The sequence below is a fragment of the Rutidosis leptorrhynchoides genome, chromosome 1, assembly GCF_046630445.1.
Source record: "Rutidosis leptorrhynchoides isolate AG116_Rl617_1_P2 chromosome 1, CSIRO_AGI_Rlap_v1, whole genome shotgun sequence".
NCBI lineage: Eukaryota > Viridiplantae > Streptophyta > Magnoliopsida > Asterales > Asteraceae > Rutidosis > Rutidosis leptorrhynchoides.
In genome coordinates this window covers 607,559,334-607,620,281 of record NC_092333.1, presented here as the reverse complement: position 1 = coordinate 607,620,281, position 60,948 = coordinate 607,559,334, and the positions used below count along the sequence as shown (strand labels likewise).

Here is a 60,948-nt window from a genome sequence, read left to right as displayed (position 1 = left end):
TTATTAACATTGTCTCAAAGTGAAGTTTGAACATTCAACCTCATTATTGACGACTTCATTGAATAACGCTATATTCATGGCGCTTTCATAGAGAGTATATCAACAGTGGCGGAATATAGAGTACTCAGGAGGGGGTACCCGCTCCATCTGGATTTAACGGGACAAAAAATTTTACACTGAAAAATTAAAAATTTTACTAAAAAATAAGGTTTTTTTTTTTTTTAGTGTTACTCCTGCTGCGAATGAAATATTTATTAAATTTTTACATCCGCCCTATCTGTACTCGAGTTCAAGTTCCGCCACTATATATCAATCCACGAATTTACACACCAAGAAATATTGGATGATAAAAATAAGATCACAAATAAGTTTTTAATCAACTATTCCCTTACAAAAACAAATGGAATGAAGAATAATACTAAGGGCTCGTTTATTTTATATTTTTATCAAATTATGTTGTCAGAATTATGAACGTTTGAATAATTGAAATTATAAAATTAACATATGAAATAATTCATACTAGATTCGTAATCCTCTATAACCTTTTAATATACGCAAGTTAATAAATTTAGTTACTATTTTGATATAATAAAACAATAATAAAAAATTATTATTATTAATACTTTATGTAAAAAATACGAGTATCACGTTTACAAAAATTACATTATACGGATATGTACATAATCAAAGGAACCATTATAAAATCTAACAACCTTTTAACATATGTACTTTCAGTAAAATTATTTATACTAGATTCATAAATTATTTACGGAGTATAACTTTTGAATACACCCATAATAGTAATAGCAATAATAGTAATAGTAATAATAATAATAATAATAATAATAATAATAATAATAATAATAATAATAATAATAATAATAATAATAATAATAATAAATTATTTACGGAGTATAACTTTTGAATACACCCATAATAGTAATAATAATAATAATAATAATAATAATAATAATAATAACAACTAGTAGATTGGGCTCACGCTTTGATGCGGGTTGCATTACTGAATAGCTATTTCTTGCGTAGATTGAAATGGATTAAATAATGTCGCGCTATGTTTAGTATGTACATTTTGAGAGAAATTTTTTAATAAAATTCTATACACGTTTACAAATTTTGTTTAATAAAACTCTACATGTGGATCACTTAATATATGAATCACATCCAGAGATATAGGGAAACTAACACTTTGTATTCGTATTTGCAAAAACAATAGTATCTTCACTATTCTTTAATTTATGAAAAATGTTAAAGGTATCTTCTAAGGTAGGGTTGTAATTGAAATCGTTATAATTGGGTTCTCTTTTGAACCCCTAAATTTATATCTGAAAAACTTCCTCCTCTGTCCTATATCTTGTCGCCGTCATTACAAGCTTATCTCGCCTTCATCAGCACTATATGTATATACAGAAGCAAAAACGGCTCACGCATTTTTACGGAAAATGATTTCGTTGGATAACTAAAATGTTGTTTCGGTAGTATATATGACTCGCACGTTGCAACAAATAATGAATTATGAAAATGTTCTTATTAATGTATAAGTCGTTTTCTTACAAATAAATAAGCTAATATAGTAATATATATTGATGAACTAAAATTTCGTAAACAAATTTGAAGATCCTTTTGTTTCTATTTCTCAAATTAGTTTTCATGGTATATTACTTGAAGTTATTATAATTTAAACTTACATTTATTTGAGAAAACTTTTCATTTGTAACTCAATCATCTTTTGTTTGGAATTATGTAAAAATTCTAAAAAAAAAAAAAAATTCAATGCACATTATATAAGGAGTATCTCATATTTGTGATTTTTATATAATTTAATAAAATAGAATGCCAAAATATGATTATGTTGATTACTTTTTCAAGTACTGCAGGTTATTAAATATTTTAATATAAAGTACTACCTAAACTTCATTTCTCCATTATCTACATTTCAAGCCTAAGAGAGGGATAACGCCCACGGGTAATGGGCACGGGTTCTATATACCCGTGACCCGTTCGTCAGGTTGTTTTTTGTTCGTTGAAACCTGTTACCCACCCGCGGGTAAAAAAGTGTCGCCCATGCCCGTTACTCGCGGATACCCGTGACCCGCGAGTAATAATAATATACTACTTCGTTATTTTTTTTAGAAATTTTAAGAAATTTTATTAATTATAAAATTTATGTACAATTAACATGTGTAAAATGACGTGAAAGTCAAGTTTTACTTATATGCAATATTATATTATTAATCATTATTTCATTACAACTAAAATTCCTTTTAAATTGATAATTGTATGTAAAAACTCGCGGATATTTTATTTATTTATTTTTTTTTAAAAAGTCTCATGAATTTAGCGGATCGGATTTTACCCGTGACGGGTGGTGTAGCGACCCGACAAAATCGTCATTGACGGCGCCGTCTACTTAGGTCCCGTTACGTGGTCGTAAGTCCTTAAGGTGACGTTTGACCAAAAATATGTCGCATTCATTTCAAATGTAAAGGACGTTTCAAGTTTACAAAAGTAGTTCAACGACTAGTTACATTACAATGTTTAACGTACAATTCAAACCTATGCGACACAATTTAAAAGCAAGTCAAGGGCTCCAAATATGCATGTATACTCGACATCCAAGCAAGTATCAAAAAGAGTGCGGAAGCATGTATCATATAGCATTCAGGGACCTGAGAAAACATAGAGAATCTGTCAACGAAAACGTTGGTGAAATCATAGGTTTAGTAAATGAGTATGTAAGTAAAATAAGTTGAACCACAAGTTATAGTATAAGTCGATTTTCCGAATCGTTTGAATTCCATAAGTATTGTTGTTTACCGAGCACCCAATTATCAAAGCTTAACCGTATCATTTACCTCAGCATAAAAGTGTTAGAACATACACCATACCAGAATATATTTCATTCGCTTAACGGTAGCGAACCGTCCGAATGAGTGTTAGTCAAACCCGTATGGATCCACACAACATAGTCTCGCTTACACCATCTGATGTAATTAATGATAATTGAATTGAGGGTTTTCGTTCAAACTCGTCCGTATCTTTGTATTCGTATTCGTCTTCGATGTATAAAAGTATGAAAGGTATATATACATATGAAATGTATATAAGTATGTAACGTATATGTTTCTCAGCCCACGATTTAAAAATATAAAAGTTGTTGAAAAAGTGGGACTATGATCTCACCTCGAGTGCACGAGTATAAAAGTACTTCACAAAGTAAACGTGTGCATGAAAGTTGCTTAGCCTTGACCTAAACAAGTAAGTTGTATCAATTTACCGGTTACGACACAAGGTCGGGTGAAATGTGTTCAATTAGTCCTATGACTCGTTACGACTCGATTATATAGCATGTGAATCAATTTGTCAAGTTTCATGCAAGAATCAATTATAAAATAAGATTAGAGCGATTGCATAAGTGTTTTGTTAAGTTTGACTAAAAGTCAAACTTGGTCAAAGTCAACGAAAAAAGTCAATGGGGTCGGGTCGGGTCCCGAACTATTTTCATGAGCTTAGAAATCATATATGAGCATGTTGTCCAAGTTTCATGTTGATCGGGGGTGTGTAGCATAGCAAACATTATTCAAAAATCGACAAAATTGGACAGACCACTTTGGCGCGCCGCGCGGGTATATGGCGCGCCGCGCCATTACCTGTGCAGAGAATTCTGGCAGTTTTCACACTCAAGCACGAATCCAACTTCAAATACTCATAAATCCTAAACCGTAAACATCCAAAACAAGTATCTTGTATCGTTGGAAAGGTATTTTGACAAGGAATACAACTAACTACTTTTCACCAAGCAAAAACATCAATTACAATAACCGAAAACTCGTCAATTGATCAATAAAGGTTTATTTTCAAAGTTCAAGTTCATCAAATGCATTTTAAGTTTCGGGAATCCAATTCACACATATGATATGCCGTTTGAAGGTAATGAAACGTGCATTACAACTAAACACTTACTAACAACATTTCATGGCATCCAAAGTATCAAAAGTTCATTTCAAGTTCATCAAACCCTAATCAAGAATCACAAAATCAATAATCATGTTAACGCAAGGTTTTCATATCATCCAACATACCAAAACGAAACTAACGATGCTAGTAACACTTTTAACACAATGGGTTTAACATCTAACAACATTTAATCAATCAAAATCAAAGATTAAACTAACCCATTTCAAGTGTTCATGCTAGTTACACCAAATAACAAGATCGAGCATACAAATTACATACACGACATCACAATGAGCCATAGACACTAACTAACATCATTTCAAGTCAAAAACACGAATTTAGAGAAATCTAGAGTTTTAGAAATGTTACCCAAACGAGATGAAATTGGTACCAAAATGTAGAGGATGAAGAGAGGATCACGAATATGTAATTTGTTTTGATGTTGGCCTCCTAGATCGAATTTAGATGATGATTGAATGAATTGGGTGTTATGGTTGTTCTTGCAACTAGAGAGAAAAGGAGGAGAAAGGAGGTGGAAGGTGGATGGAAATGAATGGATGAGAATGGTGGGTTGACTAGTTGACCTAGTCAACTAGTTTGCCCACTTGACAGCTTCGGTCCCTCAAGTTTCAAAGCGGGTGCGTGAATTAACCGAACGAATATTTTAAAAACGCTAAAGTAACCGAGAGATGTTATAATTAAATAACAGAAATATTAAGAACGTTAGTTAACGAAAACTACGAATTTAAATAACGAAAGATATTATTAAAAAAAAATAGTGTTAAAAATAAATTTTAACGGAAAAACGCGGGATGTTACAGGTGGTATGTACCGGGTAGTATGTACCCCGCGACCCACCCATGACCCGTTAACGGGTATAAGTTTTTTACCCGTACCCGTGCCCGCGGGTAAGATTTTATGATTTTACCCGCTCATCACCTCCATTGACTTTCGAAGCAGAATAAAAAATTATGATTGACAAAATTCCACGTGTTTTTAACATTGTACTCCGTATCTTAAGTTTTATATGATTGCAGAATAAAATTAGCTAGATATCACTTAATATTGTAGCAACCATGGCTCAACCAATTTGTTAGACCACCTTGAAACTCTAGTGATTACTTAAGTACATGTACGTAGACCATTTTGATCCACCACACCCCACTCTGTTCATCTTCTCGATCATCCCTGTTACCTTTTTAAAAAATCTAATCTTCTCCATCTCATCTTCCCTATTACCATCTTCCCTGTTACCTTTGTTTAGAATTTTAATCTTCAAATTTATAGAGCTTAGAAGACATTTTTCTCTTCATCAAATTATAAAAAAGTTACCAATCGACGCCCTCAAACCTTCACCTTGAGACACCACCTTCCACAACCACTCGACCACCGTCTCCGTCAACCATATTCCGGCGACTACTTCCGGAAACTACCTTCATTTCAAGTCGCCGCCTTCAAGTGCTTCTTCTCCGGCCACGTCGTCCCCTACACTGCAATTTACGACCACCATCAACAATATGTAGTTGCGGTTCAGATTTATGACGACGCGTCAGGTGGCGTACGGATGCGGGATTAGGTTTGTTGGGTTCGTAAAAATATTTTGCGTTTAATGGTGATGGTGGTGTAGTCTAGTTTGTCCAGAAACGAAGTCAATCGAGGTGAAATGTTTTTGGTGGTGGTGTATTTTAAAGGGAGAGAGAGAGAGGAGAGTATGTGGTTGTTTTGATGATTGTAAGACTGTTTCGAGTGTGATGTCAGAAGCGAATGTGTTCTTTTTGGTGAAAAAGTAGATTTTTAGCTGTGATTGTACTTGATCCTCGTTAACCCAAAATGTCAAGTTTTTGTGTCAAATATTTGGAGAGTGAGGTGGTAAAATCTGATTTGAAATTAAGTGGAAAAAATAAATTAAATATAAATATAAAATGGCAAAAACTTGTGATTGGCTCAACCAAATCTCACTCCACCGTCAAAAAATCAACTAACCTTTGTTGGCGTCAAAAATTGACGCAGGGTTAACAGGCTTCAAAAGCGTCAGACTCATCCACCTCATCTGACGAATTATTTCTGACGCCGAGTTAGTACCGGTCTAATTGGAAAACAGGAGTTTTAGCTATCAGTTTTTTTAACTGATTTTCTATCATAAAAAAGGGGAAAAAATAAAAATAAAATAGAAAGTGGGTCAGGTTTAATGTCGTTTTTATGAATAAAAAAAAAGGCAAAATGCTACACTGTAACAGTAAAATTGAGATATGTGGCGGGTCCGAATTGAGTTTCAATTTACGCGATTTAATATATAATAATAATAATAATAATAATAATAATAATAATAATAATAATAATAATAATAATAATAATAATAATAATAATAATAATAATATAGAAATTAGTAATATAAAAAAATACGGATAATATTAATAAAACATGTATTTACAAAAAGTTTATATTTCATTTGTATTATATTTGTTATGCAAATATGAGAAGCTATTTTCTGATTTGTGAATATATAGACAAAAGAAGACGTTATTTTATCCTATATCCTCATAAAATCAAACAATCTGCATAATATACATCTGCGAGTGTGGAAAAAAGACATGATAAAATCTACATACTGAAAAACAAACAACCCCTAAAATACCCTTAACTTGTGTCTTACACAAATTTTCTATATAATTATTAAAGGGTATTTTAAAAAAACAGTATTAATTTGTGATTCACTTGTAAAATGAGAAGTGAATGTATCCTTATGAGGCTTTCAATGATACAATTTAGCTCGTAAAAATGTTCATACGAGGTATTCAAAGATCTCTCATTCTCGTTCGATAATACTAACCTTAAAAGTCATGCCAAACTGGATCCCTCTGAAATCGTGGTAACGATCGAGGTTGAAAACATGCCAGTATGGTCATAGTCTGTTTTTGATGCTAATATTATGATACAATCATCTTTCACAGGTGATTTAGATTGTGGTTCTACTAATTTGGTTGAATATGAGAAAGTGCAATTTGTCGATTCAGGTGATGAGCCAAATGTTGGTGAGTTCTGTGAATCTGGATGAAGTTGATCAAGTGCCTATTAATGTCGAATCTTATGATGAGCCAAATATTATTGTGTTGCCATGTAATCCCACTTTGGTGCAATTATCCCAGACACCATTGTACAAAGGATGTTTAAGTCGTGTGTTTAGCTTCTACCATGTCGGTTTTTGACTCGATTAACATCCTCGATAAAATTGAGGAAGATATTGTTCCGACCCCTAAGGCTATATGAGGCTTTGAATAGTTCTTTGCCGGCTGTGAATAATCCTTATAGGCTTTTAATGAAATGCTATATATAATAGCCAGGGAAAATGTTCCGAGTATTCTTATTAATTTGAATAACCCTCTCAAGATCTCGGTTAATACCAAAAAAAAAAACAAAAATGAAGAAGGCTAAATAAAATGGTTGGAATGTAAAAGTTCTCGAAATTCATCAAAGATATGTGATCGCGTGTTGGATTTCTTCGTTTATTTGTAGTTCTTGTAGTGATCTCTCGTATAGTTTAATGTTTTAGTTGAGCTTGTAGTTCGGGTTTGTTTATATTTGTTGGGGGCTTCATCTTCTGGATAAAGATTTCTTTCGGTTATTGTAAGTTTTCTGTTTTTTCCTCTTGTATTTTTCGGCCGAAGTTGTTTTTTAAGTGTCTTTATTTCTATATGAGTGTTCATAGTAGTGATTCCAGGATTGTAACTCAGTGGGTCTCGAATTTTTTTTAAGTACCAATTATATTAGATTGTTATTTTATTGATAGTTTACTTTAAAAAAAATTAGAAATTCGAAAAATTTATGAAATTCGAGTAGTATAATTTAGCGGTGTTCTATACAATTTAAAAGAAAAACTATAGATTTAAAAAATATACGGGGTCATAAATTTAAATTTAATAGTGTCCTATAAAATTTACAAAATATTTTCTAATAAAAAATTTCAAACTAGCGGTGTCCCGTAAATCTTGGGTGTATACTTGGAATCTCGTTTAGTGTTCATTATTTTATTTTATGTAAAGAAAAGAAAAATGCCAGAAAGAAAAAAAGAAATAAAAGAAAAAGTGCGGCTGTGCGGACTATTTAAGGAGCGAATTAGGGGCAAAATTAGGGTTACGTTTACACAAACAACTTGGATCGGAGAATGAGGCCCGGCGAGAAGAATAAAAAGGTTTCTGAGGGTGGTTGCCCTTCTTCCGGCCGATGATTTCATATACTTGCTCTAAATCAACAACCCTCGTTCATTCATACAATGTATCTGTATGTATGTATATGTATATATATATATATAGAGAGAGATAGAGAGAGATTAAATTACTTGTGGATATATATATATATATATATTTTGAACGGCAATTACTTTATGAAGTGAATTACTCGTGGATATGAACAGAATGGATTAGAAAAAGATGTGTTTTGTTATATTTAATGGAGGTGATCTATGTACACCACTTATGATCTATGTACACATATTCGTATTCTTCTTCTACTTCCCTTTATTAGTTTATTACCCCTTTCGCTCCCAATTTAATCATATATATAAGAGGCAGTGATGATATTTATCTATTTAATGATCCAAGTTGTTAAACGGGCAAGCTCTAGTATCTGGTCTGTAGCTTGGCTGGGCAATTTCAGAGGATGGTGAAGTACTTCGCAACCTTTTGTTATTGCAGCCATGGCGGATTAATCCTCTTGCCCTGTTCGTAAACAGATCTGAGCCTCCTTTATAAACTTATATTTTAATTTTAATAAAACTTTTTAGTATTTCTTTATGTTCAAATTGTGTGATTGTTACTTGGCTAAAAAGTTTTGGATTTTTAGTTGAAACATGCTATAGACTGATTACAGGCTAGTTGTATTTTAAATTATAAAAGTCTAGATCTTGTTGTTACTGATTATTACTCAACTTTAACTATGCATTGTTCTTACTGCATTGTTGTTTCTTACAGTAATAAGTTAGGCTCTTATATGTAGAAATCCTTTAAATCTGGTGCTTAAAGGAATTTGTTTAGATGCTTTGTCATATGAGGACACTGGTGGCTGCAATTAAACCAGTATTGCATCTGAGGTGTACCCTATGTCATTGAGGATGCACCTCAATGATATGGGTTGTATTATCTCTTTTTCTGATCCACCCATTGTAAAATATTTCTGTAAAATTATTATAGCCAACAATTTTTAAATATAATAATATTTTGACATTTTTATATCAGATTAAACAAAGTTTGCTGCTTCACTACTTCAGTCAACACCACTGCTGCTTTGCATTTTGAAGTTTGTACATTTGAAAACTTACTTGTGTTTCATGGGCTTAATCTGTTATTTATGTACCGGGAATTGAACAAGATATGTTATAGCTTTAAGGGCTAAATGTTACACATGTGAACTTAATTCAGGTTATGGAGGATTTTGATATACTTGTTGATGTGTAATGGTTATTAGAAGCGTTATGGCTCGTTTTTTTGTTAAGTTTATTTAAAATAATGATGTTTTTGAATGATGAGATGCAGTTGATCCTTCCGCAATTAGGAGGAAAATGTTCATACCAATAAAATTCTTTTATCGTTCAACTTAAGACTCATCGTGGTGTGGATTTTATTGTGTCTAATGTTCATGTGTCATTATGTCAACCCAATTGAAAGTGTGAATCACATCTATCCTATTGGGTGTTGCGAAGAAGCGTTTGAAGTCTTGTATGTGGTCTTCCAACCTATCTATCTTATGTGTTTATGGCAACTTGTAGATTAACTTATGTGCGGGTGTGCGGACTATTTAAGGAGCGAATTAGGGTTAGGTTTACACAAACAACTTGGATCGGAGAATGAGGCCGGCGAGAAGAATAAAAAGGTTTCTGAGGGTGGTTGCCCTTCTCTCGGCCGATATACTTACTCTAAATCAACAACCCTCGATCATTCATACAATGTATATGTATATGTATATGTATATGTATATGTATATGTATATGTATATGTATATGTATATGTATATGTATATGTATATGTATAGAGAGAGATTGAATTACTTGTGGATATATATATATATATATTTTTTTTTGAACGGCAATTACTTTATGAAGTGAATTACTCGTGGATATGAATAGAATGGATTAGAAAAAGATGCGTTTTGTTATATTTAAGGGAGGTGATCCTATGTATCGCATTCTTCTTCTACCTCCTTTTATTACCCCCTTTCGTTCCCAATTTAATCATATATAAGAGGCAGTGATGATATTTATCTATTTTCCGATCCAAGTTGTTAATAGGGCGAGTTCAAGCGATGGTCTGTAGCTTGGCTGGGCAATTTCAGAGGATGGTGAAGTACTTCGCAACCTTTTGTTATTGCAGCCATGGCGGATTAATCCTCTTGCCCTGTTCGTAAACAGATCTGAGCCTCCTTTATAAACTTATATTTTAATTTTTATAAAAATTTTTAGTATTTCTTTATGTTCAAATTGTGTTATTGTTACTTGGCTAAAAAGTTTTGGATTTTTAGTTGAAACATGCTATAGACTGATTACAGGCTAGTTGTATTTTAAATTATAAAAGTCTAGATCTTGTTGTTACTGATTATTACTCTTAACTTAAACTTCATAAGGCATTGTTGTTTTTTTGATTTTTAACTATGCATTGTTTTTACAACATTGTTGTTTCTTACAGTAATAAGTTAGGCTCTTATACATAGAAATCCTTTTAATCTGGTGCTTAAAGGAATTTGTTTAGATGCTTTGTCATATGAGGACACTGGTGGCTGCAATTAAACCAGTATTGCATCTGAGGTGTACCCTATGTCAGTGAGGATGCACCTCAATGATATGGGTTGTATTATCTCTTTTTCTGATCCACCCATTGTATAATATTTCTGTAAAATTATTATAGCTAACAATTTTTAAATATAATAATATTTTGACGTTTTTTTATCAGATTAAACAAAGTTTGCTGCTTCACTACTTCAGTCAACACCACTGCTGCTTTGCATTTTGAAGTTTGTACATTTGAAAACTTGCTTGTGTTTCATGGGCTTAATCTGTTATTTATGTACAGGGAATTGAACAAGATATGTTATCGCTTTTAAGGGCTAAATGTTACACATGTGAACTTAATTCAGGCTATGGAGGATTTTGATATGCTTGTTGATGTGTAATGGTTATTAGAAGCGTTATGGCTCGTTTTTTGTTAAGTTTATTTAAAATAATGATGTTTTTGAATGATGAGATGCAGTTGATCCTTCCGCAATTAGGAGGAAAATGTTCATACCAATAAAATTCTGTTATCGTTCAACTTAAGACTCATCGTGGTGTGGATTTTATTGTGTCTAATGTTCATTTGTCATTATGTCAACCCAATTGAAAGTGTGAATCACATCTATTGCGAAGAAGCGTTTGAAGTCTTGTATGTGGTCTTCCAACCTATCTATCTTATGTGTTTATGGCAACTTGTAGATTAACCGTAATGAAGTGGACGTCACATTGAACTTTAGTTTAAATGTCACTGGCTCAACTGGTGTCCATCTCCTTAGAGAGTTTATGTTGTAAATGGTGTTGTGGGTTGGCAGTTTTCTCTTTATTGTTCCGTTTGTATGTTTCGATTTTGACCATGTGTTTGTTTTCTCGAGGCTTTTGTTTGTATTATTTACTCTAATCATGCTTTTACAGAAGTCTTTGTTTTGTGTTTTGTGGGTCTTATCATCCATTAAAGGTTTTTAGCATGTGTGTAGCAAGTGTAATACTTCATGTTCCCCATTTTTTCAGTTGTTCTCATTGAAGCGATTATGGCGTTGGTAAATTACATGCTCTTATAGAACCGATGATGGATTGTCAAAATCGTTGAAATACCAAAACTGGATAAATGATATTACAAATAAGAGGCGTGGACTTGTTACTCAGTAAACTAAAAACATTGATTTCTCTTAATTTAAAAGTCATTATAATCAACCCTGACCTTTTTGATCTTGTTTATTAGTTTTTGATCTTCCAATTCCAAAACAGAAACTAATCATCTTAGTATAGATAAAAACTGTTTATTTTATTTATGGATGGATATATTATATAAGGAAGTGATATATCCACATTTAATTTTAAGAAATCCATTTGACCACTATTAACTCTCATTTTGACGTCAAAGGTAAATGTGGTGATGTGGCAAGGTCAAGAAGTGGTTTTTAATGGAAAGTGTTAAATATGAGTGTTAAATTTGTGATGGGTGATGTGGTAAAATATTATTGAAAGTCGGGTATAAAATATAAATTTAATAATATATAAACGGGAAAATGACCTAAATTGACGAAAATACCCTCACATGTGCAAGGCACATGGTAGGATTGAACGGAAAATTTAACACCATTAAGTTTCAGGGTCAACCATGCAACGAATGGATAAATCGAGGTCATCAGAGTTAAAAAGATAGAAAAATGTCATCCATGCTATTTGATATAAAATTCAGGGATCAACGGCACAATTTTGTCAAAAATTAATGCTGAAATCTGATTGGTCCACAAAATTCTAACGTCTAACTTTTTTTTTCTATCAGATTGGTGACTGACGCCCCGGCGACGCCTCGTTACGGGCGTCAGGGGCGTCAGAGAGGTGAAGTGAGATGCCACCTAGATTTTTTTGGGCGTGAGAGATGTGAGGTGTTGCCCCATTAATTATGGTTTTATATTTTTACATCATTTCCTAAATGTCCTTTTAAGTATAAAATAATTTAAAATAAATAGGTGGAGGTGAGAGAATATATAAATTGTATTTTGAGAAATTTTTATATAAAATAGTTAATCTATCAATATTGAGTGTAGAAATGTCATCTCCGATTCATATATGGATGTATACGTGATTTGAATAAACATTAAAAGGGTTGTCAATTTCCTAGGACCGAACATGCGTATACTTTCATTCCCATGTATCTAACCTCTCAAAGTTCATCCAACAAATTACTAGAAATTTGCATCATGTTTTAAGGCAATGTTTCATATACCTGTGTTCAAAAACACGATTAAATAATCTTTGTTGCTTTGGCTGTGTCTATTTTTGTAAGACTATAGATAATGGTGATGCTGACGTGGAGTAGATAAGAGATTTTTTTGCTGTACTTGTGACATGGTAATGATGGGAAGTGAATTGTAATGGAGAATGTTGTTGAGAGAGTTGTAGAAGTTTGTGAGTGACGTGTTAAAATTTTCTTGATATTTGAAATGTGAATAATAAAAAGTTAGAGAGATAAATAACCTCAATCAAATCGCCGCCTCACCTTCTTTTTTCTTCCCTTATGTTTGTGGAAGGTTATTGACCAACGCACCAACATTTTATGGCCACAAACGCCACACTACAGACGTTTGTAGTGACATATCGTAAGAGATGAGGGAGACAACCGCTCATTATCTATGGTCTAAGACCACAGATAATAGGACATTTGGCCCCTACCCACTTGGACGTGTCACCACAATCGTCCCACAAACGCCTGTAGTGGGGCGTTTGTCACCATAAACGTCTCACACCTTTTACTCTAACTTCCAATTATATCTTATCACATCACTTAAAACTTTCAATAACCCTCCTAAACAACCTTCCTCATTACAACTTCCATTTTCTCCCAACTTTGCCACGTCACAATCATTCATATAAAAAAACACTTTCTTCCACTCCACATCACAATCGCCATTATTTGTGGTGCAATAGGGCAAAGAAAAACTTTTCTATCTTCATTTAGTGAACTTCTGGTGAACTTCAAAAGGACAAGTAGTATTAAATTAAATTTACTATGAAACTTAACGATTAAAACATAATAGTTTTAGTTTTATCTTCACATGATGTGTGTGAATTACTTAATGTAAAAAAAAAAAAAAAAAAAAAAAAAAAAAAAAAAAAAAACCTTTATGAGGAACAAAATCACATATTATATCTACGTTAAGTTTGTCATCATCACATTTTATAGATATTTAAAGGAAAATGATTTTTCATCTTACTATTTAAACCTATATTTCAAACTATCATTTTAGTATCATGACATGCGTTTTAAACTAATTCTATTTTCAAACCATAAATCTTGGATCTTGTATCATTATGTTATTATGTTGATAAATTTATCATAACTAAAATCTTACTTGAATCACAAAATAAAATATTATATTTTTGTTAAGTCTTGTCATCATCTCCGTATTTGTATAAAATACAACTAATTTCAAGTTTTAAAGTGAGAAAGTATGTACGTGAGAGAGAAAATGCGTTCTCGGCCACGCCCACAATACTAAGGGGTGCTTGGTTGAAAAGTGGTAATGGAAATGGGAAATGTAATGAGAATACTAACGGAATGGAATCATTATATCATAGTGTTCCTTTTATCTTAAATGTTGATTGGTACTAAAACTAATATTATGTTGTTATAAAATATCTAGATTGTGTTATAAAATATCTAGATTGGATGTTAATTTTATTATTATTATATTTCTTGCATAGTAATATTTTATACTATAAATAGACATGTATGGTAACCATTTAAGGTGTACCATTTCTCTTGAAATATCAATATCAATATTTCTTCTCTCCTTCTTCTCTCTTTTTCTCTCTTTGTTCTTATAACCATTAAAGGTAGTTATAAGCCTACTGAATTATAACACGTTATCAGCACGAAGAGCTTAGTGTAATCAAAGGATATCTCAAACGATCACGAGTCACTAATCAAGGTATGAAATTATTAATAATTTTTAGACTCGGACATATCAAATTTTGGACTACTAACATTTTGAACTACTAATTTTTATTAAGTTCTTAGTGCATTTGTATTGTTCTTATTATATGGTTGGCTCTGCCACCTAAATTATATATGGTCGACACTGTCGCCTAACTATCATTTATGTAATCTAACTTTTACTAACTTCACTAACATTTATATTTATGTTATTTAAGTTATATATGGTCGGTTATACCACCTGAATTATATTTCTGTAATCTAACTTTTACTAACTTCACTAACATTTATATTTATGTTATTTAAGTTATATATGGTCGGTTATACCACCTGAATTATATTTCTGTAATCTAACTTTTACTAACTTCACTAACATTTATATTTATGTTAATAAGACCTCATGATTGTACGCAACACGTCATTTGACAACACGGTACTTTATGTACGCAACACGTCATTTGACAACACGGTACCATGGGTCGAGATTAATTCCGATCAATACGAATACGACGGGGTCTTTATATGTTATCTAACATTTATGATTACTTATGCAATTAATCATTATTTATTTCATGCATACTAATGTTTATTCTTAAATTTAAAATTTTAAAAGTTAAAATAAAAAAATAGTTTGTATTTTTATTAAAAGTAAATCTTAAAAGTTAAAATAAGAAAAAGTAGTTTGTACTTTTATTAAAAGTAAATCTTAAAAGTTAAAATACAAAAAGTAGTTTGTATTTTTTTTAAAAGTAAATCTTAAAAGTTAAAATAAGAAAAAGTAGTTTGTATTTTTATTAAAAGTATATCTTAAAAGTTAAAGTAAGAAAAAAAGGGGATGGTAAAATGGAATAGTTTTTTGTCAAAAATGAAGTATTGAAAATGAAGTGGTCTCCTTCTATAACTAAAAAAAAAAACTTTTTTCCAAACAAAGGTAAATGAAAGTAGGACTTAATACAAGAAAAAAGTAAACATCTCCTAGACGTGATAAAATCTATCAATGATAAGTATTAGACTTGATGAGCTAAATGTGACAAAAATGTTTCAACATGTCTTATGTTAATTTTCTAAAATAAGTTATTATTATTTCGAGTTTAGCACATATACATAATATTCTTTATTATAGCATAAATAAAACACATATAAGTTGTTTCAGGTTAGGTAACCTCACATCTTAACAAACAAGATTCCATTACCATGACTTATGAGTAGATTACCATACATATAGATCCAAGAGTAGGTTGTACTTATATTATTGTTGAATGCCTGTGCATCATCAAACATGATGTCGAACTTAATTCGAATTCAAAATTCACACCAACTGTAAATCAAAATAAACGAGATCATGTCAAATAAGACATGCTCATTGATTTGGCTTTTTAAGTAGCTAAAAAGATGTTTTTTCATATTATCACGGACTAATTATTAGCATAATACATTTAGCCTACTTTTTGTGTCACGCGTATATAATAATTAAAAAAATTAGGATTAGACACCAAGAGGGTAGGCAAATGAAATGACAAAGCTAATTATTCAACACATCAACATCTTGATTAACAGAACTATTTCTTGAAACTTAATACTGTCTAATTTATTTATTAAATTATAAATAAGAAAGGTTCAATAATGTAAAAATTGTGACATTTCAATTGTATCCAAGCTTAAAAATTCAAATATGATTGACTTATAAATCAAGTTACAATCTAATTATTAATCAGATAATTGTTAATTGTGCATTATTTGCTTAAACTTAAAAAATAAATGCTCTTATAGGGACCAAATGTTCACAATAATTACCTAAGCTAGATATGAAACAAATAGTTCATAAAAAAAAAAGGTCGTTGTGCGTTTTCGGGATGATAGCCGAAATACACTTACAAAAGTAGGTCAGCCGTCAATTCTTTATGGTCATATCAACGTAGATCAATAAAATCATTTATGGTTTTGATAAAAGATTAATTAAAAATTAATTATTTTTTGGTCTTGGATTCTCGGTAACAAAAGCAAAGGTTGTTTTTGGTTGCCACAACAAACAAGACAGAGGTTGTTGACTTTTGTTGTTAAACATGGCACAAGTGAACAATAACAATAGATTATTGTTTTTTGAAAAGAATAATGATGCGTTAATTTTATTGTATAAAATAAAATTAAAGAAAATGGTTTTCATTGATGACTATGAACAAACACAAACAAAGTGTTTGTGGTATTTGGTGATTAAAAAAAAAAGTGCATCTAAAGCTTCTACTGAAAATAATATGCATCTAAAGCTTCTACTGAAAATTAATGTGCAAGGTACAACGTATAACTATATGGTCAAATTCATTTGAGCCTTCGGAGTCACAAGTATATGATGTATATATATATTACTCAATTAACAAAATAGTAAATCTAAATTAATTCATATGAATAGTAAAACGAAATTAATTCACATAAAAAAGCGCATATGATAAAAAGCGCATCGCATATGATAAGCGCATATGATAAAAAGCGAATATGATGAAAAGCACAACGCATATGATGAAAATCGCATATGATTAAAAGCGCATATGGTGAAAAACACAGCGCATATGATTAAAAGCGTATATGGTGAAAAGGATATATGATAAAAAAAAAAAAAACACATATGGTGATTTATAAAATAAAAAAAAAAAACACATATGGTGATTAATGGAAAGCACATATGGTGATTAATGAAAAGTATATTGTGAAAAAGAATCACAAATGTTTCTTGAAAGAATTCAAGGTAAGATATATGAACCAATTCATCCATCATGTGAACCATTTTGATATTTCATGGTTCTAATAGACGCATCTAGCGGATGGTCTCATATTTGTATGTTATCAAGCCGTAATATGCATTTGCAAAGTTTCTTGCACAAATTATTAAATTGAGAACACATTATTCTGATTACACCATTAAAAGGATGAGACTTGATAATGCTGGTGAGTTAACATCTCAAGCATTTAATGATCATTATATATCTACAGGGATTGTTGTTGAACATCCAGTTGCTCATGTGCATACACAAAATTGGTTTAGCTGAATCAATAGATAAACGCTTGCAGCTAATAACTAGACAATTGATAATGAGTACAAAACTCTCGATATTTATATGTGGACATGTAAATTTACATGCTGCGACATTAATTCGCATTATACCATGTGGAAGTCATAAATATTTTCACTTACTACTTGATTTTGGCCAAGAGCCAAATATTTTCCACCTTATAACATTGGTTGTGCAGTGTATGTTCCAATTGTATCACCACAACACAATAAAATGGTTCTTCAAAGAAAGATGGTAATATATTTTGGATATAAAACATCTTCAATCATAAGATATATTGAACCCATGATGGGTGATGTTTTTACAGCACGTTTTGCTGATTGTCATTTTAATAAAACATTGTTCCCTAGATTAGGGGGAGAAAAAAATAAAAATAAAAAATAAAATGATGCTTCATGATGTGAACATCAATTAAGGTATATTGAACTCGCACAAAAGAATGTGAAACGAAAGTTCAAAAATAATGCATATGCAAGAACTTGCAAATTAATTACTTTATGCATTTACAGATATAAAAAAAAAAGTGACTAAATCATATATACCAGCGATAAATGCTCCAGCTCGAACTGAAATTCCAAAAGCTGGCAATAATGTCACTGTTGAGTCTTTGCCACGCATCAAACGTGGAAGATCAATTGGTTCCGAAGATAAAAATCCTCGAAAAAGAAAATCAGCTGATAATGAGGTAAGAGAAAGTGTTCAAGAAGAACCACAAATCAATATTCCTTCTGCAGAGGATATTGATAAATGTAAATACTAAAATTGCGATAAATTATGCAATATTATGGAACCGAAATGAAACTAAAATCTCTATGAGATATTTTCATATAATGTTACAATGACATCATGAATAAAGATGATCTGGAACTAAAATCTGTCATTGAATATACAAAATTGACATGATTGAGCTCAATGGAAAAGAGCAATACGAGCTGAATTAGAATCGCTCGATAAAAGAAAAGTTTTCGGATCAATCGTTATCACTTTTAAAGATGTGAAACGTATGGGATACAAATGAATTTTTATCCGAAAAGAAATGTGCAAATGAAGTTACAAGGCAAAACTAGACTTGTAACTCAATATTTCCCACAAAGACCAGAAATGAATTAGGAGGAAAAATTATCCTCCTGTAATGGATACAATTACTTATTAGATACTTAATCAACCTGGTAGTTATTTAAATGCATCTCATGAATGTTGTTACTACTTATCTGTATGGATCACTTAATAGTGATATATATGAATATACCTAAAGGGTTAAGGTATCATAAGCATCTAATGTAAAACCCAAGGGAATATATTCCATTAAATCACAAAGATTTCTAAATGGGTTTATACAAATGGGACGTATGTGGTATTACCGATTAAATGACTACTTGATAAAAAAAAGAGTATAAATATAAACTTATTTTGCACGTATGTTTTATAAAAACAATGTTCGGATATGAGATCGTAGTTGTTTATGTCAATGTTCTTAACATCATATGAACAAATAAAGAGATCTATGAAATCATTCAACTTCTAAAGAATTATTTTGAAATGAAAGATCTTGAAAAAACCAAGTATTATCTTGAATTGCAAATTGAGCATATGCCTAATGGTTTACTTGTACATCAAACAACTTATACCGAAAAGATTTTAAAACATTTTTTTTAAAGACAAACTCATTGTTGTTAGATCACTCAATATTGACACTGATCTATTTCATCCCTGCGAAGATCATGAAAATTTTAACAGATCGGAAGTTCTATATTTTAGTGCAATTGAGGTTCTTATGTATCTTATAGATTATACAAGATCTGACATTTCTTTTGCAGTTAATTTGTTGACAAGGTTCAGCTCAGCCCATACCAAAAGACATTGGAATGGGATCAAACAAATAGTTTGATACCTTCGGGGAACTACTGATTTATAATTATTTTATTCTAACAACTCGAAACAAGATTTGTTTGGTTATACAGATGCAGATTATTTATCCGATCTACATAAAGCTAAATCTCAAACTGGATATGTATTCCTAAATGGAGGCACCGCAATATCATGACGTTCTCAAAACAAACACTTATTGCAACATCATCAAATCATGACGAAGTGATTGCATTATATGAAACTACTCAAAAATGTGTTTGGTTGAGATCAATAACACAAATCATTAATGATTCTTGTGGACTAGAACGCTATAAAAGACCAACTATCTTCACCAATAACTATATATGAAGATAATGCAGCTTGCATAATACAAATGAAAGAAGAGTATCAAAAGTGACTGAACAAAATATAAATACTGAGGAGACGCCAAAGCCATAGACGGTCTTAACGGTCATAAGTTTGATGGAAAAGAATGGTATGTTGGTAAGGCTCTGTAACGACCCGTCAAAATCGCTATTGACGCGGCACGTTAATCATTGATTCCACAGTGAGGTTTTGACCTCTATATGATACGTTTTGATAAAATATTGCATTCATTAAAATAAGTGACTTTCTAAACATAGAAAGTTATAAACATGTGGGCGAGTGCTTAGGTATAAGCAAAACCCCAGAATACATAAGTCTTTAATTTACAGGTTGACATCACAGTCCAATTATTTATTACACAACGCAGTTTTATTTTGAATGCAATAAACTTTGTACAAAGCATGAGAGACTCCATGCAGGCAACAAGCACATCACAGCGGAAGCATTCTAAGGACCTGAGAATAAAACATGCTAAAAAGTCAACACGAATGTTGGTGAGTTATAGGTTTAATTGCTCGAGTCATAAACATGTATAAAGATAGACCACAAGATTTCATCAAAAGTTTATCAATAGATTCTACGTAACAGAGCACCCTGGTAACTAAACTTAACGCTATAGTGATAATTACCCCATTCGTTTTAATACACGTAAACCAACGTGTCTTAAACTCAAATAACATACGTCCGTTAAAAGGCTAGCGCTCTAGCTCGGACGGGGATGTCAAGCCCTATGGATCCATATACAATTATTCGCGCCCACCAGTCCATATCCTATGTACTGGCAGCTACTAGTTACCAAAGCTAAGGGATTTTCAGTTTAACTCAGTGTAGAATTTTGTATGTACTTGTGTCTTATTGCGTTTAAAATAAATTGCATGTATTCTCAGCCCAAAAATATTTAAAGTATTTAAAAAGGGAGACTATAACTCACAGTTCAATATTGCGATTCAATATTGTAGGCAAATTGCGTAGACGTAATGATGGTAGACGATCGTATGATTGGCCTTGGATTCAAGAACAATACCCCGAACAATACCCAATATTTCCTTAGCTTAAAGCGGTTTGAAACCCGAATTAAAAACACCCTCGTATATATCTTATTATTATTAAACTTAAATTTAAAATTATAATTATAATATAAATATTAATATTGCGTGCTAATTATGTGTGAAAAATATCGTCGAACAAACTGCGTATTTATAGTACTTTACGATTTACTGTAGCTCATGCGATCGCATGAGTTTTCAGTGTTTTTGCCATGCGATCGCATGGCCGCCTTCCCCGTTTTGTTTTACTGTAGCAAATAGTGTTTTTACTGTAGCAAATAGCAAATAGTGTTTTTACTGTAGCAAATAGTGTTTACTGTAGCAAATAGTGTGTTACTGTAGCAAATAGTGTTTCACTGTAGCAAAATACGGTTCACTGTAGCAAATAGTGTTTTACTGTAGCAAATTGTGTTTTACTGTAGCAAAGTAATTTTTACTGTAGCAAATAGGGTTTTACTGTAGGAAAGTCTTTTTTTCTTGTACATATATATATACATACATATAATTGTTCATGAATCGTCGAGAGTAATCAAAGGTAATTGTATATATGAAACAGTTCTAAAATTTTGAGACTCAATCTAACAGACTTTGTTTAGCGTGTTAAAATAATAAATCGTATAGAGAATTGGTTTAAATAAGTCAAAAATTTTCGGGTCATCACAGGCTCAGAAAAGACTACAAGGGAATAGGAATTGAAACAAGGGTTTGAGCAAACCATGAAGGAGACTGTAGACAAATCACATGGGCTAAACTTGTACATAAAAGATTTAGATGATACAGTTTCAAATGAAAACCTCAGATTCTTCTCATATACTCAAGATCTCGTAAAAGACAACCAGATTAAAATGAGATACGTTCAATCAACAACTCTGCTGATCTTTATACCAAAGCACTGCCAACTGCTATTTTCAGAACACACGTTCATAATATTGGCATGAGGCATATTCAGAAGATGTAACAACTCAGGCGTTGCCTACTTGAGGGGGAGTCAACTCTATGCTGCACTCTTTTTCCCTTAGCTAAAGTTTTATCCCAATGGGTTTTCTTTAGCAAGGTTTTTAACGAGGCAGTACTAGTTATTCTCTAATAAAATTGTCATCCAAGGGGGTGTTATAAAATATCTAGATTGTGTTATAAAATATCTAGATTGGATGTTAATTTTATTATTATTATATTTCTTGCATAGTAATATTTTATACTATAAATAGACATGTATGGTAACCATTTAAGGTGTACCATTTCTCTTGAAATATCAATATCAATATTTCTTCTCTCCTTCTTCTCTCTTTTTCTCTCTTTGTTCTTATAACCATTAAAGGTAGTTATAAGCCTACTAAATTATAACATATGTAATTTTATTAAAAATTAGTACATACTTGTTCTAAACTACTATTTTTTGTGTATAGATATATTTATTTATCAAAAACACGGTTACAACAATTTTATTTTTTTATTTTTTTTATTTTTTATATAACAGTAGTTTCATTATGAAGTAATAAAATATCAATTCTTATAACTTAACGTAATAAAACATTCGGATGTAAGCTCATCACCAAATATTTATTAAACGGAATTTAGATTTTAGGTAATACAAGAGTATGATCTGAACAAGATAGAAATGTTTACATGGTGATGAGGATTACTTGATTTGGATATAGTTATTTTGTAAGTTAGTGGGGAGAAAAAATAGTTGTTGTTAATAAACAAGCATGTGACCAACCGAGCGTTGCGGCGGTTACCTTGAAAGGTATTCACTTGCAGTGGCTGTAATTGTGTGTAACTATATGAACTCTGTTAAAAAGCCATTTTTGTAATCCGTCTCTATAGATATATAGTAATTCGGTTACACGGCAAGTTGTAGTTACAAATAGTCAGCTCATAATGTACAATCAAAAGTGAGCATTGCTAAGGACAGACACCAGTTACCAATCGATGGCCTACATGGTATTTTTTATACGAAGATTTTTACCGCAATGAAGTTAGATCCAGGAAGCTTTAAATTTACCTGAGAGGCCAAAACACAACAATGCCTATCAAAAGCTTTATGAAGAACGTTTAAATTACTTATGTAATATGTCTACATATTTAATAAATACATTAAATTCCTTAATCAAAAATGCAAACCAAACCCTTAATGACTAATAGTAAAATTCCCTAAAATTTCCTTGCACATTCAACACCTATTACTAATCAATCTTGATAGCAGTTAACACTAACTACCATATTAATAACAAAAAGGGCATACCTGCCCTCTACGAAACTCTTCAACGATTTTATTTTAAACACTACGGCTCTGTGACTGTATTATAGAACCACTACCGGCCGTATACTCGGTTTTCCACCTAAATAGTTTAGGGTTTAACTCCCTGAGTAAGCTTTTAAGTACAATGACTGTAATCACCCTCTCAACAAATATTATGCATCGCATATCATTAACATGCCTACATAAAAAGTTGCAAAATTTTTACAAGTTTTTATATTAACCTCCAAAAAAACAACACGAAATTCATTTACATATAAAAGGTGGTGTAACAGTTTCACTGGGTTCAGATTGATATGAGTTGACCCACAAACACTCTACAGATCATCTTTTAAAATTTGTATACATTGTAATTAATGTCTAGATTATTATGAGTATAAACAATAACTTAAGCTAAACAGTTTGATTTAACCTGTTACAAAGACGCAACCCAAATCGACCCACCTAGTGGGTCAAACTTGCAACCTATATAGAATGTAATAGAATATAAGAACAAACCTATAATCAGCAAGCACCTCAATCAGGCACACTACTTTTGTTGAAAGTAATCCTAAGCTTAGAGTTGCTTGATTATTGTGATTAATCTTCCAATCTACAAACGGTAGAATATGACAGTTAATAAGTATTCTGTAAAAATAAAAACTTCTAAATATAATACTATTACTATCTTAATCTTAATTAGTATGCCTTAACTAATTAATTTATTATTACCCGGCGGTACATAAGTGGAGAAAAATCTTTGCAGAATTGTCTAGCAATTGTCTCACCACGCACATCCAATTTCCCCCATGTAAAAAGATCATTTGATTCATATGCGTATGCTTCTGCTGGCTGTTACAAAAATATATACAAATACAGTTGTAATTGGAAATCAATCAATCAATTACCATTGGCTAGTAAAGAAATCGAGATTGACAATTATACAGTACCTATTTACAATCATCAATAATTGGATCAAAATATTTGGGTTACAGGCGGAGAAGACGATGTAGCTTGCGCTCACAATGTCGATGAAGGTGATGGTGGATATGACAGAGTGGATTACAGGCGGGGAACACGACGGTGGATGCGGCGGTGATGGTGAAGACAGTAAGGAGATGATTGACGATGGGCTTGGAGGCGGAGGTTAGTGGCGATGGTTACGATAGTGGCGATGGAGGCTGTAGAAATCACCATCTATGGACTGTTGATATGTAAGGTTTGAAGAGAAGATTCCAGATAGTTATGACATACAAAAGATAGAAGCTTCTTGTGCCTCATGTGATAAATATCTAATGTGTAAAAAGACAAAATTGCCCTTTTGAATTAAATAATTGAGCCGCGCGTTGCGGCGGCCAGCTTGATATGTATTCATTCATTCGGGTTGCAGGCAACATATTTTGTGTTACATATACTAATAAATTTTTGTAATATTTATATATTGTGAGATGTTCCTTCCAAAAGAATTATAGAGTGGCTAGGATACATTGAAACAAAAAAACTATAACCTGCATATGCTCATGAATGTAACATCCCGCCTTGTTATGAATGTGGCCAACCGGGTCACTATAGAAATGCATGCCCGAAGAAGAAAGTCAACCCCAACACACGCGGCCGAGCTTTCAACATCAACACCGAGGAAGCCCGAGATGACAATGAATTAGTCACGGGTACGTTTCTTCTCAACAACACCTATGTTACTTGTTTATTCGATTCGGGTGCCGATAAGAGTTTTGTATCCAAGACTTTGACTCATTCTTTTAGCACTCCACCACTTCCACTAGATACCACTTATACCATTGAAGTGGCCAACGGGAAACTATTGAGTGCCGACATATATTACCGGGGGTGTACGTTAAACATTTTGGGTAATGAGTTTGAAATTGACTTGATACCCATGGAACTAGGAAGCGTCGATGTAATAATCGGTATGAATTGGCTAGCCAAAACGAAATCTCACATCCTTTGTGATCTTAACGCAATCCGGATTCCTATCGAGAACGGTGAACCTTTGATTGTTTATGACGATAAGAGTTGCACCGGACTCAACCTCGTTTCATGCATTAAAGTTAGAAAACTACTCCGTAAGGGTTGTTTTGCGATCCTTGCGCATGTTAAGAAAGTCGAGTCCGATGAGAAGCACATCGATGATGTGCTAATTGTTAGTGACTATTCCGATGTATTTCCCGACGAATTGCCGGGTCTTCCACCTCATCGACCGGTAGAATTCCAAATCGATCTTATTCCGGGAGCCGCACCCGTAGCACGTGCACCATATAGACTTGCTCCATCCGAAATGCAAGAATTGCAAAGTCAAATCTAAGAACTACTTGATCGTGGTTTTATCCAACCTAGCCATTCACCTTGGGGCGCTTCGATTTTGTTTGTTAAAAAGAAAAACGGATCCCTACGAATGTGCATTGATTATCGTGAACTAAACAAATTGACGGTTAAGAACCGATATCCTCTTCCTCGCATCGATGACCTCTTTGATCAACTACAAGGGTCTTGTGTATATTCGAAAATCGATCTCCGCTCGGGTTATCATCAATTAAGGGTTAAGGAGAAAGATGTCTCCAAAACCGCTTTCCGAACTCGTTATGGTAGTTATGAATTCCTTGTCATGCCGTTTGGTCTCACTAACGCACCGGCGGTGTTCATGGATCTTATGAACCGCGTGTGCAAACCGTATCTTGACAAATTCGTTATCGTGTTCATCGATGATATTTTGATTTATTCTAAAAGCGAAGAAGAACACGAGGAACACCTTCAACTATTGCTTGAACTTTTAAGACAAGAACGACTCTATGCCAAATTCTCCAAGTGTGAATTTTGGTTGAAGGAAGTTCAATTTCTTGGTCACGTTGTAAGTGACCAAGGTATTAAAGTCGATCCATCAAAAATCGAAGCCATTAGTAAATGGGAGACTCCTACTACTCCTACTCACATTCGTTAATTCTTGGGTCTCGCCGGATACTATCGTAGATTCATCAAAGATTTCTCTTTGGTCGCTCGTCCTCTAACCGCGTTAACTCATAAGGGAAGAAAATTCGTTTGGGCAACCGAACAAGAATCCGCATTTCAAATCTTGAAAACAAAGCTAACCACCGCTCCTATCTTGTCACTTCCCGAAGGCAATGACGATTTTGTTGTATATTGCGATGCCTCGAAACATGGTTTTGGGTGTGTATTGATGCAACGAAAGAAAGTCATTGCTTATGCCTCTCGACAACTCAAAATTCATGAACGAAACTACATGACACATGATCTCGAACTCGGAGCTGTTGTCTTCGCACTTAAAATGTGGAGACATTATCTTTATGGAACCAAAAGTACCATCTTCACCGATCACAAAAGCCTTCAACACATCTTCGATCAAAAGCAACTAAACATGAGACAACGAAGGTGGATTGAAACCTTAAACGATTACGATTGCGAGCTTCGTTACCATCCCGGAAAGGCAAATGTAGTAGCCGATACCTTAAGTCGAAAAGAAAGAGTGGTGCCTCTTCGTGTCCGAGCTTTAAACATTACCATCCACACAAACATTAATAGCCAAATTCGTGTAGCCCAAGACGAGGCTCTCAAGGATGAAAACATCTCCCTCGAACACTTAAACGTCCTCGCCTCTCGATTCGAAGTTAAAGAAACCGGACTCTGATATTTCGCCGGAAGAATTTGGGTGCCTAGTTACGGGGACTTGCGAAGCCTTATTTTAGACGAAGCCCATAAGTCACGATACTCGATTCACCCCGGTGCCAATAAGATGTACTATGACCTTAAAGAACAATATTGGTGGCCGAACATTAAAAAGGACGTTGCTACTTATGTTGGAAAGTGCCTGACTTGCTCCAAAGTCAAAGCCGAACATCAAAGACCGTCCGGACTACTTCAACAACCCGAAATCCCGCAATGGAAGTGGGAAAGAATAACGATGGATTTTATCACCAAGCTACCGAAAACGTCGGGCGGTTATGATACTATTTGGGTCATTGTTGACCGTCTCACCAAATCCGCACACTTTCTCGCCATGAAAGAAACCGACAAAATGGAGAAACTTGCACAACTTTACATCAAGGAGATCGTAGCCCGTCATGGTGTACCCTTATCGATTATCTCCAACCGAGATGGCCGTTTTGTTTCTAGATTTTGGCGTACTTTACAAGAAGCGTTGGGAACGCGTTTAGATATGAGCACCGCCTATCATCCACAAACCGATGGGCAAAGTGAACGTACAATACAAACCTTGGAGGATATGTTACGAGCTTGTGTTGTCGATTTTGGGAAAGCTTGGGACAAGCACTTACCTCTCGCCGAATTCTCCTACAATAATAGTTATCACGCGAGTATTAACGCCGCACCATTCGAAGCTTTATATGGCCGAAAATGTCGTTCTCCTCTTTGTTGGGCCGAAGTAGGCGACACACAAATCACCGGACCCGAACTCATTCATGAAACAACCGAGAAAGTCGTTCAAATCCGAGATAGGCTTAGGACGGCCCGAAGTCGTCAAAAGAGCTATACCGACAAACGACGCAACGACCTCGAATTTCAAGTCGGTAATCGTGTAATGTTAAAAGTCGCACCTTGGAAAGGTGTAATCCGTTTCGGAAAACGCGGGAAGCTAAATCCGCGGTATATTGGTCCTTTCGAAATCTTGGAGCGTGTTGGAACCGTTGCTTATCGTTTAGATCTTCCGCCTCAGTTGAGCTCCGTTCATCCTACTTTCCATGTATCTAACTTGAAAAAGTGTCTTGCCGAACCCGACATCGTCATCCCTCTTGAAGAGCTTACATTGATGACAAACTTCATTTCGTGGAGGAACCGGTTGAAATTGTGGACACCTCCGTCAAGACGTTGAAACAAAGCCGAATCCCGATTGTCAAAGTTCGTTGGAATGCCAAAAGAGGACCCGAGTTTACTTGGGAAAGGCAAGATCAAATGCAAAATAAATACCCTCACTTGTTTTCGGTTCAGGAAACGCAAGATCCCGAGGAAGAAACAATGACTACTACTCCTACTTAAATTTCGGGACGAAATTTCTTTTAAGGAGTAGATAATGTAACATCCCGCCTTTTTCCGTTTACTTTTCCGTTTAACTATTTTAAATTCCGTTATATGTTTATAACATCTCCCGTTAATACGCGTTTTAAAAATATCACGTTTATGTAAATCACGCACCCACAACCGAACTCGAGGGACTAGTTTCACCAAAGTGCCAAAGAGGTGACTAGCTTTGACTAGTCAACCCCACCTCCCCATTTCCTTTTTCATTTCATTTCCATTTTCATTTAATACTTTCCAAATTTCTCTCAATCTTCATTTCAAAGATTCATCATCTAAATCACATCTAGCAAGCTTCAATCAAAACAAATTACATATTTGGAATCCTTGCAACTTACTCTTCGATTTCATACCGATTTCATCAAGTTTGGGTAACTTTCTAAAATCACTAGATTTTGTGTTCTTGATGTTTTTAAGTTATAAAGTTGTTAATTAGTGTCTATGGCTCAAGTCTAACATGATTATATGATTTATATGCTCGATTTCGTTATTTGAAATAACTAACTTGAATATGAACTTTGGTGTGTTTGATTTGGTGATTTGGTTGCTTGAATGTTGTTAAATGTTATAAATGCATGTATTAAATGTGTTCCTAGTATCAATAGCTTCAATTTGATGTGTAGGTTGCTTGAGAAAACTCCATAAACTTGATTAGTGATTTTGGTGAATTTGATTTAAGGTTTGATAAACTTGAAATGAATATTTGATGCATTGAATGTCATGAATTATTGTTAATAAGTAGTTAGTTGTATTGTATGCTTGATTATCTACAAAACGGCGTGTTCTATGTATGCATTAAATGCCCGAATCATAAATGTGCGCTTGTAAAAATTGAAGCATTAAATGTGTGCATTGATTGATCATTTGATTTGAAAAGTCGGTTATTGCAAATAATGTTTTTGGTTGGTGAAATGTATTTAGTTGTGTTATTTGTCAAATTACCTTTCTAACGATATAAGATGCGAGTTCTAAGTGTTTGCGGTTTGCGTTTTATGCATAAAAAGGTTTGGGTTGAGACTTAGAAAACTGAAACTGGCCAGGTACCAGCTCGCGTGTAATGCCGCGGCGCGGCCAGCCTTTGTCGCGGCGCGACAATAAGCGTAGTTTGATTCTGACCTACATGGTCAAAATATGAAAAATGTTTGGCACGCTATGGACCTCCGATTCACATGTAACTTGTTCTAACATGCTTATATATGAATAAAAACCTCAGAAAAATAGTTTGAGACCCGACCCGAACGCGTTGACTTTTTCGTCGACTTTGACAGACCAAAGTTTGACTTTTTGTCAAACTTAACCGAATGATTATGCAATCTTTCTAACATGATCCTATACTTGTATCTTGCATGAAACTTGACAATTTGATTCACATGCTACATAATCGAGTCGTAACGAGCCATATGACTAATTGAACATCTTTGACCAATCGTGACTATTGTCATTGATACAACCTATTTGTTTAGGTCGAGACTAGCATTGTTCTTGCACACGTTACTTGTTGAAGTAAATTTACATTCATACACTCAAGGTGAGATCGTAGCCCCACTTTTCAAATACTTTTATACTTTTAAAATCGTGGGATGAGAAAACATATACATTACATACTTATATGTACTTTTCACATGTGTATATATACTTTTCATACTTTGATACTTTGAATACTATACGAAAGCAAAGATACATACGAGTTAGAACAAAAATCCTCAAGTCCAATTATCATTAGTTACACTTGTAGGGTGTAAGCGAGAAATTATGTTGTGTGGCCATGCGGGTTTGACGAACCCTCATTCAGATGAATGAAACGTACTTTCGATGTATAGTGTAGGTTCTAACACTATTATGCAGAGGTAAGATTCAGTTAAGCTTGATAATTGGGTGCTCGTGATACAAACACATCTTTTGAGATGTATACGCTTGATAAACGATTTATACTAAACCTTGTGATACAAATATACTTTATACATACAACTATGATTTCACCAACGTTTTCGTTGACAGATTCTTTTATGTTTTCTCAGGTCCTTGAATGCTTAATGATACATGCTTTCGCTCATTCTTTTTGATACTTGCATTGGATGTCGAGTATACTTGCATACGTGGAGCGTCTTTTGACTACTTTCAAATTGTGTCGCATATGTTTCATTTGTACTTTAAACTTTATTATGTAACTAGTTGTCGAACTACTTTGTAAACCTTGAAACATCCATACTTATGAAATGAATGCGACATGTTTTCGGTCAAACGTTGTCTTAAAGACTTATGACCATGTAACGGGACCTAAGTAGTCGGCGCCGTCAAACATGATTTGGTCGGGTCGCTACAGATGGTATCAGAGCATTGGTTGTAGGGATTTAGAGTTCATTGGTGTCGACCCCGAGTCATAGGGTACATTGGTGAGTCTAGACTACAACCGGCATATAGACTTGAAGTAGGAATTACTTGACTACTTGTGCATTTATACTCGAACTCTCACACTCATATCTATTCTTATTCTATCTTAATCTCACGTTGTTTAAATTGATTGACACGCCACCTTGACTATATGAAGTAATGTCGAATGCACATATGAATTAGGGTAATATAATTTCCGGGATTATATTACGGTGAATCATATGAACGTTCCGACATTATGACGTAAAGCATTTAAGGAGAGTCAAGGAAAATTCTCTCTATCTTTATTCCATATCACGGTTAGTATTATTTAGAATACTAACCAACGGTATTCTTTTGTTCTGAAGGAACAATGCCTCCTCGCCATGTACCACGCCGTGAAACTCCCAAACAAGCACTACAACGAATGGTGGCCACCGCCGTAGAGGCGGCCATGGCCGGTCACTCCACCAATAACAACAACCACAACAACAACAACAACAACAACCAAGGAGCCGGTAACTCTAGCGAAGGGTGCTCCTACAAGGCTTTTATGGGGTGCAAACCTCACACTTATGATGGAACCGGGGGACCGGTTACACTCACTCGATAGTTCGAACAAACGGAGGCCGTCTTTAGCATAAGCGGTTGTCGGGACCAAGACAAGGTCAAATACTCCACTCACACTTTCGCCGGTGTCGCCATCACGTGGTGGAACACCTATGTTCAATCGGTGGGTACCGATGAAGCTCATGCCCTCTCTTGGGCCGATTTAAGGGAGAAGATGATTGTTGAATAATTCCCTCGCGAAGAAACCCGAAAGCTCGAACAAGAGCTAAGAACTTTGAAGGCGGTCGGAAACGATCTCAGGGCCTATAACCAACGCTTCGCCGAGCTATCCTTGATGTGTCCTAATCTCGTGAACCCCGAATCTCAAAGGGTTGAACTCTATATGGATGGTCTTCCAAAGAGCATCAAACAAGGTGTGATGTCCTCCAAACCCGCTAATCATCAAGCTGCTTTGAACATGGCCCGCCAATTGATAGAAACGATGGATGAAGTAGTAGTGCCGGCTCCTAAGGTCGAGGATAAAACGGGCGGCAACAAAAGAAAGTGGGAACCCTCTCAATCAAGCAACTACAACAACAACCCCGCCAAGAAGCCTTTCACTCCCGACGGTAAGAAAGGTTATGCCGGAACTTTACCGTTTTGCAACAAGTGCCACAAACATCATTTGAGTGAATGTGGAAGGCCGTATTGCATCAAGTGTCAAAAGAGTGGCCATTTGGCCCACGAATGTAGAAACACCGCTCCCGTTGCTCAAAAGGGGCCCAATGCACCAAGACCGGGTGTTTGTTATGAATGTGGCCAACCGGGTCACTATAGAAATGCATGCTCGAAGAAGAAAGCCAACCCCAACACACGCGGCCGAGCTTTCAACATCAACACCGAGGAAACCCGAGATGACAATGAATTAGTCACGGGTACGTTTCTCCTCAACAACACTTATGTTACTTGTTTATTCGATTCGGGTGCCGATAAGAGTTTTGTATTCAAGACTTTGACTCATTATTTTAGCACTCCACCACTTCCACTAGATACCACTTATACCATTGAAGTGGCCAACGGGAAACTATTGAGTGAGTAACACCCCAGCTTAACATGACCACAATATTGTCCGCTTTGCCCGCAGGCGCACGGCTTTTTCTTGGCGACCACACACGAGAAGCACTTTCCCAGGAGGTCACCCATCCTGGTAGTGCTCTCGCCCGAGCACGCTTAAAGACAACGTACTCGCACTTCTACTCAGCTTGTGATCCCAAAACGCGTTGTGTCATTTAAGCGTGAGTATTACCTTATAATCCCATGATCACTCATGTTCGTGGGCGATGTGGGATTTGCCTAGGGTGTTACATTCACCCCCCCTTAGGGACTCATCGTCCTCGATGAGGTTTGCCCCACCACCCCCAACGGCACATGAGTGGTTCTGATACCATTCTGTAACACCCCAGCTTAACATGACCACAATATTGTCCGCTTTTCCCGCAGGCGCACGGCTTTTTCTTCGCGACCACACACGAGAAGCACTTTTCCAGGAGGTCACCCATCCTGGTAGTGCTCTCGCCCGAGCACGCTTAACCACAACGTACTCGCCCTTCTACTCAGCTTGTGATCCCAAAACGCGTTGTGTCATTTAAGCGTGAGTATTACCTTATAATCCCATGATCACTCATGTTCGTGGGCGATGTGGGATTTGCCTAGGGTGTTACAGAGTGCCGACATATATTACCGGGGGTGTACGTTAAACATTTTGGGTAATGAGTTTGAAATTGACTTGATACCCATGGAACTATGAAGCTTCGATGTAATAATCGGTATGAATTGGCTAGCCAAAACGAAATCTCACATCCTTTGTGATCTTAACGCAATCCGGATTTCTATCGAGAACGGTGAACCTTTGATTGTTTATGGCGATAAGAGTTGCACCGGACTCAACCTCGTTTCATGCATTAAAGTTAGAAAACTACTCCGTAAGGGTTGTTTTGCGATCCTTGCGCACGTTAAGAAAGTCGAGTCCGATGAGAAGCACATCGATGATGTGCCAATTGTTAGTGACTATTCCGATGTATTTCCCGACGAATTGCCGGGTCTTCCACCTCATCGACCGGTAGAATTCCAAATCGATCTTATTCCGGGAGCCGCACCCGTAGCACGTGCACCATATAGACTTGCTCCATCCGAAATGCAAGAATTGCAAAGTCAAATCCAAGAACTACTTGATCGTGGTTTTATCCAACCTAGCCATTCACCTTGGGGCGCTCCGATTTTGTTTGTTAAAAAGAAAGACGGATCCCTACGAATGTGCATTGATTATCGTGAACTAAACAAATTGACGGTTAAGAACCGATATCTTCTTCCTCGCATCGATGACCTCTTTGATCAACTACAAGGGTCTTGTGTATATTCGAAAATCGATCTCCGCTCGGGTTATCATCAATTAATGGTTAAGGGGGAAGATGTCTCCAAAACCGCTTTCCGAACTCGTTATGGTAGTTATGAATTCCTTGTCATGCCGTTTGGTCTCACTAACGCACCGGCGGTGTTCATGGATCTTATGAACCGCGTGTGCAAACCGTATCTTGACAAATTCGTTATCGTGTTCATCGATGATATTTTGGTTTATTCTAAAAGCGAAGAAGAACACGAGGAACACCTTCGACTTGTGCTTGAACTTTTAAGACAAGAACGACTCTATGCCAAATTCTCCATGTGTGAATTTTGGTTGAAGGAAGTTCAATTTCTTGGTCACGTTGTAAGTGACCAAGGTATTAAAGTCGATCCATCAAAATTCGAAGCCATTAGTAAATGGGAGACTCCTACTACTCCTACTCACATTCGTTAATTCTTGGGTCTCGCCGGATACTATCGTAGATTCATCAAAGATTTCTCTTTGGTCGCTCGTCCTCTAACCGCGTTAACTCATAAGGGAAAAAAATTCGTTTCGGCAACCGAACAAGAATCCGCATTTCAAATCTTGAAAACAAAGCTAACCACCGCTCCTATCTTGTCACTTCCCGAAGGCAATGACGATTTTGTTGTATATTGCGATGCCTCGAAACATGGTTTTGGGTGTGTATTGATGCAACGAAAGAAAGTCATTGCTTATGCCTCTCGACAACTCAAAATTCATGAACGAAACTACACGACACATGATCTCGAACTCGGAGCCGTTGTCTTCGCACTTAAAATGTGAAGACATTATCTTTATGGAACCAAAAGTACCATCTTCACCGATCACAAAAGCCTTCAACACATCTTCGATCAAAAGCAACTAAACATGAGACAACGAAGGTGGATTGAAACCTTAAACGATTACGATTGCGAGCTTCGTTACCATCCCGAAAAGGCAAATGTAGTAGCCGATGCCTTAAGTCGAAAAGAAAGAGCGTTACCTCTTCGTGTCCGAGCTTTAAACATTACCATCCACACAAACATTAATAGCCAAATTCGTGTAGCCCAAGACGAGGCTCTCAAGGATGAAAACATCTCCCTCGAACACTTGAACGTCCTCACCTCTCGATTCGAAGTTAAAGAAACCGGACTCCGATATTTCGCCGGAAGAATTTGGGTGCCTAGTTACGGGGACTTGCGAAGCCTTATTTTAGACGAAGCCCATAAGTCACGATACTCGATTCACCCCGGTGCCAATAAGATGTACCATGACCTTAAAGAACAATATTGGTGGCCGAACATTAAAAAGGACGTTGCTACTTATGTTGGAAAGTGCCTAACTTGCTCCAAAGTCAAAGTCGAACATCAAAGACCGTCCGGACTACTTCAACAACCCGAAATCTCGCAATGGAAGTGGGAAAGAATAACGATGAATTTTATCACCAAGCTACCGAAAACGTCGGGCGGTTATGATACTATTTGGGTCATTGTTGACCGTCTCACCAAATCCACACACTTTCTCGCCATGAAAGAAACCGACAAAATGGAGAAACTTGCACAACTTTACATCAAGGAGATCGTAGCCCGTCATGGTGTACCCTTATCGATTATCTCCGACCGAGATGGCCTTTTTGTTTCTAGATTTTGGCGTACTTTACAAGAAGCGTTGGGAACGCGTTTAGATATGAGCACCGCCTATCATCCACAAACCGATGGGCAAAGTGAACGTACAATACAAACCTTGGAGGATATGTTACGAGCTTGTGTTGTCGATTTTGAGAAAGCTTGGGACAAGCACTTACCTCTCGCCGAATTCTCCTACAATAATAGTTATCACGCGAGTATTAACGCCGCACCATTCGAAGCTTTATATGGCCGAAAATGTCGTTCTCCTCTTTGTTGGGCCGAAGTAGGCGACACACAAATCACCGGACCCGAACTCATTCATGAAACAACCGAGAAAATCGTTCAAATCCGAGATAGGCTTAGGACGGCCCGAAGTCGTCAAAAGAGCTATACCGACAAACGACGTAACGACCTCGAATTTCAAGTCGGTAATTGTGTAATGTTAAAAGTCGCACCTTGGAAAGGTGTAATCCGTTTCGGGAAACGCGGGAAGCTAAATCCGCGGTATATTGGTCCTTTCGAAATCTTGGAGCGTGTTGGAACCGTTGCTTATCGTTTAGATCTTCCGCCTCAGTTGAGCTCCGTTCATCCTACTTTCCATGTATCTAACTTGAAAAAGTGCCTTGCCGAACCCGACATCGTCATCCCTCTTGAAGAGGTTACCATTGATGACAAACTTCATTTCGTGGAGGAACCGGTTGAAATTGTGGACACCTCCGTCAAGACGTTGAAACAAAGCCGAATCCCGATTGTCAAAGTTCGTTAAGAATGCCAAAAGAGGACCCGAGTTTACTTGAAAAAGGCAAGATCAAATGCAAAAGAAATACCCTCACTTGTTCCCGGTTCCGGAAACGCAAGATCCCGAGGAAGAAACAACGACTACTACGCCTACTTAAATTTCGGGACGAAATTTCTTTTAAGGAGTAGGTAATGTAACACCCCTCCTTTTTCCGTTTACTTTTCCGTTTAACTATTTTAAATTCCGTTATATGTTTATAACATCTCCCGTTAATACGCGTTTTAAAAATATCTCGTTTAGGTAAATCACGCACCCACAACCGAACTCGAGGGACTAGTTTCGCCAAAGTGCCAAAGAGGTGATTAGCTTTGACTAGTCAACCCCACCTCCCCATTTCCTTTTTCATTTCATTTCCATTTTCATTTAATACTTTCCAAATTTCTCTCAATCTTCATTTCAAAGATTCATCATCTAAATCACATCTAGCAAGCTTCAATCAAAACAAATTACATATTTGAAATCCTTGCAACTTCCTCTTCGATTTCATACCGATTTCATCAAGTTTGGGTAACTTTCTAAAATCACTAGATTTTGTGTTCTTGATGTTTTTAAGTTATAAAGTTGTTAATTAGTGTCTATGGCTCAAGTCTAACATGATTATATGATTTATATGCTCGATTTCGTTATTTGAAATAACTAACTTGAATATGAACTTTGGTGTGTTTGATTTGGTGATTTGGTTGCTTGAATGTTGGTAAACTTGATTAGTGATTTTGGTGAATTTGGGTTAGGATTTGATAAGCTTGAAATGAATATTTGATGCATTGAATGCCATGAATTATTGTTAGTAAGTAGTTAGTTGTATTGTATGCTTGATTATCTACAAAACGGCGTGTTCTATGTATGCATTAAATGCCCGAATCATAAATGTGCGCTTTTAAAAATTGAAGCATTAAATGTATGCATTGATTGATCATTTGATTTGAAAAGTCGGTTATTGCAAATAATGTTTTTGGTTGGTGAAATGTATTTAGTTGTGTTCTTTGTCAAATTACCTTTCTAATGATATAAGATGCGAGTTCTAAGTGTTTGCGGTTTATGCATAAAAAGGTTTGGGTTGAGACTTAGAAACCTGAAACTGGCCAGGTACCAGCTCGCGTGTAATGCCGCGGCGCGGCCAGCCTTTGTCGCGGCGCGACAATAGGCGTAGTTTGATTCTGACCTACATGGTCAAAATATGAAAAATGTTTGGCACGCTATGGACCTCCGATTCACATGTAACTTGTTCTAACATGCTTATATATGAATAAAAACTTCAGAAAAATAGTTCGGGACCCGACCCGAACGCGTTGACTTTTTCGTTGACTTTGACAGACCAAAGTTTGACTTTTTGTCAAACTTAACCGAATGATTATGCAATCTTTCTAACATGATCCTATACTTGTATCTTGCATGAAACTTGACAATTTGATTCACATGCTACATAATCGAGTCGTAACGAGCCATAGGACTAATTGAACATCTTTGACCAATCGTGACTATCGTTATTGATACAACCTATTTGTTTAGGTCGAGACTAGCATTGTTCTTGCACACGTTACTTGTTGAAGTAAATTTACATTCATACACTCAAGGTGAGATCATAGCCCCACTTTTCAAATACTTTTATACTTTTAAAATCGTGAGATAAGAAAACATATACATTACATACTTATATATACTTTTCACATGTGTATGTATACTTTTCATACTTTGATACTTTGAATACTATACGAAAGCAAAGATACATACGAGTTAGAACGAAAATCCTCAAGTCCAATTATCATTACTTGTAGGGTGTAAGCGAGAAATTATGTTGTGTGGCCATGCGGGTTTGACGAACCCTCATTCAGATGAATGAAACGTACTTTCGATGTATAGTGTAGGTTCTAACACTATTATGCAGAGGTAAGATTCAGTTAAGCTTGATAATTGGGTGCTCGTGATACACACACATCTTTTGAGATGTATACGCTTAATAAACGATTTATACTAAACCTTGTGATACAAATATACTTTATGCATACAACTATGATTTCACCAACGTTTTCGTTGACAGATTCTTTTATGTTTTCTCAGGTCCTTGAATGCTTAATGATACATGCTTCCGCTCATTCTTTTTGATACTTGCATTGGATGTCGAGTATACTTGCATACGTGAAGCGTCTTTTGACTACTTTCAAATTGTGTCGCATATGTTTCATTTGTACTTTAAACTTTGTTATGTAACTAGTTGTCGAACTACTTTGTAAACCTTGAAACATCCATACTTATGAAATGAATGCGACATGTTTTCGGTCAAACGTTGTCTTAAAAACTTATGACCATGTAACGGGACCCAAGTAGTCGGCGCCGTCAAACATGATTTGGTCGGGTCGCTACAATGAAGCAGCTTCAGGCTGCTTTCAAAAAGGTGTCTGTAATGTGTTACGAAGTTTTGTTATGCCAAGTTGGAAAGATCACAAAATTATAAAACACACTATCATACAAATGTCCTAAACACTATGTTAAATTAACCTCATACAATTCAATATACTATAAAGTCACAAATGTAGTCACTTTCATCTAAATACCTCAACCTAAATACCTTAATCTCTACACATGGGCACCAAACCAATTGTTGTATAGCTAAATTTATAACCATAAATTCATTTACTCAACAACAATGCATGTATCGAAGAACACATTAAACAAGCAAGCAAAGACAACAAATAAACACTAAATTTCCTTCATCTCTAACAATTAAATATTATTTGGGGTGTTTAATTTTTGGGTGTAATGTGTACACCCAAAAAAATGCTTGTAATGTCTAGTTAAAAGTAGCACCTAAACACTTTCAAGATGCGTTGGCATATAACTCATGTGATTCAACGTGCGTGACAAATGTTTTGAAAAAAGTACAACTACAAAAATAGCATACTTTCAAGTTCACCATAGTTAGAAACTATAACTGGTAAAGCCAAAATATACACCCAAAATGGGTTCATAATGCAATTGCTAAGTTGCATAATTCAAACAACAAATATCATATTAGTGTTTTCAAATACCTACAGTAAGAAAAACCATATCAGCACCATAAACAGCTTCTTCAATTGATTCCCTGTTTTTTTTAGCAGAATGCATGAGCTTCTAAAGGAATTATTAAGGGTGATATACATGTTGTCATTTAGACCCCTTCAGTAAAAAAACTAAAACTCTCTTACCTGTTATTAAAGATACACAAAGATGGGGAATTTTCAAATTAAACTAACATATAATCTACTTAATGTTAATTAATTTGACATGGGTATACTGCAGTAAGATTGATAGTAATTAAAATTGAACAGAATAACAATAAAAATTCAGAAACTTTAATGAACACAAATAACAGTTAATGTAGTAATAATAACCCCAAGCAAAAACGAAAACCCTATATTGCAAAATGGGTAAAAAATGTTAATAACCTGAAATATAATATTATAATAGTTATAATAACCAAATCAACATGTAACTATTCTAAGTAAGAATATGTAAGCATACGCTAACAACATCAGGCCGTGTTTTGTGTACAGCTTTCAAACCGTAAAATAATTGCTAGTAATTGTTACTCTGTTCCAAGCAGATGACAGGGAATTGCGTCGGTAAGAAGCCGACAATGGCGAACCTTCGTACCTCATAATCCTTCGATGATATCAACCGATTAAAGCTTTAAACGATGAAATCAACCCATTCAAAATCGAAAACCTCATAAACCCCAAAATCACCAACGAAAAAGAATCATGGAAACCCTAGCCTGAAATCGTGATGACATAAATCGATGGCGGGGAGGGTGGCGTTGGTGGTTACGCAGGTAAAGATGGTGGCTAGGGTGGTGTGGAGAAGAAGATGGGCCATCGGTGATGCTATTAGGGTGAGAGAGGTTGAGAGGGATGCAGATGTACAGAATGCGGTGAGAGGTGAAGACGGAAGCAATATCTGGCGTATGTACCAAACTTTGGTTGAAGAGAGTGATGGAAAAGTCTGGAAACTAATGGAAACTAATCCGTAAATATCTATGAGTGTCAAAAGACAAAAACACCATTTTCTAATTAAAAATTGGAGGCTACAGTGAAGCCAGTTAACTCAATTGTAATAATAATAATAATAATAATAATAATAATAATAATAAACATGATTATTTCATTACTTTTAGTGGGGAATGATGCATTACTTACTAGTGGGTAATGATAATATTACCTAATATTATTACAACCAAGCATCATTAATCATTATTATTTTCATTCCACACCTAATACTCCCAACCAAACACACCTTAATCATTATTATTTTCATTCCACATCTCCTAATACTCCCAACCAAACAGACCCCAAGTGTCTAAAAGTGATGGTCCATGTGTCCTATTTATAGGCATAAGAGCTCCTAGATATTCGGAGACACGTGTCACATTTGTTTGATAGTCTAACAATATTATGATTGACTGATTTATGCGAAAACCGTGTAACCGACTTTGAGCTTTACGCTGATGTGGCATGCGTGTTGTCCACGCGCTTTATGTGTAGATATTTAGGGCTTACGCTCCGTTTAGCAGCCTTCGGGCTTACGCAAAATGCTGAGCTCCCGGCCTGACGTGTAATTTTTTTATGACCTTCTTAGCGGAAAATGCTGAACGGCTTACCATCTTCACGAATGAAATACAAAGATGGGACATGGGCTAAAGTAGTTGTTCGATACGCCTGCCAAAACAACGATCAAGTTGGTGCTTATCTAAAAGATGAATACTCAGTCAATCTCTTTACCGACTAGAAAAATAACAAATAGTCTATATGCGCATGTGTACTTCATGACCGTAATTACTCCAATAATTTCAATGAAATCAAGATTATTAATACATTTCGGAAGTTTATCGTTTGTTAATGCATTCTATAATTGATTAAACAAAGTTTAGAGACAGACAAAAAAAAAAAAAAAGGTCAAGGAGACGTATTTTAGCAAGCTACAAATCTACAGTCCTCAAAGATGACATTTTTTTCGGTAAATACAAAAGATAAGAAGTCTAATATAGGAACTAGTATGAGCTTACCTAGTGGTTCTGGTATTAAACAACGATTTATCGGCTTTTTGGTAAATACCCATTGAGCTGGCTTAGAACACATAATATGTGCTTGAGTAGCATTCTTCATCCGGTTTGCTTTCACACAATCAGGTACCTACGAAGTGAGACTTGTAGACACGGTATGTACACATTATCTGAAGTCAGACTTGACCAACCCACAGCTTCTCATCGTTGATGGGTTACTTCAGTATCGTACAAAAGGCCCTTTTAGACAAAGTTGTCTTTCCAATTCAGAAAAACGTTTCATCATTATACAAACATCAACACCTTAGTGTCTACATAGTTTGAAGATAGGTCTAATAATAATAAATAAACCAAAACAACTTAATGGAAATACAAAAACATAGATAATCTAAAAAGAGAATACATTAACATTGACCGAAGCTTTGCAAGTCCTCTCTTAGGTGGCTGGCTGGCTCATGCATAACCACACATCATTTGCATGACCAGATTGAAACATTCAGCTAACAAAGACACATAAAAATGGGTTCATTATATTAAAAATCAAAACATTCGTAGATGAGTAATTTATTATGGTAGATCCTTATAACATGTATATAATCTGTGCACGGTAATGTTTTATAATGATAATCTGTGCATGGTAATGTTTTATAATGATAATCTGTATGCGCATGGTAATGTTTTGTATTATTATAACATGTTTATGAAGCTGAGCATACCTTGTTAAAAAAAACACAGTATTCTTTGTAGATCGCTAAGTCACCCCAATTCTGAGCTAATGGATCTAAAGCGGGAACTGCACTAAATAGACACGTGCATAATAAAAAACATTAACAAAAGTTTGTGATCTCATTTTACTAATAAGTACAAAAAGATATGAACATCAACTTCTGGTTTGAAGTTGGATAAAAAAAATACAAGTACATGTGTACTTGTCTCCATGTGCATTTATATCTGTATTTTGATTTATCTCGCATAATGGAAACCAATGTTTGGATGGGCTTAATGTAGCTGCTCGAGTATGGGATACATCAAGTTATGTTGCATGTTTTGGTCACAAATTAGGTGAAGTAGACTCCAAAGATGATTCTAAATTAGAGGCATGAAAATGAATAGATTAAATCACAGCGATATTAGATTAAATCATACTGTAGCATATTGTTCCAAAATGTGTGTTCCAGTTAGTATACGTAACAGATACCAACCTGAGAGAGTGTAGTCATTTAAATGCACGTGTTCATATTAGTCGCTAAACTTTAATATTATAAACCCGTAACTCAAAATGTCAACAACTATTTACAACTGTCAGCAAATTGTTACAACTATTTCCACCTCTGTTAGAGATTAGTATGTGCAAACCTCGTGGTTCTAGTATTAAACAAAGATTGATCAACTTTTTGTTTTGCCACCAGAATTGTTCCTCGAAAGCTGGCTTAAAAGTTAAAACACATTATGTGCTGAGTCAATTAACCAGAAACACTTTTGTGTCTTTATATTCTTTGTAATTAGCCGAGTCAATTAAGGAGGAAGTAGGATGTTGAGTTAAAAGGACCGAAAAAATAACGCGTCTATTTTCAAATCATACTTGCCCACACAAGCTTTTATCCGGCACCATGGCTTGGGTCTAGTTTAAGCTGTCAAACAAATGGACAAGAAGAAAAATGCCTGTGAGTTAGAAATATGCACTTTCTTAATCAATATTAACTATTCTAGAACTAATAATAGTTTGATTGCCATTATATTTTTAGTAATTTTCATAATTCGTCCAAGATCGTACACATCAGGTGAATTCAATTATAGGAGTTACAGTGCTGATAAAGTTCTTGTAAATTTAAAATTGTTAAAGCTACAAGTTGCTGATCAGATGATAATTCTAGCCATTAGTAAATTGATAAGACAGAGAGAAAAACTAAAAGTTAATCTATAAACAGCTTACAGTTACAGCAACACCTTTGACTTGACTTTGCTATCCAAGCGATGATTCTCACATGTGTGTGCCCCATCTTCAACATAAAAGTAAGAAAGCAAAGAGAAAAGGAGCTTGCAATGGAAGAAAGAACTCAATAAGAGACGCAACTTTAGCCGTACCCAATGGAGAATAAGAAGCATATGATGAAATTTATGTACCATGCCACTAAGTGTAGCCGAACCTCATGGAAAATTGAAAGGATAACATGAAGATCAGGTACCTTATAAGGTGATCAAGAAAACTAAAATTAAGTCATCATAATAAATCTCAACCATTAATTGATCTACTAAGAGTGCTCCAAACTATGACAAGCTCTGTGAAATCAACTTAGAGCCTTTTCTTTGCCTAAAACAAGAGATAAATAATATATAAAACCCAAATATTGTTAACCTCAATGTCTCGCATGAACAATTGCTTCAGATGGTTACTTCAACTGGCACCTGGTCACACACTGTTGGGGGTGGTAACGTATATAACTCACACGTGTTGTCCAAAAATGGGCAATATAATGTGGCAAAAAGGGCAGATAAAATATCAGGTTAAAACAATGAAAGGATTAGTAAGTCGAATATCGACTCAAATGCTTTGGGGTGAATTTGTCATTTCATTTTACTCTTTATTGGTAGACACAGGGAGTCCAACAACGTACATCCCATGTACTAATTGTTTTGAGCACTGCGAGAAACATGAAAATCCTAGATTTGCCCCAAGTGATTCATGGACATATGAATCGACGTCATGCCTAGATTATCGTAAATCGATGAAAAGAACAATTGCTGGCATACTACTACATACGCAAGATCACAATAGTTATACCGCTACAATTGGTCGGGACCAATTTTCTTTTGGATCGTTTGAAACAAGCTTGATGTTCGGGTGTGTTACCAAAGAAACTAGTAACATACTTGAACAATACGTTGATTGCATGTTTGGGTATGTTACCAGTTTCTTTTGTAACACACCCAAACTTCAAGCTTGCTTCAAACGATCCAAAAGAAAATCAGTCTCGACCAATTGTAGCGATATAACTGCTGTGATATGCATATGTGCTAGTATGCCAGCAATTGTTCTTTTCATCACAAATGCAGGATTTAAGATAATCTAGGCATGACGTCAATTCATATGTCCATGAATCACTTGGGTCAAACCTAGGATTTTCTTGTTTCCCGCAGTGCTCAAAACAATTAGTACAGGGATGTACGTTGTTGGACTCCCTGTGTCTACCAATAAGGAGTAAAATGAAATGACAAATTCACCCCTAAAGCATTTGAGTCAATATTCGACTTACTAATCCTTTCAATGTTTTAACCTGATATTCTACCTGCCCTTTTTGCCACATTATATTGCCCATTTTTGGACAACACGTGTGAGTTATATACGTTACCACCCCCAACAATGTGTGACCAGCTGCCAGTTGAAGTAACCATCTGAAGCGAGACATTCACGTCATCATATTTGGGTTTTATATATTATTTGTATGTTATTTTAGGCAAAGAAAAGGCTCTAAGTTGATTTCACGGAGCTTTTCATGGTTGGGAGCACTCTTAGTAGATCAATTAATGGTTAGAGATTTATTAAGATGACTTAATTTTAGTTTTCTTGATCACCTTATAAGGTACCTGGTCTTCATGTTATCCTTTTAATTTTCCATGAGGTTCGGCTACACTTAATGGCATGCTCTGCATGGTATTATAAGGTACATAAATTTCATCATATGCTTCTTATTCTACATTGGGTACGGCTAAAGTTGCGTCTCTTATTGAGTTCTTTCTTCCATTGCACGCGCCTTTTCTCTTTGCTAAGTAGTCTCTTATTGAACTTGTACGTTGTTCGGATCATTTACGTTTAAACTAAGTAGTTTTACTCTTTAAACTAACATTTGGGTGACGTTAGACCCTTACTGCCTTTTTAAGCCGACTTCTTTAACTTTTTGTAAAACTAGTCTCAAGTAAAATTAAGCGCAAACAAGAAGGTATGCCCCGGTATATAAGTCACCCTATTTTTTAACACATTAACCGACCCACCCATAATGCCACCTCTATCAAACACCTATCGTTTCATCTCGGGTAATTGATAAGCTACGGTATAACTTACATAACAAAAAACACAACAACAACAAAACCCAATACCACATAGATGGTGTATGGGGGAGGTGAGATGTAGACAATCTTTCCCCTATCCGAGAATAAAGACAAGTCATTTCTCCACCCAAAGTGGAAACACACTCAAAAGTAGAGAAAGTCATCCCTCTCCCTATTCGACGGATAGAGAGATTGCTTCCGAGTGGACCTCCGGCCAATAATTAGGAAAAAAAAAATTTAAAAATAAATAAAATTCAGACGCCATGAAAATGGTAAAATCAAATTTTCATGGGTTCTAAATCCTGCCTGAAATTTACTTTAGGCTCTAAGGGTCAGTCAAGTCGTCAATAAATCGACGCTTGCTGTCGACTCAATAACTAGAGCCCAATAACAAAAATAAACTTATGTGCGTTATGCGAGACCATTGGCTTATTTGAGATCAAGGACTGCGCAATATCCCCAAAAGCTTATAGCTCAGAAACATACCAGGCATCCACCAAGGACAACTTCGTAAATTCCTTCCAAGATAGGACAAGAGCATTCTGTACACAAAGCAATGAGGGTTTTATAGTCAGAGAAATAAACAATTACAAGAATCACCAATGAACCATTAAAAATTGACAAGCCAATATCACAACCACATAGGCTCATCATTATCCATAAGGTATGCACGAACCACAAACTGTAACTTACACTTATAACTTATGACTGGACCAAAAATCATGACTAGAAACTCACTAACTCGATGCTACTTTATTGATAATTCCACAACCACCTCAAGATATAAAAAAAAAAAAAAAAAAAATTTACTATGACGACCTGAATGTCTCCATGAAAAAATGCCTCAGCAGGCAAGGTCTGTTAGCACTTGGATACACTGTTGGGGGTTAAAACTTGCATTTAAAAGGGTGATTACCTCAACAAATGAGAATCACACCAGCCCATAGCTGCAGATAGAAGGGTAAAAGTAATATTATAATAGAATCAGTTAAATCACCAAATATTATGAATTCAAGAATACATTTGTGAATACCATGAATTTAACAAACCTTTGTGGATACCTAGAAATCTACATTTATAACACGTGAAGCCTCAAAAGGTTCTGGGGTGGAACCCAAGTTCAGACTGATAAAAGCTCGTCATACAAAAAATCTTTCATTTCTGAAAATGGGAGCGACATAAAAAAAAGGCAAAAACGTAATTATGGAAATTTGTGTTACCTTATAGAGAATATATAATCTCTTCCCCATCAAGACGCCGTCGGCCACCGACAGCCACCGCCATCAGCAACTACCGTCACCGCATGAAATACCAACAGCCATCGAACACCACAAAGGTTGTTCGCCTAACCAAGTACCAACAACCATCAACCGCCGTCTGCAACAGACGGCCACCGCTACCGTCACCGCCGCTTGTTTAAAAACGAAAAAGTAGAGATTAGACATATCTGTTTCGTGGGTTGTAAACGAAAATACATACCGCCGTCACAACCAATTTTTGTTTAAAAACGAAAATACATACCGCCGTTAGCCACTACCGGCACCGGCGAAAGGAAGGAGAAGATTAACGAGAGGATGAGGAAGACGGCTTTTACTAGCGGCGGATAGGGAGGAAACGGCCGGATTTTGTACGACGGCAGCGGAGTGGTGTAGGATGATGGTGGTGGCGGCGTCTGATTTAATCAAAAAAACACTGTCTCGTTTATATATAACAATTAAAACACAAACACAACACACACTGTCTCGTTTGATCAAAAAAACACACTCAAACATAAACACACAATGGCGCGTTTAATAGTTTCGATGGATGTTTGGTACGAGGGACAACTAAGCGAAGATTGGAAGATGTATCTGGACGGGCAGTGCAAGTCGTTCGAGTCACTCGATATCACCTACTGGGACACGGGGCATTTGTTCGACTACATACGCGAACATGTTGACTTCGAGGCCTCGGATTTTGCTTGGTGTGATCCAGAAACCAATAAGTTTGAGTTTATCACGACCGAAAAAGAATGACATGAAATTGTCGGGAGAGCCTTACTCAAATGCAACCGAATCGAGTTGTATCGTATTGGTATTTGGACCCGACAATTCAACACCCGACCCCATCCTCACTACCCGCACAACAGTAGCAATGAGGGTTACGTGAGTGACGACACCATCGAGTCGTATTGAACTTGTTTTTTTAGGACTTTGTAATCATTTTTTTAAAAAAAAATTTAGGACTTTGTAATGTTTTTGTTTTTATTTTTATTTTTAGGACTTTGTAATGTTTTTATTTTTATTTTTTAGGAATTGTAATGGTTTTATTTTTATTTTTAGGAATTTGTAATGTTTTTTTATTAATAAAACCTTATTTTTAGAATTTTAATTGTTATATATAAGTTAATAATATAAAAGTTTAATATAAGAAATAGAGGTGGGACCAAGTGATGGAAAGTAAGTACTGATGTGGCACTAATGTAGCAGTCAGTGATCCCATGACGGACCGTCATGATTAAGATTGGTCTAAAAAGAAATTAGAAACGTACAACCTTCCTGAAGTACTACTCATCAATAAACTCAACCAATTCAATCTGCATGCATACCGATCCCAATGAGAATATTACACATAAACACTATACGGATACTTCATTGGTAATCGTATAGCTTTTCCGGTGGTTCAGAATTATGCCATGAATGTTTGGAGAAAATTCGGTATAGAAAAGACGATGATGAATTTCAAAGGATTTTTCTTTTTTAAATTCTCCACCGAGAAAGGATTGATGGATGTTTTAGAACATGGACCATGGATAATACGGAACATTCCAATAATTCTTAATAAGTGGTCTCCGAGTGTATCTTTGACGAAAGAGGACCTTACAAAAGTGCCATTGTGGGTTAAACTACATGACATTCCTATTGTGGGGTTCACAGAGGATGGACTTAGTTTAATCGCATCTAAGGTGGGCCATCCTAAGATGTTGGACTTGTATACGAGTTTTATGTGTGTGGAAGCTTGGGGTTGTCCTAATTTTGCTCGGGCGCTAGTAGAAATATCTTCCATGACTGATTTTAAAGAAACCATAAAGGTAGCTACTCCAAACATAGAAGGAAAGGGCCACATGATTGATACTGTTCGTGTGGAATATGAGTGGAAGCCTCCGAGATGTTCGTGCTGTAAAGTGTTTGGCCACAAGGATAATCAATGTCCTAAAGTTATTGTTATTGAAGCAGTGAAAGAACCTAATATGGTTGACGGGATTAAGCTATCAGAAGATGGTTTCTAGGAAGTGAAAAAGAAGAAAGGAAAAGGAGTTGCAGGTATGGAGCATAATAAGGGGAACAAAGCGGGTTTTGGTGTTGGTAAACCAAAACCAAAAGTGGTATATCGTTCGAAGAAGACTCATGATGAGAATAAACGAAGTTCAGAAACTGAAACGAGTAAGGATAAACAAGTTCATAATCCTAATCCTGCGTTTACTTTAGTAGATGATCTTAGTGATATAGAACCTGAAGAAGGGGAAACAAGCAAGTTTATGGCAGAGAAGAATGCTTCTAAGATAACGGCCCCGTTCGGCATGAAATCGGGTTGGTTGTAAATTGGAAGCCTATTTTGTTAAGGTCCTAATTTAGGTGTGTCGACCGTGTTATAGGTTTTGCTAGTCCTTTTTTTGATGGGTGGGTCTAGCTAGTTTTATTTTAATGGTTGTTTGTGAGGCCTCAAGGCGTACTTGTGGTCGTTGTGCTTTCTTGTATCTTTTATTATTTTTTGAAATAATATTCACCGGGTAAAAACCCTTACCCAAAAAAAAAAAAAAAAAAAAAACACACACATTACAAAGCCATTCAAGCAAAATATACACAAACTAGACTTTGAGAGCCCGTGCGTTGCACGGTTGGCTCTAATTATACTAATTATTAAATCTTTAGTTAATGATGACAATATCAAAGCCCTCCCGATTATCCAAACAATTTACCGGAACAATATTATATCCATCATCAAAGCACTCCCGATCCCATTGTGTACACATGTAGATGTACTGTCACGACCCGGAAAATTTCGACTAATTTTGAACCAAACTCTCGATACGATTTAATATTTTTGACACGATAAGCAAAGTCTGTTAAGTTGAATCTCAAACATTTTGAACTATTTATATGGAATCATTTAACCTTTGACTAAGCCCAACGATTCACGAACAATTACTTGCAAATAAACATGTATATATTATAATTTAAAATAATGATATACGAATAAACCGTTAGAACTAAAAATATAAAATATTGCACGATACAATATCTCCAATAAAACTGTCGGTAAGATATTTAATTAGATGCGCGTTTATTAATATTGTTATATTATATATTTACAATCTCAATAGATTGAATCCATGATTTACATAAAGTTTACTATCTGACTACTGTGCCTAATTGAACGATTGAAGTAGTGTGTTACGAGTGATATAGTAAATTTAATTACAAGTTAAGATAAATGTTATATAAATATTATTGTTATTATTACATTCTTTAATACTAATATCTGTATTATCAATATAGTTATTTGTAATATAAAAATAGAGATATGAAACTTGATACATATAATTTGCTATATCTTAATTATTAATTATATAACTATTAAATATTATTATCTTTATCATTAAAAATTCTTAGTATTAATAATATAAGAAATAATACAATTTATTATGAGTAGCATGAATAATATCAGTATTATCATTTTTTTTACAAATAATTTTATTCTTATTATTATTCATATATTTTTATAAACTAATATTAATATTATTATTATTATCACTAGGGTTACTATTAACATTAATAATATTAAAAGGATCTATTAATAAATTTATAATAATAATTAATATTACAGAATCTAGTATAACAATTATATAGAATTAGGATTTATATAAATATAAATACAATAAATACAAGTATTACATATTCAGTACCAATCGCTATCCAATATGTTTAAGCTGGCTAACTAATCGGTAAACCTATCAATTTCATGACAGTAATCAAACAAATTACTAAGATATTGAGAATCTCATTAGTACAATTTCAATATCAGTTTTATTCTATTTTATTTCTGCTTCAATTCTATTCTTGTCAAAAATTCTGTCTGAACTCAGTGGATGTCAAAATCACAAATCGATTTGGGAATCAATTTAGCTGTTAAAAACACGTACTCTATTACCATAAATATATTGTATATCTGCACATTGAATTAAAAACAGAAAAACTTTAAAAATTGAAGTCGTATACCTCTGTTATCCTATTTTTTTTTAAAACCCTGAATCCTAATCAAAATCGAAAATGTATAAATGCAAACATGTTTTAGATTTTCAGTTCGAACTATCTGCAGAGTTTTATCTTTCAAATCTTCTTAACAAATTCAGATTTTAAAGTCAAAGTTATGATTCTAAAAGTCAACAGATTTCTTTCTTCATAAAATTCGATTTTCTATTGATGATTCAAGTTAAATTGGTGATGCCAATAGTTTCTATGATTGATTTAAAAACGTTTTCATGTTATACATATGTGTCAAAACAGTCTATAAATTGAAATTGGAAGTTGAGTTCATGAAGGAGTTCAACGAGCCTGTTATGATTATATTTTTTTCTTTTATTTTGTTTTTTGATAATTGAAACATTTATAACAATTCGTTTCTGTCTCAGATAACAAACTTGTTATTTGGAATTCAATTGAGGTAATTGCTAATGTGTTTGTTCGATATAATTTTTGGGAAGAAGATGAAGCTTAAGAAAATACGGGTTATATAAATTAGGAATGGATTTTAATCAGAAAAACAGAAATGCTTAAGTGGTCTTGATGATTGCTGTGTAAACGTGAGGTCTGATGTTCGAGCCCTGCAGTGGCCTTTTTTTTAGAATTCGGTTTTATAAGGTAATTTTCTTTTTATAACTTTTATTATTATTATTATAATTATTATTGATATTATTATTATTATTACTGTTATTATTATGTTAATTATGGTTATTACTAATATCAATATCATGAATGTTGTTATCATTAACCTAGTTTATATTATTAACATTACTAATATTATTAGTATTAACATTATCATTATTATTAGTATTATCATTATTATTTTATTATGATTAAGCCTATAGACATGTTAATTATTGCTACTATGAACATTAAGCTTATGAATAATATTATCATTAATGCAAATAATATTATTATTATCATTATTATGTTTACGATTATTATTATTATTGAAAGGAGTGTAATTATAAATAATGTCATCTTTATTATTAATAGAATTATTATTATTATTATTATTATTATTGTTATTATTATTGTTATCATCATGATTATTACAAATAAATACAACTCTATTAGTATTTTTATAATAAATAATAATTATCTATCTAAAGTAAATAAAGTAAATATATCTAATTAAATTATTAAAGAGACCTATAAATTATTAAATATAATAATTATATCATTAAGATTAATACATGAATTTGTTCAATTTCAATCATGTGTGTTAATATATATATATAAATGATATAGGTTCGTGAATCCGAGGCTAACACTATATTTGTTCAATGTTGTTCTATGTATTTTTACTACAAAATACAGTATGGTGAGTTTCATTTGCTCCCTTTTTAATTGCTTTTGCAATATATATTTTTGGGCTGAGAATACATGCGATGCTTTTATAAATGTTTACGAGATAGACACAAGTACTTAAAATATATTCTATGTTGAGTTGTACCACCCTGCATATCTCCCTAATAGCTTGGTAACTACTATTTACATGTGGTATTGTAAACGCGAATCCTGTTGATAGATCTATCGGGCCTGACAACCCCAACCGAACTGGACGACCAGTATTCAACGGTTGCACAGTACTTCGTTTTGTTGGCTACACTTGGTACAGTGTAGTGAGATTTCATAATAAAGGGAATATGCGACGTTGATTAAATGTTAAGTATGGTTACCAAGTGCTCAACCACTTAGAATGCTTTTCATACACTTGCGAGTGTATTATATTTATGATTATGAAATCTTGTGGTCTATTAATATATTGAAATGATTGTTACGATAAACCTATGAACTCACCAACCTTTTGATTGACACTTTTAAGCATGTTTATTCTCAGGTATGAAAGAAACCTTCCGCTGTGTATTTACTCATTTTAAAGACATTACTTGGAGTCATACATGGCATATTTAAGTAAGTACCTTGCAATGGGACCAGATGTTAAAGACTTCGTCCAGTAGGATTAGGGCGGGTCGTTTCATGTGGTATCAGAGCGTTGGTCCTAGCGAACCAGGTCTTGCATTAGTGTGTCTAACTGATAGTTGTTAGGATGCATTAGTGTGACGACCCGAAAATTTCCGACTAAATTTAAACTTTATCTTTATATTATTCTGACACGATAAGCAATGTTTGTTAAGTTAAATCTCAAGGATTTTAAACTATGTTTATACATTCATTTAAATCTCGACCAAATTCTAATGATTCACGAACCATTAAATGAACATATATGAATATGTATGTATATGTGTATATGTTATAAATTGAAAATGTCAACAAAGTATTTAAAAGTATAATGCTTTATATGAACGTATTTGTTTCAATATGATTATCGACGAAATTAAAAAAAATATATATTAAATGATTGAATTATCAGAAACATTGAATTATGATTACAAGTCTCTGTTGAGAGGTCCACTATGATTTGAGAAATCTATTCCTCTTAACGATATTCGGAATAATTTGTAAAGCTATTTATAAATAAAAATAAAAAGTGTCATTTACGAAAGTTAGACAAAAGCTAGTGGAGAATTGGTTTACATAATATTCTATTAATCTATTTTCAAACGTACAAAAACGTTTTCAGTTTAAAAAGAACTTTATTATTAAAACGTATATAACTTTTATAAATATCTAGAATCACTTTTGACAACTCATTACTTAACCAGTATAATAAATATAACGATATTTATATTTTATTTCATTAAATATATATAACGATTTAAATTAATATTATATATATTTATACGCGTATTATACATACATAGTTTTTATACTTTTACTATACTTTAACTTTACCTTTACTTTACTTTTACTTTACTTTAACTTTAATAATTCACTTTAATAATTCATACTTTAATAATTCACTTTAATAATTCATACTTTAATAATTCACTTTAATAATTCATACTTTAATAATTCACTTTAATAATTCAAAACTCTATTATAAATAGAATTCAATAGGTTTCATTATTTCATAGAAACTTGAAAATATATTTCTCTAAACTCTCTCAATCGATTTATATATATATATATATATATATATATATATATATATATATATATATATATATATATATATATATATATATATATATATATTTGCTCTGTATTATTTCAAGATATTATTAGTATACATAAAATATTACGACGGAGTGATGTCCGAGTGATTTCAAAATAGTTTTTTTTGAATGAGTCGAAGCTAAGGAAATTATGGGTTATAGCTATGGAGGTGATGAGTATGGTTCATGGGTATGCTCGTGAGGTCAATCTAGTGTTTATCATCTCCGTTGCGTCTACGTACTTTCCTGCAATATTGAATCTCAATATTGATACGTGAGCACTCATAACTTAACTTTTATATATCAATAGTGTATCCCTGACTAGTGCTCGAGTATATAGGATTATGCATGCTTGTACATTCGATATTGTCCTTAGATAGGTTTGTTGGATCCTGAATTAGATACATATGCTACTGAGATAGGGTATATGATATGCATGTCATTGGAAAGCTAGCGAAAAATTAAGAACTTTTCATTTAGATATCGAATGGTTTCGATGAACGGATTTGAAGTTATAGTCAACTGAATTTTAGTATTATTGTTAAAATAATTATTATTATTACTGTCGTCGTTATTATTTTAATAGAAATAGAAATATCATTGTTATTATAAAATATCATTATTACTATTATGTTAGTATTATCATTTTATCATAATAATATTTTTAGTAAATATAAATATTGTTATTTTTTTATAGAATAATAATAATTATTATTACAAAATAATACAACTTTTACTTATTATTATTATGATCAATATTATTTTATCAAATATGTAAGGGATACAAAGATATTTTTCACCACGCGTAATATAATTACATTAATAATACTTACCACTATAGTTTTAAGATATTGAGTGAACTTTATAAATTTTACTACTTAAGATATATAAAAGTATATTTTATCATATATAAACGTTAATATAAATTTTTATTAATAAATGACTTTTATTATTATAAAATATAATAAATATATTTAAATATATAAAACGACTATAGTTAAGTTATATAATAAACACGTATAAATTTTAGAAGTCATTTTGGGTCAAGTTGACTTTTGTTGACTTTTGCATATTAGTCTCGAGCATTAGGATTGTGGTACACTATGACTTGACCAAAAATTGTTAGACAAATATTGACCTATATATAATTAATATAGGTTCGTGAATCCGAGGCCAACCTTGCACTTGTTAAATGACGTTATATGTATTTTTACTACGAAATACAGTATGGTGAGTTTCATTTGCTCCCTTTTATATATATTTTTGGGACTGAGAATACATGCACTGTTTTTTTTATAAATGTTTTACGAAATAGGCACAAGTACTAAAACTAATTCTACGTGGGTTTAAACCAGAAATATACCCTTAGCTTGGTAACATTAAACTACTTGTCTATGTACGGTAGGCGCGAATCCTAAAGATAGATCTATTGGGCCTGACAAACCCCATCCTGACTATGGGATGCTTTAGTACTTCGAGGTTATTTTAAACACACCTGATCTGGTGTACTTCAGAGGGTAAAACATGAACGTTAAGGCTTGTTACCGGGTGCCTACAACTTATAGAATACTTTTATACACTTGCGAGTGTACATATATTTATAAACTGAAATCTTGTGGTCTATTAATATATTGAAATGATTGTTATGATAAACCTATGAACTCACCAACCTTTTGGTTGACACTTTAAAGCATGTTTATTCTCAGGTATTAAAGAAATCTTCCGCTGTGCATTAGCTCATTTTAAGGATATTACTTGGAGTCATTCATGGCATATTTTGAAAGACGTTGCATTCGAGTCATTGAGTTCATCAAGATTATTATTAAGCCAATTATAGTGGGATGTATTATGAAATGGTGTGCATGCCGTCAACTTTCGTTGTAAAGAAAGTTTCTCTTTTAAAAACGAATGCAATGTTTGTAAAATGTATCATATAGAGGTCAAATACCCCGCGATGTAATCAACTATTGTGAATCGTTTATAATGTATATGAACGGGTCCTTTCAGTTGGTATCAGAGCGGTGGTCTTAGCGAACCAGGTCTGCATTAGTGTGTCTAACTGATAGTCATTAGGATGCATTAGTGAGCCTGGACTTCGACCGTGTATGCATGTCAAAAGTTTTGCTCATCATTTTTGTCGAAAATTACCTGCTTATCATTCTTAGTCTAGACACATCTTATTGCATTGATTGCATGAATAGTGTATAGACAAAATTCATATCTTAGCGTATCTGCTAATTCATATCTTAGCGTATCTGTTACTGTAAACTTTGCCTGACATATTCTGTAAATTCCTCCGTAATCTACGAAACCTTTTGCTATATATAATTAGAATACCACCCGATAGCTGGAAAATCATTTCATATCGAAAAATTCTTTATTCAATCGTACGAAATGGAATTCGTCATTAGTTCAAGTCCCTCGAATTCCGATATGGAATCCCACTCAAGCTCCGAAAGCAGTGTGACCGAAATGGATCAACCAATTAGCCATCATCTATTCTGGATGAATTGGGGATAGGTTCGTAGCCTCCTCAATAATTGGAGACAAGAAGAAGGTGATCCCTTCCATCCACCACATTGCCCTCTTGGCGATGAACCTGAAGCACTTACCGGCGAACCGGTCCGAAACACCATTTTCTCTCTCATTTTCAGAGTATCTCGTCACGATTATATACTACATCAAATTCTAGATTTTATTTATCCGTTCGTCCGAACCGACAATCACCCCGGTGTAATAGAAGAAGTCAGCGAGCTTCGCGCTCGAGTAGTGGCTTTAGAGAATATGGTGCAAGGGTTACAAACACCAACAAATAACGAAGTATTAATTCATAATTTCAATTTTATTGAATAAATATTCCGTAAAAGTTATGTAATTTCTAAAGTCTTTAGGGATTATTCAGTTCTAGTTTCAACCGTAAATCAAATGAATTTAATTTAATATTAACTCATTAAATCTATGTTACATCTGAAGAAAGTATGCACATATATATTTTCATAAACACTGTAATAAAATTCTGTTGTACAAAATATTAATTGTAAATTTTTTTTTAACGGGTAGGTAATACCCGAGAGATATATAAATTCACAATTAATATATTACATTTTTCGAATCTGATTAAGTAAATCATCAACTATACTCCCAAAATCTCACAACAATATACATTCTTGTATAGAAATCAAAGCAACCATTCTCACCCAAATTTGATTACGCATTCTGATTTTGACAAATCAAAATTCAAGTCATGATTTAACAGAAGACATCACTCTTAGATTCCTACATCTTTCAAAGCTATACTTTGACTTCAAAACCGTGTTAGAACATCATATGTATATTAACGATTACAAACTGTGTTCAAACTCTCCGAAGTTTTCGAAGACACTTCAAACAATGAACAATCGAGATGATGATCCAACCACATATTACCCACATTTATGTACCTAAAAAGCTCTCGAAGCCAAAGTCATAGTTCGACGCGTATCCGTGTCAGATCCTTTGGCATTTATTAGCTAAAATGACTTTTCAATTCCTTTTCAAAGTAGACAGTTTTGTCACAGCTCCAGCAAGTTAACTTCAACTTTTCAGTCGGACTAGTCTTATTATAACCTCGATAGATACGTTGCCCTTTCGTCAACGTTACTGGGGACCTTTCATATCTCGCCACCTTAGCAATAAACTTACCAACAACTTCAATTATCTTTGACTTTTCGAAAAATCATTATATTTATTGAAATCACATCATTTACTCATTCGCATCTTGTAACGAGAATTGTCATACGAATCATCGAAAAACAGTAACCAGTATTTTGAAATCTCGCAGCATGTCTACGCCAACAGTTATATGTGTACGTAAAACGTCTATCTCCTGGACTTACATACTTTGAATGTGAAGTTCTGAAAAATATTTTGAACTGCAAACTAGTTCTTGAAATGTTGATTAAGCATCAAAAACTGTAAACGATCTTAACAGTAAAAAGTTTGATGACAAAGAATAGTAAGGTGGAAAAGCTGAGAAAAAGAGAAGGTTTGGAACTGGAAAACGGATTGAACAGACTATGAAGGAGGCTGTGGACAAATCACAAAGACTAAATCTGCCTTCAAAGAATCCAAATGATTCAGTGCCTGCTAAAGTCATTAACGAATACCTTACTCTTTATTCTAAACCTTTACAGACAAATCTTCATCATCATCCATCAATATTAGAAATTCTAAGATATTATCATATCTTTCATTATAAATATCCGCGATATTTCTGAAGATATTTTCACAACTAATCTTATCTGAAGTCATTTATCTCTTTGCGCTATCAGTGTTACATCATATAAGAAACTATTAGTTTCTATATTCTATAAACTTTCGAGTTTAAATTATGAATGTTTTGAAGTAGTGTTGGGAACTGAAGCATGAGTTAGTATAATATAATGACACTTGATCAACGTGATTATATTACAGTAAGTCATGCTGAGTTTCTAATGGGACATGACGATTCACAGACCATGTCGTCATCATGTTCCATGTTACACGACTCTTGTATTCTATTTAATCTCTAAAAATATCAAGAATATATTTTCTTGATGATTCGGTCTTTTCAGGGTATTCTGGTAAATTAACAAATCAAGATCGTGCCATTACCATTTCCTTCTTAGAACATTAACTATGTTCATTCTGAAATTCATATCTGCGAATACTGGACCATTACAAACGTTGCTTAATCGCAAGAAGAAGAAACGAAAGGACAAAACTCCAAAATAGAAATTGGAGTATAAATCGCAGCAAATAGAAGGGAGCATTAACTGTGGATGTCAATGATTATAGAAGACAAAAGCAGGGGCTTTGAAATATAAGGGAAGATATAAAACCCAACAACCACCCAAAAATTATAAACCGTATATATCGATGCATATAGCAATATAAAGACACGGAAGAACTAAAAACACTATAAAACCGAGAGTATAGTAGAAGTAAATAGATTCTTCCGGAGGTAGATGAAAAAGAAGAACGACAGATATGAAAGTGAGGAGTATATCGAGAATCAGTACTGGATGAAGCATATTGACAAATACTTTAAAATATGAGTTGAGGGAGAAAGAATAGAAGGTGTGAGTTGTAAGGAAACGAAGGAGGTGGATTTATAGTGAAATACCCGACAGAGAAATCAAGATGGATTATCGTATTAATTCGAAGAGAATCATAATCTCCTTAATCACCGAAGTATCAAATCCAACATAGATTACAAAGATTTTCTTTAAATTCGGAGATCAATTGTGATGCGGTCAAAAGATATGACGAATCACTATAATCTTATTTCCTTCATTTACGATAACTTCCCTCATACGCTTTGAGTAATCGAATTATTTTATCCATACTTCTTAGACATGATAAAACTTCATAATCATCATAATAACATTCTCATTGTTAGCCATAACGACCTCTATCAAATTTCGGGGACGAAATTTCTTTAACGGGTAGGTACTGTGACGACCCGAAAATTTCCGACTAAATTTAAACTTTATCTTTATATTATTCTGACACGATAAGCAATATTTGTTAAGTTAAATCTCAAGGATTTTAAACTATGTTTATACATTCATTTAAACCTCGACCAAATTCTAATGATTCACGAACCATTAAATGAACATATATGAATATGTATGTATATGTGTATATGTTATAAATTGAAAATGTCAACAAAGTATTTAAAAGTATAATGCTTTATATGAACGTATTTGTTTCAATATGATTATCGACGAAATTAAAAAAATATATATATTAAATGATTGAATTATCAGAAACATTGAATTATGATTACAAGTCTCTGTTGAGAGGTCCACTATGATTTGAGAAATCTATTCCTCTTAACGATATTCGGAATAATTTGTAAAGCTATTTATAAATAAAAATAAAAAGTGTCATTTACGAAAGTTAGACAAAAGCTAGTGGAGAATTGGTTTCCATAATATTCTATTAATCTATTTTCAAACGTACAAAAACGTTTTCAGTTTAAAAAGAACTTTATTATTAAAACGTATATAACTTTTATAAATATCTAGAATCACTTTTGACAACTCATTACTTAACCAGTATAATAAATATAACGATATTTATATTTTATTTCATTAAATATATATAACGATTTAAATTAATATTATATATATTTATACGCGTATTATACATACATAGTTTTTATACTTTTACTATACTTTAACTTTACCTTTACTTTACTTTTACTTTACTTTAACTTTAATAATTCACTTTAATAATTCATACTTTAATAATTCACTTTAATAATTCATACTTTAATAATTCACTTTAATAATTCATACTTTAATAATTCACTTTAATAATTCATACTTTAATAATTCACTTTAATAATTCATACTTTAATAATTCACTTTAATAATTCAAAAATCTATTATAAATAGAATTCAATAGGTTTCATTATTTCATAGAAACTTGAAAATATATTTCTCTAAACTCTCTCAATCGATATATATATATATATATATATATATATATATATATATATATATATATATATATATATATATTTTTTTTTTTCTCTGTATTATTTCAAGATATTATTAGTATACATAAAATATTACGACGGAGTGATGTCCGAGTGATTTCAAAATAGTTTTTTTTGAATGAGTCGAAGCTAAGGAAATTATGGGTTATAGCTATGGAGGTGATGAGTATGGTTCATGGGTATGCTCGTGAGGTCAATCTAGTGTTTATCATCTCCGTTGCGTCTACGTACTTTCCTGCAATATTGAATCTCAATATTGATACGTGAGCACTCATAACTTAACTTTTATATATCAATAGTGTATCCCTGACTAGTGCTCGAGTATATAGGATTATGCATGCTTGTACATTCGATATTGTCCTTAGATAGGTTTGTTGGATCCTGAATTAGATACATATGCTACTGAGATAGGGTATATGATATGCATGTCATTGGAAAGCTAGCGAAAAATTAAGAACTTTTCATTTAGATATTGAATGGTTTCGATGAACGGATTTGAAGTTATAGTCAACTGAATTTTAGTATTATTGTTAAAATAATTATTATTATTACTGTCGTCGTTATTATTTTAATAGAAATAGAAATATCATTGTTATTATAAAATATCATTATTACTATTATGTTAGTATTATCATTTTATCATAATAATATTTTTAGTAAATATAAATATTGTTATTTTTTTATAGAATAATAATAATTATTATTACAAAATAATACAACTTTTACTTATTATTATTATGATCAATATTATTTTATCAAATATGTAAGGGATACAAAGATATTTTTCACCACGCGTAATATAATTACATTAATAATACTTACCACTATAGTTTTAAGATATTAAGTGAACTTTATAAATTTTACTACTTAAGATATATAAAAGTATATTTTATCATATATAAACGTTAATATAAATTTTTATTAATAA

At 33.8% G+C, this 60,948-nt stretch overlaps 1 protein-coding gene and 1 long non-coding RNA gene across 3 annotated transcripts; one reads left to right on the top strand and one right to left on the bottom strand.

The window, feature by feature from the left end:
- Positions 1-22,873: 22,873 nt before the first annotated feature.
- On the bottom strand, positions 22,874-24,776 carry LOC139884660 (uncharacterized). Of its 2 annotated transcripts, none has more exons than XR_011771928.1 (4): positions 24,208-24,776; positions 23,990-24,109; positions 23,777-23,870; positions 22,874-23,023 (listed from the first exon to the last, which is right to left on the bottom strand). It is a non-coding gene; the product is annotated as an uncharacterized lncRNA (long non-coding RNA). The 2 variants fall into 2 exon arrangements; XR_011771927.1 differs by lacking the exon at positions 22,874-23,023 and adding an exon at positions 23,074-23,459.
- A 23,048-nt stretch (positions 24,777-47,824) lies between these two features.
- LOC139847630 (uncharacterized) lies at positions 47,825-48,418 on the top strand. The gene has a single exon (XM_071837340.1). The coding sequence runs from the start codon at positions 47,825-47,827 to the stop codon at positions 48,416-48,418; it is 594 nt and encodes a 197-aa protein (XP_071693441.1).
- The last annotated feature ends 12,530 nt before the right edge of the window (positions 48,419-60,948 follow it).

Coding starts and splice junctions, on each gene's coding strand:
- LOC139847630 (XM_071837340.1), top strand. CDS start 47,825: ATGAATGTTTGGAGAAAATTCGGTATAGAAAAGACGATGATGAATTTC.